Genomic DNA, 72,089 nt, shown 5'->3' with positions numbered 1-72,089 from the left:
TTGTGTTTAACAATAAAATTTAATTTAGAGATCTAGATCTAGGTCGTAATTAAATAAATGAGAGGGTGTACTGTTGTTAGCTGAGGTGAGGGGGACGGGGTGGAATGAAGTAACAACCAAGGTTGTGTTTGTGGGGGGGGGGGGGGGGAAAGCAAACTACCTAATTCATTAAGAGAAGGGATAGAGGTCAAATAGGAAGATAACGTTTTCGTTGTGTGCATTTTGTTTCAAGTATATTGAGTTGATTTTTGGCTAAATACTAAATCCACTGACTGAGGCTGTACATTTATTTACCCCTCCCCAACCCCCATCACACATACACACTCAAGCCCCCCCGCCCCTCCCCCTCCTGATTTACCCCCCAAACTTCATTCCCTTTGAAGACCTACAGGGCCACACATTGTGTGAGACAGATTAAACGATGACTCCCCCCCCCTCCCTGGGCTGTGGTAGCTGATTTACAACACGTGCAACAGCGTGAGTACATCCGGCAACAGCAGGTGCACTCACAGTCTCATCAGTGATGTTCTTTACATTAAACCACAGTCTACATCAATGATGTTCATCAAACTTATCACATCATTGATGTTCATTACATTAAACCACAGTTAAATCATTGATGCTCATTAAACAACTGTCACATCAATGATGTTCACCAAACTAATCAAATAATTGATGTTCATCAAACCAGTCACGTCATTGATTTTCATCAAACCAGTTACATAATTGATGTTCATTAAACAACTGTCACATCAATGATGTTCATCATCAAACCAGTCACATCATTGATGTTCTTTACATCAAACCACAGACACATCATTGATGTTCATCTAACTAGTCACATCATTGATGTTCAAAAAACCAGTATCATGATTGATGCTCATCAAACCACAGTCAACACAATATTATTTACATTCACTTGACGAAAGCTGGTTTAAAAAAACGCATTCCACAACAAAATAATATCTGTGATCAGTTAAATAATGTACAGACCAGCCAAATCTTAAGAACGAAATGGCGTCACACACCTGATGGGACGAAATGGCGTCACATACCTGATGGGGGGGGGGGGGGGGGTAAACGGAAAAAAAGTCACAGGAAAAAAAAACACAGAAAAAAAAGTCACAGATTTTGCTAGGAAAAAAAGTCACAGAAAAAAAGTCACAGTGGAAAAATTTTATCGGAAAAAAAGTCACAGAAATAAAGTCACAGAAAAAAAGTTACAAAAATCTTTTTAGAAATATTTTATTAATTTGTTAAGAATTGTAAAATTGTGTATGTTTATTGTTGTGGGTTGTATTTTTTGATAGCATAAATTATTTATAGACGTTATAAGCATTATGATTTATAACAATTGTAAGTAAAAATACTCTAAGATAATTAACACAACAATCTCAACTTTTGTTATGTATTTAGTTAAATACGCGGTAGAAAAGTTAATTATAAAAGAAATTTAGGCACATTTTGCCGTAGGCTATTCTCTGGTCGGCCTCTCCTCAGTAGGCATTGTCCAAACATATTTTGTGTTGTCGACGTTATGCGTCAATGACAGCCTTTGAACCTTGTCAGCTTTCTGTTTTGATCCTAAGTTTTGTTATGTAATGCGCGTGATAATTGTGGGCAGTAAATGTGGTTGAACTAAACATAACTATTGTTGGCATGAGTTGAGGGCAGCAAGTCAGATGAACTTACCATTTCACGGTAATTTAATATTGGTATTTAAAAAAAAACAGTCTGTTGTAACGATGGGCTAGGAGTGTGTCTGATGTAAGATGTGCCTTATAAAATTTGACGTTACATACATTTTGTAGTGAGCGGAATTCATGGAAATACATATTTATGACTTTTTTTCTTTAAATTTTTTTCCGGTTACTTTTTTTCCCCAGTATCTTTCCTATGCCTTTTTTTCCAACACAAAAGAAGAGAATAATACACAAACAATTTTGGAAACTAAAAAAAAAATCATGGGATATCCGATACATTGCAAAGGTCGTTTAAGAAGAACTGTTATTTTTATGTTATCTTCTTCTTCTTCTTCGTTCTTAATACCACTATACTTTTATAAAATATGTATGACATTATGTACACCAGTATAAAAATGTTATTGTTACGGGCTAGATTACTGTAAAACTTTTTTCGTCTGACGAGCGTCGGGGCAGCCCTCCAGTATAAAATAAACCGGTAGTGATCTCCCCTAAACTTTCTCGAATATTCTTATATAAAACAACAGGGGATGGTAACTGGGGATATAGTTATGATTTTTAATCCATTTTAAATACTTAAACTTTTAAAAATAGAATAGAATCTCATAAAAAAACATTGCGCACCAAGCAAACGCCGAATAAAAACGCGTATAATAGTGCGCAATATTATTAGTACTTTAAAAATTTACATTAGTTTTTTGAGAAATCGGAAGTAGCGTAAATTACTACTTCCAGTCAACGGAAATTACTCAAAATTTAACAGAAGGTAGAGAATTAGATCTTTTACTTACATGTGAAATTTCATTTATCTATCTGAAATAGTACTCAAGTTATAGGCTTTTGAAAAATTCAAAGTAGGAAAAGTACCACTTCCGGTTATCGGAAATCGCTCAAAAGTTGATACGGATCTACGATTTTGATAAAATACTTATATATGAAATTTCATCAACCTAGCTGTAACGGTACTCAAGTTATCGTGTTTACACACGGACAGACACACAGACACACACACACACAGACATACGGACAAGATTGCAAAATTATGTTTTTCCGTATCAGTGAGGTGTAAAACGTCGAGATTTGTAAAAATCTCGATTTTTTTTTTTTGCACGATTACAATACTTTCTCTATACTACGTATATACGAGAAAGTAAAAAACAACGGTTTACAGTGACCAGCAGATGACCCACGAGAACCCTGACCCAGACTAGGCCTTCCCCACCTCCCCCTCACGTAACATTACAAATCACCCGGCTAGGCCAAGTCGTCTGGCTATGGATGAGTGCAGACGATCAAAAGATGTCACCCTGACCTCCCCCCTGCCCGCGGTGAGTCGGCTGGTGGCTGATGGGATAAATTGTTGTCTGCAGGTTGGCGTAGGTTAACTTTGTTCAACGCTGGCGATGGTTAACTTTGTTCGACGCTGGCGTAGGTTAACTTTGTTCAACGCTGGCGATGGTTAACTTTGTTCGACGCTGGCACAGGTTAACTTTGTTCAACGCTGGCGAAGGTTAACTTTATTCAACGTTAGCGCAAGTTAACTTTGTTCAACCATGGCTCAGGTTAACTTTGTTCAACGCTGGCGATGGTTAACTTTGCTGGCAATGGTTAACTTTGTTCAACGCTGGCGCATGTTAACTTTGTTTTTATTGCATACGGAACAAAATTATGAAACACCTGCCCATCTTTGTCAAAGCCTGTTGACCTATCATTTGTTAGCGACTAGGCCTACATGTTTTAAATTTAAAAACAAACAATTAACAAAACATAGATGTTATTGAAAAATAAGATCTGGGGACAGATGTAAATAAAAATGCGTTTTCAAAAATGTATAAAAGATAAAAAATTATTTGCTTTTTAAAGTTTTTTAATGAGTGGAAACTATGCCAAAGTCTATTTTTATCTAAAACCCCACGCTTTCTTTGTGAACCTTGACCAGCTAAGGGTAGATAAATAGCAAATTAAATCATCTTTGTAAGACAAACCCATTATTTTAGATTATTTCCCTTCAGTCAATTGTAAAAAATATCCCTTTGTATTTATTATTCTAACCTTTATGTTTTTAATATTGTGATTAAAAAAATAAAATAAAACGGAGTACAGATCTTAAAAGGATATCTGGAGTTGCATATTATCCAGTATCAAAACCGAACATTTGATAGAACTGGCTTAGACTGAAGAAATGCGGGATATACATAAGACAAAACAATAAAAGGAGAACTATTAAAATTTTTTTTTAAATTATGAATCCACTAGGCATACTGCCTAGCTTCGCTTAGGTTTTCAAAAACATTTGATAATTTGAATACTAATTATTTGGTGATGGATGAGGTGTGGAGTGCTTAAATTTAAACAGTAATGCTAATTTTAGAGAAGATGTTGTATGTTGTTTAACAATCGCTTTCAGAGCAAAATTTAGAAAGTACGCAATTTATAACTAAAATGGAATTAGAAATACAGAGGTTGCATTAACAGTATATCTCATAATTTATATTACATTGACTTTAAAAATTAATTTTTTATTTAATTATGATACGTAGCTTAATTAACAACTTATTAGGTTTAAAACAAATGTTATACTTTGTCGTTTTCTGTTTCTGTTTAAAATAGTATACAATTATTTGAAAAATAATTATTAAAAAGGTTACCTTCCCTTGAAAATGGACCGAATGACGTATTTTTTTGTTTACTTTTTTTAAAAACAGTTACTATGCTTATATTAAAAAATTGATATATGAACATATTTAACGACTACAATGGATTTTTCCGACGTGAATAACGTTTTCTTTTGTTACCCTCCAGGGTCGGTCTACGACCTCAAATAATATTAAGGGGATCGTTCGTCAATTTATTTATATATATCTCATATAAGGAGAATTTCACTCGCGGTCATCTTTTAGCCCTGCTCGAGGGCTTTGAGTCTGACCAACAGTTTTTCCATACGGCCTAGTCAGCTATAGAAGTGTATGCAAAACATTAGCTTGACGTACAGAGGTTAAGTAACCTAAAACTTGTGTTGGAAATTCCCTGTTTTTCCCATAAAATACAAAGATTATATAGGGAAATACGACTGGTCAGTTTTGACCCATTTCCCGATTTTTCCCAGACATGGCAAGTTTTTTTGACACCCCCAGGCATTCTGCTACCACCTCACAAAATTTCAAGGGGGGTCGTCTGAGGAATTTTTTTTTCGTAATATAGCTCATATAATGAGAATTTCACTCGCGGTCACATTTTAGCCCTCGTCCAGGGCTTTGAGTAAAACTGACAGTTTTCCCTAAAGGTCAAGCCATTGTCCTAAACGTATGCAAAAGATTAGCCAGATATACCGAGTTTAAGTACCCTAAAGTCTGCGTTGAAATGACCCTATGTTTTCCCCATAAAATACAAAGATTATATAGGGAAATACAACTGGTCAGTTTTGACCCCTTTACGAAGTTTTCCCAGATATGCCGAGTTTTTTGTGACACCCCCAGGCATTCTTCTACCACCACACAAAATTTCAAGGGGGGTCGTCGGAGGAAATTTTTTTTCGTAATATAGGTCATATAATGAGAATTTCACTCGCGGTCACTTTTTAGCCCTCGTCGAGGGCTTTGAGTAAAACTGACAGTTTTCCCTAAAGGTCAAGCCATTGTCCTAAACGTATGCAAAAAATTAGCCAGATATACCGAGTTTAAGTACCCTAAAGTCTGCGTTGAAATGACCCTATGTTTTCCCCATAAAATACAAAGATTATATAGGGAAATACAACTGGTCAGTTTTGACCCCTTTACGAAGTTTTCCCAGATATGCCGAGTTTTTTGTGACACCCCCAGGCATTCTCCTACCACCACACAAAATTTCAAGGGGGGTCGTCGGAGGAAATTTGTTTTCGTAATATAGCTCATATAATGAGAATTTCACTCGCGGTCACTTTTTAGCCCTCGTCGAGGGCTTTGAGTAAAACAGACAGTTTTCCCTAAAGGTCAAGCCATTGTCCTAAACGTACGCAAAAAATTAGCCAGATATACCGAGTTTAAGTACCCTAAAGTCTGCGTTGAAATGACCCTCTGTTTTCCCCATAAAATACAAAGATTATATAGGGAAATACGACTGGTCAGTTTTGACCCATTTCCCGATTTTTCCCAGACATGGCAAGTTTTTTTTGACACCCCCGGGCATTCTGCTACCACCTCACAAAATTTCAAGGGGGGTCGTCGGAGGAAATTTTTTTTCGTAATATAGCTCATATAATGAGAATTTCACTCGCGGTCACTTTTTAGCCCTCGTCGAGGGCTTTGAGTCGAATCGACAGTTTTCCCTAAAGGTCAAGCCATTGTCCTAAACGTATGCAAAAAATTAGCCAGATATACCGAGTTTAAGTACCCTAAAGTCTGCGTTGAAATGACCCTATGTTTTCCCCATAAAATACAAAGATTATATAGGGAAATACAACTGGTCAGTTTTGACCCCTTTACGAAGTTTTCCCAGATATGCCGAGTTTTTTGTGACACCCCCAGGCATTCTCCTACCACCTCACAAAATTTCAAGGGGGGTCGTCGGAGGAAATTTTTTTTCGTAATATAGCTCATATAATGAGAATTTCACTCGCGGTCACTTTTTAGCCCTCGTCGAGGGCTTTGAGTAAAACTGACAGTTTTCCCTAAAGGTCAAGCCATTGTCCTAAACGTATGCAAAACATTAGCCAGATATACCGAGTTTAAGTACCCTAAAGTCTGCGTTGAAATGACCCTATGTTTTCCCCATAAAATACAAAGATTATATAGGGAAATACGACTGGTCAGTTTTGACCCATTTCCCGATTTTTCCCAGACATGGCAAGTTTTTTTTGACACCCCCAGGCATTCTGCTACCACCTCACAAAATTTCAAGGGGGGTCGTCGGAGGAAATTTTTTTTCGTAATAGAGCTCATATCAAGAGAATTTCACTCGCGGTCACTTTTTAGCCCTCGTCGAGGGCTTTGAGTGAAACCGACAGTTTTCCCTAAAGGTCAAGCCATTGACCTAAGAGTATGCAAAAAATTAGCCAGATATACCGAGTTTAAGTACCCTAAAGTCTGCGTTGAAATGACCCTCTGTTTTTCCCATAAAATACAAAGATTATATAGGGAAATACAACTGGTCAGTTTTGACCCCTTTACGAAGTTTTCCCAGATATGCCGAGTTTTTTGTGACACCCCAAGGCGTTCTCCTACCACCTCACAAAATATCAAGGGGGGTCGTCGGAGGACATTTTTTTTCGTAATATAGCCCATATAAGGCGCCGGTCAGTCGAGGTCAGTTTTGACCCCCTCTCCGTAGACTTTTCGGACAACCGTCACCGGCCTTCGTGTTCTATCGCCCGAAGGCACCATCGTGCCAAATTTGACGCGCCTGCGGCGCCGGGAAGTGCCCTATCGGGCACTTGACCACTTTGCTTTATATATATAGATATTTTAAAATAAATTATTTAAATTTTTAGAATTTTGATTATACTGTATAATCAAGCAGTTGATCAAAGGTAAAATATCTGTTTAAAACTTAAATATAAAAAGACACAGCAAGGGAAGCAACCTAAAAATGCAGAAAATTAATAAAAAGGAAGTGTTACATTGATAATTTATGAGACATTGAGTTTTTCATATAATAATATAAATGTTCATTAAAAGTAATTGTGAAATAATTGTCAAAAAGATAATTTTTATTGCACTAACAATAAAAAGTAAGTGAATTTTAAAAACGTAACACATTATCTTTTTGTCAACAATAGTTATAAAAAATGAAAATTGATTTGCTTGCTTCAGTTAATGTTTTTATACAACACTAGCCGTCCCGGCCAGGCCCTGCTCTGGCTTCTGTGAAAAACCTTCCTGTTAAAGACCATTACCTGTGTGTTTAGTAATCATCATAAACCCGGCATCGCCCACCCAAACTGAACCAACCAAAACCAAAACAACAAAACGCAAACATAGCGCTAACACAATTACAAATACAAACGAAAACAAAAACCTAACAACAAACCAACCACAACCACAAACACCAATACAAACACAAAAAGAAAACAAACAAAAAAGCAAACGAAAACAAAAACCTAACAACAAACGCAACCACAACCACAAACACCAATACCAACCAATAACAACACACAAAAAACGAAAAAGCAAACGAAAACAAACCTAATCCAAACGCAAAACCAACCAAAAGCACAAATACAAACCCAAAGAAAAAAACACAAACAAAAACGAAAAAAGAAAGAACAAAAACGAACCAAATCAAACCGCAACCACTAACGCAAACCCAACAGAATCGCCTGTTTTAGCTTAATAAACGACTATAGTACCCCAACTTATTCATAGTCTTTTGCACTCACTTAAACGAGCGCGCCTGTTTCAATTTAATGAACAATTTTAATACTCCAAGCTTATCCGTAAAATACCTACAACATTTGCACTTGATCAATCCTCGCTAATTATGTAATTATTTTTTTTCCCAACACCAGAATAAAGTAATAAAAAGTAAATTCTTTTCCACTAATGCAATGGTTTTATAAAGGGAAGTAATTGTGTTTTCCAAATTTATCAAAGGGAAGTAAGTGCTATAGGACTAAATAAAGACATAATTAGAATTTTTGTAAAAGATGATATTTTTTTAAAACTTGTGTTTAATGAACATGCCGACAATTATTACTATCAGTTTGAAAAATGAAAATTATTTCCCAACACTTTCAATAGTAATTTTTAAACTCATAAATTTAGACAAATGCGCACGATAATGGTCTAACACTTTAATCCATAGAAGTATGTCAACGACAAACATGTATTTTCACATACAGAATTGAGCTTTATATATTAGATACAAATATCAAATTTTATATCCCTTCGCTAAAGTGACACTTTTAATTTGCTTATCCCTTCTGCGTATTACTTTCTCTCTCTCTCTCTCTCTCTCTCTCTCTCTCTCTATCGGCATGTCCCGAGCATAAGAGATCAGTATCTTCAGCGATATATGGAGCTGCGGTTAGATTATCTTTATTCTATAGACACCACCCCACGCTCTTGTATATTCTTTTTCTCTTCGTTTTTAAACCACTGTGAAAGCAGAGTCCTTTCTCCTACAAACTTATCTAAGATAAGCAAACGTTCAAACCACTTCCGTGAATTATTTCCCTTTTTTAAATAGTTAAATAGTGGTGCTCATAAGCTCCTTTTAATAGATTTGTACTAAACGAATTGAAAAGCAATTACTTCTCTTAAATATTTATTTTTTAATAAAATACTTACTGAAGAATGACATTGTATAAAAAGGAAATGTATTTAATTAATAATATAAAAACAAAAAAAAAAACATAAAAATAAACATAACACGAGACACCATTACTTATACAAAGCTTTCATGGTTTATATTCTTTTGACCGACAAGATGTTATGAGTGCAGATAGCAGAGATAAAATAAAACAGATTTACGCACAAATGCACTTTCACACATGACATGATGTTGTAATATGTTTTAATTGAAAAACACTTTTTTTTTCAAAACCCGAACAGGCCAGCAATTAGTATCTTATGTTCGTATTTTGTGTTTGTATATATATATATATATATATATATATATATATATATATATATATATATATATATATATATATATATATATATATATATATATATATATATATATATATATATATATATATCTGTGTGTGTATATATCAGGGGCGGCAACCTGCGGCTCGCGAGCCGCATGCGGCTCTTTTGATGTCGTGATGCGGCTCTTCAGCTCCATGCACAAATATTAACAATTATTTTATTTTATTTTTAAAACACATACAAATATTGTTCTGCAATACTCGGCAATGAACGATAAAATAATAAACACTCGCTATCCTATTAGAATATTAGAATATTTAGTTACGCCCTATTTCAATTTACTTCCTATATAGATGATTGTTTCGAAAAAATTTTTACTTCATTTTGTTGAAGACCCGGAGAGAGGTAAATTACTTTATTTTAACAAATCTGAAAAAAAAAATATGAACAACCCAACACTACTATTAACATGAATCACTTCAGCATTACTATAAACAAAATGAAGGATGGGTTCACTGAGATATTTGAGCAATTCAAAAGAAATGCAAGTACTCTGACCTTCACAGTCAAAGTAGATTCTCTCAACACAAAATTAAAAGAGATTTGGAATTGATGCTGGTTCGCTTCAAATTAAATTGCTAGATTTGAAAACCACACATTTGTGGAGCGGTAAGCTCACATATCTCAAGAGCAAGTTAGACGATTTGGAGGCCCAGAACAACTGGACAGCTCTAAAAGAAATGTCGCGAGTTTACTATTGTTTAACAAGTTGAAAAAATCACATAGTTTCAAATATGTAGCTTCTTTATTTTAGGAAAGTAGGTCTACCTTCAATATAGTAAAATAAATTAACCTTTCTTACAATGCTCCGCTCTTTTCTCGTAAACATAAATCTTAATTATTCTATACACCACAGCAATGTTGCAACTTGATAGATCTGTATTATAATGGTTTCTTTTTGTTACTTCCAATATTTTAGTTCCAAACAAATAAGGGAAACAACTTTAAACTATATTATCAAATTAATAAATAAACCAATACCCCAGTTGAAATATAAAACTCATGTAAATCCTTGTTGATTTTGTTTACTTTTCTATAAGTATTAAAAAATATTATGTAAAACATTTGTCTGCCTTTAAAATGTATTGATATTAATAGAAAAAATATTTTTAATTAAATTACGAAACTCATAACTATGTAAGATAACTTCGCGTTAATAAAAAAAATTCCTTATATTTTAATCAATTATGTTGCACAGAGAGTTGGCTTCTCAAAAAATGTATAGATCTACTTTCTCACAACTGTGATGTGGTCAGCCCCGTGGCAGTGGTTCCATGCATTCTACTACCAAAGTGCACATTTTATTTATTATTTTCGAATATTTTCAAAAGTAGTTATTTAATTCAGAAAGCATTTTTGTATGTGTCAGTGTGCATTAATTTGACTTGAGTGACATAGCTTTTTAGTTATTAGCTTCTAACTTGGGTAGGGATAGTGCTATATTTATATAATTTTATTTTATTATTCTATCAGAGCTAGCTAAAATACTTTATTATGTTTTGTGCGACACATATGTATGTTTTTATATGAATGTTTTTATATGAATAAATAGTATTTTATAATTTAAAAATAAAAAAAAAAATCTACAAGATTTCTTGTGTTAACCAAATTACTCGCACGCAGGGGTCGGTAACCTGCCGTTCGCGAGTTGCATGTCAATAATTAGCCTATAATTGTTTATTATAGAAACTCAAAAAAAAAATTATACTGTAAAAACAAATACTTCAAACAAAAAAAAAACAAAAACAACGAGAATAGGTGGAGTAGAGTGTATATGGACAGTTGACAGCCTAGGGCATTAGGCATTAGGCCCAGCCGCACAACTATGGTGTGGCCAGACTCGTGGCAATGGTATTATGCTTTCCACTACCGAAGTGCACATACAAATGTTAGTGGCTCTTTAAAGTCTGGGAAATTTTGTAGATTGTAACTTTCGGCTCTTCCGTCTCAAAAGGTTGCCGACCCCTGGTATATATATATGAGGGGGGCCTAACAAATTTTTTTGCGGCGTGGCCCTTTTTTTTCTAGTTCCGCCACTGTGTTGTGCTGACTAATAATGTACTTAATTTGGTTTTAATTTTTCTAATAGGTATTGGTAGCCAATGTTATTTTAAATGTGTCGGATATTTAGCTATTGGGTTATTTCTTTGCTTTGTCACTAATATAGTTCAACGTGTAGTAAAGCACATAGCGTTTTGACCAATACCTATTTTATAAATTACATTTTCCAAATAAGTATAACTGTAAAAATATATAGGCCTATAATTCACGTGAAACGGGTACCCATGGCAAGTAAAACATAAAGCAGGGAGCTAACCCTACAAATCTTGTCACCGCATTGTTCGCAACATCATCCCCTACTCCAAAACCAGGCAGATAAGACAAGAACTGAGGGCACCAAAATTATTTGACCGAGGGGAGGAAAATGACTAGACTAAAGTGAAAACCAGAATAAGGGGAAGTAACACATGCTAATATTTATATTGTAATATAAGAACAATTAATTCCCCCTTTAAAGATATTTACTTTTTGAATTCACAGCATTACATCTTAAATAAAATTTTAATAGATCTATACGAAATATTCAAATTGTATGTCACTTTTACTCAGTTTTATTTAGCTAGTGAAAAAGATATGTGAACATTTTTTAAAGATTTTTAAAAAAGAAACTAACCCTAAGCCAGTTGTTTTTAGACAATGCTTAGGTCATTCAAGGATCAGTTGTTATAGGACATTATAGGACATTCACTGACCAGTTGTTATAGGACATTATAGGAAGTTCACTGACCAGTTGTTATAGGACATTATAGGACATTCACTGACCAGTTGTTATAGGACATTATAGGACATTCACTGACCAGTTGTTATAGGACATTATAGGACATTCACTGACCAGTTGTTATAGGACTTTATAGGACATTCACTGACCAGTTGTTATAGGACATTATAGGAAGTTCACTGACCAGTTGTTATAGGACATTATAGGACATTCACTGACTGAGTGGTCTAGCGGTAGAGTGCTGGACTGCTAACCCGTTAGTCTCGAGTTCAAATCCGGGTTCAAGTCAGTAGACCGTCCCTGCGTCCACTCAACTCTGATGGGTACCTAACTCACATTAGGGAGAGTAAAGGCGGTTGGGCATAGTGCTGACCACACTATCTCTTCATATGCCGAGGTCACAGAAACAAGTGAACTCTACTTCACTTGCCCCATAGTCCGTCAGGTTTGAAAGAGAAACTTACTTACTGACCAGTTGCTATCCCCCACCCTCATTCAGGCATTGTACATTTTGAATTTGGTGTCACCCATCTTCCCCCACTATTATAGTATTTTTAAATGGTTCAAAACACATTATTTTGACAGTAAATGTAACTATTTTTTTCGATTTGGTGTCATCCCCTTTATGAGTCTTCCTGTGCAGACCTCAGGTTTGAAAAGGGAACTTTGCTTTATACTACTTACTCAAATTTTACATTAATATTACTTGAATTTATGCTGATATTTTAATATTATTTAAATACTTAATAACTACATTTGTTAGCATTAACAATTTGGTGGCTTTTTTCTGTGACTTTTTTCTGTGACTTTTTTCTGTGACTTTTTTCTGTGACTTTATTTCCTGTGACTTTTTTGTCGTTGCTAAAATAAAATTAACTAGTGTGCTGTCTTAAAGCGTTCTTCTTAGAATCCTACAGTGGACTTTTCCAAAATAGGCGTATTAGCTTGTTTGTAGTATGCATGCAGAATATCACTGTAATATACTACTGGAATTGGAATATCAGATTTTGTTGTGGCCAGAAATAAGAACTAGAGCTATGGTATTGGTAGGACGTGGGTTGGGTTTGGATTTAAATCGTAGAAATTAGTAATATGCATTTGTAGTTTACAGTCAGTAACCCTGGTTTAGATCTAGAAAACAAGCCTACAACGAAAAGTTATTGTAAGGATTTTAATTTTAGTTATAAACAAGCTATTTGTGGTTTATATTTTTTGAAAAGTTCGCTAACATCCCATTGGTCCAACTACAACCTTTGACCCACGACCTCGGACTATAACCAAGCTACGCGAGCTAGGCCAAGTCTTACAGAAACACTTGACAATGCCTCCTTGTTGTGAAAATACCCCAGGATTTCACCTTTGACCCCTCTGTTTCTCTAGTACCCCGTCCCAGCATGGAGGACTGGAGATTTCAGATAAAATCTTTTGGAACTGACACAATTCCAAATATAAATTGTCAAACCACGGCACCTCGCTCGGAGTGATAAAAGTATGCTTGGACGGTCACTCAGAGTGATTTCCCTTGTTCTGTGCACTTTCAAGTAAAGTTGGACCTTTAGGGCAAAATGACGATTTTTTAAAGAGGGGATTTAGCACGCTCCCATACAGATACGTTAAAATATCACTGCTATAGTCAATCATGATGGAAGTTACTGATTGTCTGTATTAGTAATAAAATTAACATAAAACCTTTATAATAATACTCGTTTTTATTGCAATAAAAATAAGGAAATAAAACACACATTTTCTTAAGTTAAATTAAATTAATAGATATATATCTTTATGGTAAAGTTTTAAAAGTGTATTTGAATCAAAGAAATTGCGGGTAATTGCGAGGACTTTACAGCCTCCACAACATAAGTGTGGATATTTGGGTAAACGGAAAAAAAGTCACAGGAAAAAAAACACAGAAAAAAAGTCACAGTTTTTGCTAGGAAAAAAAGTCACAGAAAAAAAGTCACAGTGGAAAAATTTTATCGGAAAAAAAGTCACAGAAATAAAGTCACAGAAAAAAAGTCACAAAAGTCTTTTTAGAAATATTTTTATTCGTTTGTTAAGAATTGTAAATTTTGTATGTTTATTGTTGTGGGTTGTATTTTTTTATAGCATAAATTTTTTATAGACGTTAAAAGCATTATGATTTATAACAATTGTAAGTAAAAACACTCTAAGATAATTAACACAACAATCTCAACTTTTGTTACGTATTTAGTTAAATACGCGGTAGAAAAGTTAATTATAAAAGAAATTTAGGCACATTTTGCCGTAGGCTATTCTCTGGTCGGCCTCTCCTCAGTAGGCATTGTCCGAACATATTTTGTGTTGTTGACGTTATGCGTCAATGATAGCCTTTGAACCTTGTCGGCTTTCTTATTGATCTTAAGTTTTGTTATGTAATGAGCGTGATAAATGTGGGCAGTAAAGGTGGTTGAACTATTGTTGCCATGAGTTGAGGGCAGCAAGTCAGAAGAACTTACTATTTCACGGTAATTTAATATTGGTATTTAAAAAAAAAACACGATGAAAAACGTGACTTTGGAGCATTCTATTAAAAGCTAGTAATCTTAAGTTTAACATAATTACAATATACGGACTTCATAATAAATATTTTTAGATGAATTATAAAAATTCCTATGCGTATACAGCCTACACACATTACATTACATTTAATTAATCCTAAGTTAATTTGCACTCTCTAAATACACTCTTTAATACATAAAAGTATTAACAAATATCATGCAAATATATATTTGTGACTTTTTTTCCTGTGACTTTTTTTCCTGTGACTTTTTTTCTGTTTTTTTTTCCTGTGTTTTTTTTTCCTGTGACTTTTTTTCCTACAATCGATATTTGTGTAGTGTGTGTGTGTGTGTGTATCTGAGGGGACGGTAACTTGTAACTAGACTTTTAAAGGGGAGTAAGTCACTGTCCACAGTGACCATACGGTATACCCTGCAGTCTGACACTTCTAATATTTGCTCAATGTTGCGCTCGTTAATCCTAATCCCTGGACCTGACGCAGGCTGCCAGGTAACTGTAACAGCTAGTGCTCACTGTTGCAACTTTCACCGTGACCCCGAGAGCGGGTCACAGTGGTCGCTAAATCACAAGGGGAGTTAATCTACGGCCGCGGGAATTAGAGTCATCTCCCCTATTCCCCCCCTCGCCGTCTGAGACGAGACAATGAAATGAAACTCTGCTTGCACGAAAGTAAACAAAGAGACCACGCAACGCAGGACGGCGGGGCTTAGGATTTGTCTTCTCTTGCCCACCCCCTCACCCCTATCTATTGTTTACACCAGTTATGTTAGCGTTACCTCATGCTGTCGTGTGATGGTTAGGTCGTTGGGTAACACAGGGGATAAGATGATTAGGGTTGTATGTTACACCAGTTAGGTTAGCGTTACCTCATGCTGTCGCGTGATGGTTAGGTTGTTGGGTAACACGGGGGATAAGATGATTAGGGTTGTATGTTACATCAGTGTTCTTTACTGTCTGCCGCAATAGTGGAATCTTCTTAAAAAAAAGGGTGTTAGGTTACAGATAGCAAACTAAACACTTTTAAAATCTGGTATTTTCAATACAACCCCATCCCAAACCTTATCCTAACCTTATCCCAAACCCTTACACAAACCCTATCCTAAACCCTAAACCAAATCCTGTAATAAATCCTAAACTAAACCCTATCCCACGTCCTGGCATAGCCCTACCTTCTGATCGTATTACAAACCAGATATTACAATACGATTCAGAACTGAATTCATGGGTCTTTTGTTGGCCCAATCGGAATGGGGGGGGGGGGGGGGTTATATGGATTTAACATCCTCTTTCATCCACTACGTAAAAATGCGTACTTAATTTTAATACAACCGGTTAATTGTTATATCGTACAGCTCAATGAAAATTGGTTTAAAAATAGAGTTTTTTTAATTTAAAAAAATCTTTTGTTTTGAAGGAAAGTTGGTAACATATTCGATTCTTAAAAAATGTGAATGCACATTTTTGTTGATGATAAAATATTATCGCACCATAGGTGTGCGTAGCTGCATATCTCAGAGGCTGGGACAGACTTCAAGTTACCTCGTCGATTGTAGGAAAAAAAAAGTCACAGATAAAAAGTCACAGAAAAAAGTCACACATGTGTATTAGCATGGGATTAGTTAATATTTTATGTTTCCAGAAAGTGCAAATTAAATATAATGTAAATATTTTAAACATGTGCATATGTTGTTTTTGTAAGGTAACATTTATAAAACACGTTAATATATTTAGTCTGATGTAGGTTTTAATTCCATTTTAGTAGATAATTAAGTAAAATGTTCAAACCTACTAAGTTTTCATCGTCGTGTTTTTTAAAGTACAAACTTTGTCTTTAGTGCAAAAAGGGAATAAGCCATAGTTAGTATGATTTGTTGCCCTCAACTCGTGGCAACAATAATTCATAATTCAGCCACCTTTACTGCCCACGTTTAGCGCCCTCATTACATCACAAAGCATAGAATTAAGAAAAAAAGCCGACACGGTTGAAGCAAAACGTCAACAATACACAATGTGGACGGAGAAGGACGACAGAGGAGAGACCTACGGCAAAATTAAAACTCGTTGATGTGCCAACTTTTCTTAAATAATTAATTTTTATACAAGGTATTCAAATAAATACGTAACAAAATCTGAGGCTGCTGAGAAAATTATCTTTTAGTATTTTTAATTATTATGAAGATCTAAGTCGGATTATTATTAATAACCAAATTAGTTTTAGAGTTTATAAATATGTTACTAAAATCACTATCCATATTTATAAACACCCACAATTTTAGAATTCTAAACAAGTAAATCAAAACATCCCTAAATACACATTTGTTACTTTTTGTCTAGACTGAATTTCTGTGACTTTTTTTCGATAAGATTTTGTGTGTGACTATTTTCTAAATTTTAAAATTTCCTAGTAAAAACTATAGACATTTTTTTGCTAACTTTTTTTTACCGTTCACTGTGCCAAAAAATACTTTTATTATTCAAATGCACAGATTTTTAGAATTTGCCGTCAAATTAAAAGCCAATGGGTCATGATTTAAAAAAAAAAAGCTGTTTGTTCTTATCCTAGCTCTACGACAATGCTAATTAGATTTTAATTAATCAGTAAAAAAAAACAGTAACACGATTCGGTCTATATATCCTATACTTTTTGGTGTGTGTGTGTGTGTGGGGGGGGGGGGGGGGTGTGACACCATGAGGTGCCGCAACGGGTGACACCCAACCTAGCGACACCACTGCATAATCGTTTGCCCTAGATCCATACTTAATCCTGTACCTAAACATCGAAAATGGCAGGAAAAAAAAATATTCTATATTTTCTGCTGTCGCTTTTTTTTTTTAAATAAAAAAATCAGACTTTTTTTCCTAGAACTGAATCCCCGACTCCTTTTAAAAAAAATCCCTTTAAATGTTCTCACATTACATATAACATATTTATTGCTGTTCAAGCTTTCTTTTTTTAAAACAAAGGTTAACGAAAATTACACAATTAAAAATAAAAATAAACAACTGATAATTTAGACCTAAATCTTAAAAAATTAATCTGGTGATAAAAATATATAGGGCCTGTACAATTTGTAACAAGAAATGTCAGCTTTGTCTGTCCATCGTGAAATTACCGGAATCTCACTTGAAGATAGCAGTAGCCAAATGTCACTAAAGCCGTACGCCAATAAACGAAGGTATGTCTGCCTTGTATGACTAAACCAGGTATGTAGAGATGGCGAGGGGGAAGGGGGGGGATAAAGCAGGACAAGGGGACTGCTCGGTGACAGTTTTTCCTGTTCTCCCCTCCACAGCGAGGCGGTGACGAGGAGAAATTGTCACCCGCACCGTTTTACCCAGCTCTGTAGCGAGCGAGGGGGGACAAAACCGTGAACACAGCGACGACACCGGATTTAACATCTGCACTTGGACCCGTCCACTCGCCGCGACTATTCCATTCTTCTTCAGTGAATGTTTGTAGTAGTCCCTAGCAGTCTTTAACCCAGGCTTGAAGTGTTAAAAGCAATAATTGTTCTTTCATATTGACGAGTTACTTAATAGTGACACAGTCAACTTAGCCGTAGGAAAACATTACACACACAGTTCGTAAAGCGCGGTGGATAATTAGGCTTTAATCAATTCATTAACTTTCCTGTGGATGGTGTGTGTATGTGTTCATTGTCGTGAGGCTGGTTGGTAAGGAGGTCAATACCTACTTCAGTCTACGAGAGGCAGCCCTCGATGTACAAGCGAGCGTGTTGACTTGAGACACGATTTGTCGCCCAGGTATGTGAAATAGCTGTTAGTGTTACCTTAGTTATAGACTTGTATATAATTCAATATAATTAATTTAAAAATAATTATTGGTATTTTATAGGACGTATAGATAATAGAGTATAGGCATATTAGTAGGTTGAATTATGGATTTTTTAAAATAAAATATTCTGTTATTTTAAAAACACCATTAACTTCCTTACCCCTTAAGAGAACATTTGACACCACATTTAAATATCTAGCTTACTCGGTTGACAAGAAAAGAGAGAATTTAAAAATTATCTTAAAATGGAAAATGAACGAGGAAACAGCATTCTTACTCCTCGACCGGCATAACATTACGTCGTGGACTTGTGTGCACGAGCTTTTAATTCCCGCCATGGTAATTGCGTCAGCTTAGGTAATTTACTCACCGGAAAATAACAAAAAGCAACTGGTTGATAATAAAACTAGATCTAGATCTAGTTATTTTATTATTTATTAAGTTCTACTCTACATGTTATTCATACCATTTTATGAAATAATAAACACATGCATAAATCAAATGACCATAATAAATATTTTTATTTCAAATTCTAATTTTCTAATTTTAAATAATAAATATGCTGACATTCATACATCGTATTAGTGTATTTTTTTTTTTTTACATTACATTTTTTTTCATCTTGAAAGCATGACGTATGTGATTTTTTTTAAAATAAAATCTCCAAACATCGTCACTCGCGTGATTGCTTGCTGACGTTTACTATCCCATGGATGAAAAATCCCACCACGGTCACGGGGTCACCGTGACTTTAGCAGGCCTATAGTACACGTCATAGAATGAACACGCGTACACGAGATGGTCGGTGTCTTCACTTCTCTCTCTCTTCCCCCCCCCCCCCCCCTTCTTCAAGCAAATTGAAAAACAGACCTACTTCCCTACTTCTGGACATTTTTTAAAAAGTTCGGTCATTTTTTGTTTAAAGTTACATATCAGGCATGCTAGATTATTTTTTTTTAACTAGATCTGTCTACGTCTAGCTTAAAAAAATAAATAAATAAACGCTTAAAATGCCCGTAAACAGATTATTTAGCGCCAAAAAAAAAAGGCCGCTGAACGAGCATTTTTTTAAAATACGCAGCAATGAAAAAGGCTAACGGCCGATCAATTAAGTCTAAAAATCGCCCGTAATTAGGCCTAGCTCTGAAAAAGGCCACTGAACGAGCATCACTGATTATATAAACGAATAGGCCACGCAGCGTTGACGAGGTTAGCCACCGGTCACGAATGCAGCAACTGTCGGCCCACAGTGAAGAAAAAATCAATATACTAATAAAATTACTAATACAATAATAATGTCCATAATTTTACTTTTTCCGCACATGCTACAATTGAATTATAATTAAAATACTAGACTTAACAGTTCATTCCGCAAAAAACAAAAACTAGTTGTTTCTGTCTGGCAACTAGCGTAACAATGATGCAACGTTACTAAAAATAGCAGAGAGAAATTGTCGCATGGTTACTTACGGGGTAATTGGATTTTTGGTAAAGATCATCCATAATACTGTAAATATACATGGTAAATATCTCAATTATATATTAATCTACTGTTATACGGGCCGTTTTCCCGGTTATACGGTCGTTTTTGGCCGCGGTTCAGTTTATACGGAGAGTGCTCCACTAGAAATCCTCTCATTATTTACAACTACAATTCTAGCGATTTTTTCTGGCATTCTAAGGCATATTATCCATATTATTAGCATCTTGTGTTAAAATGATAAGAATTTGCGAGATTAACAGCTTTTTCATTTGTCGTGGATAGGACCCCTAAAATAAACGTAAAAACCGTCAGAAAACGACGCGTGACGTTTCAGGGTCAGAGGTCAATCCAGCCATCTAAGCAATGAGGCGGCCTAATATTAGTATATTACTTGTATTAGCTAAAGCAATAAGAATAAATACATGTTATAATAAATATAATTATAGTAATATTTTATTTTATTTCATTAAAACTACTTTTTTTGTATCTAGGCCTATATGTATTATATTATGTATTTATTTATTTAATATATACTAGATCTATATACAATACAGTCGTCTTGTAAATAAGATATTTCATGCAAGTGTAGTTAAGTTACTAGCAATTATTTTTTTTACTATTGAGTTTCGTGTTTTCTGCCGAAAAATCTTTTTCCTAGTTGTCACTTCAATTTTTTTTTTACTGGTCGATTCATTCAAATCGAATATCGTGCCTTGAAGGTAATTTGTTGGTTACAAAATATAAATTACAAAAAAGTTCAGACTAATTAATTAGCCCAATGTATCCAGTATCTAGTACAAGAATTAGACCCAGAAGTTGATTTAAAAAAAACCGTTAAATTGTATTTTTTACTGTACAGTGTGCAAGCCGAAGGTAACCATAGAAACCGATGTGTTTCCGGTCTTGAGATTGATTTCCATCGTAATGAAACACACAGTGCCTATGTGCTTATACTTATAAACCGATGATAAATATTTATTGTAATTTTACTGGGAAGTTTCTAAGACTGCATTGACCTTGATACTTCATCATTTATGTGATGAGTAAAATTGTATAGAACTTGTGACTAAATATATAGGTAATTGTCCCCCCCCCCCCCCCCATCCCCCAATTTGGCAACTTTCAACCTTTTGATAAAGCAAGCAAGAGAACGAACCAGTCCATATTCCCTGCGGGATTTGGTCCCGCATCGTCTTTTGTTATCCAAATGATGTCCGATGTCTAGGCCTGTACTTCTTAACCCAAGGGCTCACCTCATCACGTGACTACAATAACCCAGAGCTTAAGGCAGATGCGATGCCTAACAACAATGCCTTTGTTACGTCCACTTAATATTCCCTGCTCTAAGTCTTGTAAGCCGAGGTCACGTGATCTTGTTTTACATACACGTGTTTTGTCGCACAATGATGTCACAACGAACCATCACAAGAGGAGCTCTATTAGAACTTTTTGTCGTCCCCCCCGGGTCCCCTCCCTGACACCCACACTTTCCCCTCCATTTTGGCTGGTGCATAATCGTCCAATTATAATTTTTGTGAAGTCTATGTGTATGCCACCTTGTTGGATAAAACATGTTCAGATTCTTACACAAAACTACACAGCCGGGGACTGGACAAAATGGAAGATTATGGTTGAGGTCCTAAGTTCCACATCCAGTAAAAGTGACCAAGTCATACAGCAAACATATAGAACCCCGTTCTTTAATTTAATATACCATTTAAAAATTCCAACTTATTATGAATTTAAACTTTTCAAAATGTTTTAATTTTATTAAATTTTAAAAATGTTATTCAGCACTTGCACTACAAAGGAGTTTTTTCCAACCTTCTTAACTTAAAGTGCGTAGTGTACCCTTTTCATCAACACTAATTACTTTCCACACCATTTAAACTCTCACCTTTACCTATTATTTCTTTAAAAGTTACTAAAGCACCCGTACACGAATGCCCCCATCCCAACATTAACTCTTTTATGACCGGCTTGAAGTCCCCCACTCTCCACTTTTTATCCATAAATGGTTTGAAGCCTCCCGTCCACTTTTTATTCACAAATGGCCATTCACGCTGTTTATTACCTACGGAGGGTGGTTGCCTAACGCCGGTGGTGAGATGGTGTGGGGTGAGATGGTGTGGACCAGACAATTGACCACCACTGCAGCCCATCTGACAGGACAATACATCCCATATTTCCATCCTTAATGTTGCCCTTCTAACATAATACTATACCTACATTTCCACCCTAATGTACTCTTCTGACATGATACTATATTCCCAAATGTTGCCATTTTGACATGACACTATTGCCCAAATTTCCATCCCTAATGTTGCCCTTTTGACAGGACACTATAGCCCATATTTCCACCCATAATGTTGCCGATCTGTCACATGTCTATAGCCCACAGATGCGCCATTATTTATACTCGCGTGGTCGTCATGGCGACGATAAACAAGAGGCCAGTTAATTAGGTTTGAAGCAGGGACTAATGCTTGTCCTGTTGGCAACTCCATAGTCCGACTGGACCCCCCACCCCCGTCTCACCATACCACCACGTGAATCTGTAATGAGATTTTCCGCCATGAAGAAATGTAACGACGAACGTAACACAATTTCCGAGTTATAAATAGCAACAGTTGGGCAAAGTAGGAAGGCGTCGATTACTGGGGCGTTAGGTGTGGGGGTGTGACTGACGTATGAGGGGGGTGGGGTGTGCAGGCTACAGAAAGGGCCATCCGAATTTTAATCGTTGTTTATTTGTACCATGAACCCGGTAAGTTTTTACCCCCCCCCCCCCCCAAAAGAAAGCCTAATCTTCAACTTTTTCTCGATATATAAAAATTGAGCCTTAATGGTTATGATAAGGCCATAATAGGTTTAGGTGCAGGCTTATGCTAGTGGTAAGATTTTGGTTTTTGGTCTATCTCACCAAATGCCTCATCCCCACCCCCTCCCACACTCAAAGATATTACAAGGGCAATTTTCGTTAAGTTATCAAAGAGTGTACCTCCTGAGAAACCGCTGACTCAGACGGTGCTGACTCCGTCGACGCAGACTTGGATGACGTCACGAGGTCAGACTCGTGCATCTGCTGGAGGGCAGACGATCGATCATTTTCCCGCCACGATGCGCTGTTAATGGGCAGTCAAATAAACAAGTTGTCAGATCGTTTCTTCGCCAGACAGCCATGATGGACAGTTATGCTACGTTGGACAGTCCATTTACGCTGGACAATTACCCCGGACAGTCAAATTAGGCCGGATATTTAGATTATGCTGAATAGTCCATCTACGCTGGACAATCCAATTTTGCTGGACAATTCATTTATGCTGGGCAGTCCATCTATCTATTAGTAGATTGACAACAGTAGGCTACAGTTATTCCACCAAAAAAAAAATATCCTGGGTCTTAACCCCCACCCTCATTAGTAGCTGACCATGTACATATCATAGTATACTTGGTTCTTCTCACACAAGTAATTTGCTAATGGTGATCTATCAATAACAAAAAAAACAAAAAAAAAAAAACAAAACAAGAATCAAATCAATTCTTATTCGACAGGATGTGACGCAACAAAAAAACCCAGAGTTTTATTTTCAGCCATATTGTAACCGGAAGCGTGGATTATCGTACCTTCTACTTTGTGGTTACCTCCCCCTTTCAAGCCTAGTTACGGGTGCGAAGGAAATATAATACAGGCATTGATTTTTGGTACCCACGTTACAAAGGGAGGGAATTTCATCAGGTTGATGTATGAAGCCAATAATGGGTTGCGTGAAGGGGGAGACTATTCAATCAAGCAATACATGGAAATGTTTTTCCTAAGCATAAACTTGTTTTGTTGGTTGTTGATAGGTAAAAAGTAAAGTTCCTATTTTGACCAAGGGATTCATTGGGCAGATGAAGTATAATTCATTTTTCTTCATCTCGGCATCTCCGTTGCGCAGCCGTGCAGTATTTTTTAACCTGCCGCGGTTTTAAAAAAATGCATATATCACATATCCTTGTGAAAAATTGGTAGAACACTGCGCACTAGATTTTTTTGCTCTCAAGCCTAGAGGGGACGATCCTTAGCCTATGAAGGGATAGTGTGGTCAGCACCATACCCAGCCGCCCTTAACTTCCACAAGGTTAGTCAGATACCTTTCATCGGTTGCGGATTACCATGTCATATCGTACACACTGCTGTTCTCTGACCAGTTGTACCGAGGTAATTATTTATTCAATAATACTGACACCTAACATCGATACCCGAAAAACACAAATACGACAACGATACTGTCCTGAAGTGTAGGATATTAGACAACGAAAACAGTGGTGTACTATGCCGTGGTCATATTTATACACTGTATGCAGGGTTATAGTGTTCAAACTTGTATTGTGTTATTTAGATATTTCATCTTAAAACTAACGTAAATGGCCGAATGTAATTTCTTTAAAATTACATTGTAAATTTACGAATCTTATGAATTTTTTATATATTTATTCTAAACCTTCCTTTCCTATAATTATCTTTTGTTTTATTAAAAAAAACAACAACGAAAGTTGCATAGCCTCCCCTGTTGCCATCAGATGACGCGAAAAGTGCAAGGTAGCTTACGCACTCTTTTGTCAATCGTTCTAAAGTCGAGGGTCCGCTTTCTATCCTACCAGTGGTGTAGCGAGGTCGGGTGTCACCTGGTGCGGCACTTCATGGTGTCAAACCCCCCCCCCCCCCCCAGAGGCATAGCGACCCTTCCCGGGTCAAACTTTCAAATTTTCGATTTGCACCCCCCCCCCTCAAGTTTTTCTCTATATATTTTGCTATTTTTTGCCTTGGTGTCACCCCCCCCCCTAATAGTGTCACCCGGTGCGGTCCGCACCCACGCCCCCCCTCTCTACGCCTCAGTATCCTACTATTATACCCCAGATCTTGAAAAAAAATTGGTCGCAAATCGTCGTTTTATAAGGCCGTGTACTGCCAGATTAAAATCCCGTTAGACCGGTGACATAATGACCTTGAAGTGACGGCCTCGGAATGACTCGAATCTCACCTTGGCACACAGAGTTTCCCCCTGGCCAAACACGATGATCGCCCCCTCACCTGTCAGACAGCACTGACCGCGGTCATCCACGCCAAACGTTGGCGCTGACGTGTCATACGTGCTCACATATTGGCCAGCGCATATTTTACAGTGACGTCAATTTGCTGGGGCATTGGTCCGGCTTGTGGTCAATCCCTGGTCAGGCTTGTGGTCAATCCCTGGTCAGGCTTGTGGTCAATCCATGGTCTGGCTTGTCATTGACCTCGAGTCAGGCTTGTGGTCAATCCCTGGTCCGGCTTGTGGTCAATCCCTTGTCCGGCTTGTGGTCAATCCCTGGTCCGGCTTGTGGTCAATCCCTGGTCAGGCTTGTGGTCAATCCATGGTCTGGCTTGTCATTGACCTCGAGTCAGGCTTGTGGTCAATCCCTGGTCCGGCTTGTGGTCAATCCCTTGTCCGGCTTGTGGTCAATGCCTGGTCCGGCTTGTGGTCAATCCCTGGTCAGGCTTGTGGTCAATCCCTGGTACGGTTGTGATTAACCACTGGCTTGTGGTTTACCCATGGTTCGACTTATCATTGACCCCGGGTCGGATTTGTGGTTGTTGACCAATGGTCTGGCTTGTGGTTTAAACCCGAGATCACTTATTATCTAAACAACCCGATTTAATTACCAAATTTTATTAAGCCCAGCAGAGGTGCCCCATACTAAAGCCCCCCCCCCCCCTCCGCCATTGTAGAGGTGTTGGAATGGAATGCGATGTAGCTAGATCTATCATCTCGTATTGTCTCAACACTGAACATGTCTGCTACGCATACACTTGCTCTGCTCCGGCTTTTCAAAGGATTAGACCAACGAAAAAATTCTAATATTTTAAAGACGAAACAGGAATTTCTTGATTCCAGAATTTGTGATCTCAAATTGCAAGTCCTATTCACACACGTGATGACCGTATTAGCCTAAACCTCGGACATTAGCTAAACCCCCTGAGACATTAACCCCCCCCCCCCCCCCCACCCCCCTCCCCGGGCATGTCTTGTTTGACCAGATCCCCCCAGCCAAGTTGGCAGCCCGTCTGTAGACCGGACAAGACCATTGGCGTTGGACGTGGAAAGTTAACCTCTCGTCTGTTTACTGTGCGGGGGTCAAGGTCACGGAATGACGACCGGTCAGCCTTATAGGGCGAACATGACCGGAATACGATTAGCCGTACACATGCTCGGCGGTGAGAATTGTCGGGGTTTAAATGTTTTTAAAGTGTCATGTCATGCCTTTAATGTCATGTTTAACAACAGGGGTGTCATTTAGAATACATTGTTCCTTGTCCTATTAGCATCTTCAAAGGTCATGTTATTATATGCTATCACTGTGCAGTATATTCATCCATCGGAGCACATTCCCCCCCCCCCCCCCCTCTCTCCGAACAAAATAGAATTTTTATAGAAATTATATAATTTCACCAGTGTACGCCACCTCCCCCTGGAGAAAAAAGTCTGAAAGAAACACTGGGCTCATTTCATCCCACTATCGTCAAAATTTGTTTATGTCAATGCGGTATAGCTCAACATCAAGTCAGTATTGTACCCCGCCATTTGTGTCATGTCAGTATTGTGTATGTCATGTCAGTATTGTGCATGTCATCTCACTATAGTCCCACCCCAGTGGTGTACCATGTCGTGACAAGCTTACCGAAACACCACAATTAATTTCCACTCCCTCCTTTCTTAGTACACGCACTAAACGAAAAGCATACAAATATACCCTCAAATAGAGGAGACAATATACACACTTTTATGCGGTGGAACACATACATCGATGACGTCATTACAAGAGAAAGAAAAATAAATCAAGCTTGACTTTTGTAAGTTCTGAAACAGGTGTTTTAATTTCACAACGTGCCGACAGTTTTCAGACTTATTTTTGTCACCTTCCATTGTCGCCTCCCATCTGCTGTTGACCTACCTGTAAACTACAGGTAATTTATAGAGCTGATGTAATAGCCAAACGCGACCTTTATCTGGGTAGGGGGGGGAGATGGTGACACGAACTAGATTGTGAGGCCTGTTTTAGACCATTGAGTTGCGAAATGTCAGAAAAGTGCACTGAAATTGTGTTTTTTTTTATTGTTTCACGCTAGATACTTATTCAAGTTTACAGTGGTTAGTATTGGGATATTTTTATGTGGACATTTCATCTGGACATTTCAATCATCACACAGAAATTGAGTTAAGAAGTCGTTTTTTCTTGCTTAGTTTAGTGAATTTGTCTCTTACCTAGATTGTTAATTTTCCCTTTCCTAGCTTACTGAATTTTTTTCTTGAGCTTAATTTTCACTTGCCCAGTTTAATGAATTTGTTCTTGCCTAGACTGTTAGCTCCCCTATTTTAGAGTCTATTGACCTTTCTTTTACCCTCCCCTATCCCCATCTTGTTGCTGTTGTTGTTGTTGAGATCTACCACACCCCCTGATCACGTGACAAAGCGTCCGGACATGTCGCTGCATGCGGTAACTTTTGATAATGACTAATTAATGACTGGCTAATTTCACCGGTGTAGTTAATTAGCGTTTTAATCAACACGTTATTTTAATTTAGTTCCTGCCTTGACTGCGATTCGGAAGGATAAAAGTATTACACAGAGGCATATATTGATCTTATTCTGAAAACCGATGTAAAAATGTCTATTAAATAAAATGCTATGCATTTTTTAACTACTTAGTCTTTATCTTTAGGCAGTTAACATTAAGTGTGTATGTGTGTGGGGGGGGGGAGTTAACAACAGTCATCTTTTATTACATAATAATTACAAATTATCGGACAGTGACCCCATATAGTTTATGGGGCCCTTAAGACAGCGTTCTCAACATAGCATTGCCCCCATCCTACCGTCCTACTCACAACAGCAACCCACAAGTCATAAATCCCCCCCCCCCCCCACCCTCAAGAATCACACGGTTATTACGTCCGTCCAGACGTCCAGCCACAGAATCACGTGATGCCCGTTGTTCTTATCAGCCCGCCATCTTAATTTTCTTCTAAAGCCCCAGCCGTGGTAGCCCTTTCTTGTCATCTTCAAACAAATTTACAAACAAGGACGTTAACTCTTCGAGGGAAGAGACAAGCGGGACGGATTTATGTCCCCTGGTAATCTTATCGCCTATCGTCTGCTGCGCATCTTTACTGCGCAGACCGGATGCCGGTCATAAATCTGTTTCAAGTTTTCAGTATAAAGCGAACATGCGATGTGCTGGTTGTAAATGTAGCTGCAATTACATGTTGGCACGAAATTGTTGGTGAAGACTACAACAGGTTGCTGACATTTCAAGCCCACTAAACCCTAACATGACATTTCAAGCCAGCGGCGTAGCCAGGATCGTCTCAAGGGGGGGGGGGGGTTCCAATTTTTACCCGGGGACAAACTTTGGATTTGCACCCCCCCCCCCTCAAACTTTCGATTTAAACCCCCGTCAAGCTTTCGATTTGCACCCCCCCCTCAAACTTTCGATTTGCACCCCCCCTCAAACTTTCGATTTGCACCCCCCCTCAAACTTTCGATTTGCACCCCCCTCAAACTTTCGATTTGCACCCCCCTCAAACTTTCGATTTGCACCCCCCTCATACTTTTTATTTATATACCGAGGGGTCTATGGGGGGGGGGGGTTATGACCCCCTTAACCCCCCTGCCTACGCCACTGTTTCAAGCCCACTAAACCCTAACATGACATTTCAAGCCCACTAAACCCTAACATGACATTTCAAGCCCACTAAACCCTAACATGACATTTCAAGCCCACTAAACCCTAACATGACATTTCAAGCCCACAAAACCTTAGCATGCCATTTCAATTTCACTAAAACTTAACATTTTATTTGAATTCGTTGACATTTAAAAACACCGATATATTTCTTGATTATTGCCTAAATGTTGATCGTTTTGTTTATTCCCGCCCTGCTAGCTTGGCCGTCTGTTAAATTAATTTCAATTTCCAGCAAAAACCAACAATTTTTTTTTATTTTAACGAGAAAATGTATGGACAAACAGCAACCAAACAAAAGATCTTCCTGCCGTAGATATTTTGCTGTCCACATTATTTCCATTTGTTTTCGTAAGAACCTCCCATAAAAAGTCGTCCTAAGCTATATTACCATCTGTTACAAAAAGGAGAACATAATGATCGATATTTTGTTTGTACTATACACAACTTTTTCTAGACCATTCTTGGTTATCATAAACGCATGGATACGCTTAAACCATACCAACCCTCGCCTTAGCAACCACACGGTTTACTTTCAACCACACCAAACTTTTGCTGAGCAACCACTAAACTCTAATCCAGGCACGCCCACTCGACACACCCACCACGTGACAGCTAAATTAATCCCAGGTCAGTGTTTTAAACTGTCGCCCCCCCCCCCCCCCCAACATGACGTAGATAATACGTCTTCCCTGGCTCAGACGTAAATAAGACGTCTTGTCAATCAATGTCACCTCGTCCTTCAGACCAGGCCTGTGTTTAAATATAGCTGACCTGAAACTTCAAATCGAGGCTGGTGTATCTATTCATGGTATCCGCACCGTTTCTAGATGCATCCAAAGCCACTGGAAACAGTTTAAAAATATTCATTAATATTATAATGAGCTGATTTTAAGGATTTTAAACAAATGGATTTTCCAACAAGCTGACGTGTACAGAATTTTAATTCCAATTACTAATCAGATTAGGTAAACTGTTATCTTGTAAAACACTTGAGAAATAAATTACTTTTTGTTTACTTTACCTTGTTCTAAAATATAAATTTAATTTAACTTCTTTATGATTGTTAATTTATGAATATTATGTTTTACTTTTCCAGCCTCAAAACTAGCTGGTCATGTTGATAGTGGCACGCACAAGTGAGAGTGTGTAACGAGCAGGTTCGAATCTCGAGGGGACTGTGTGAACTTCTCGAGGGGACTTTGTGACCCTCCACGATGGCCATCATCAGTTCGTTTCTCTGCTGGTCTAACACCAGAACAGGAAGTGCTGTTTGTGGATATTATACCTTGGTGAGTACTTACCTTCTTGTGTACCTTGTAAACTAAAGCTGGCTTGTGAATTTGAAGGCAAAATCTAGCCCACATATAGACTCTTTACACATATCATGGTACACATATCACGGTACATATATCATGGTACATATATTTGTACGCTAAAATCGGTACATCTGACTTTACATAAAAATTAGTATACATGTTTGAACATAAAAGCTGTTAACAAAACTTATTCACCAAAACTTATTCACACATTCGGTTCATGAACTTGTACAATAATGCCGGCCCATAAACAAACGATGGTTCATGAACTTTAATGTAAACCCCAGTATTGCCATAAGCAAACTGTGTATAGCTTCACGATGCAGGCTTTATACGCCCTAAGTCCTAAACACACCTGAGACCACAGAGACTTATATTAGAAGCTAGATCGTCCATCGATCGAGACTATTTAAAACTAATTCACCGAGTCGGTGGACCCCTGGGGTGTGCCACTAGGACTGGTCATCTGGCCAAGCTGACCAATGACCTGTAAATGACCCTTAAATGACCTGTTATTCAAACAATGACCCGGGTCGTATTCCCCATCCGCCTGTGACCGTTTCACACTGTTTCACCCGACCAGTTATGCCACCATTAGCTGACCACATAAAGACTTGACTATTCTGACCACTGGGCTTGACCACTAGAGTCATTGTTTATGAAGTCGGACGGTATGACTGAAACTCCTCTCTAAGCTCACCAAGACACAGAAACCCATAATAAAAGACCGACGTAATAACCCACCCGGAATCAACACTAAAATAAAATAATTTTTAAAAAGTACGTTTGTCAATACAAATTTCTGTGTGTGTCTGTCTCTGTATGTGTGTGTGTGTGTGGGGAGGGGGGGGGGGCGCTTGCGGGTGAAACAGCGGAAAGCTTTTTGTGATAATATAACACGAGACCTAAATTATGTTTTTATCGGAATAAACGAACTACGAAATACAACAACTTCAATAACTTTATATCACTGATGCATGAAATCCACACCGACGCGTCCATTATTGAATTTCTTTTATCTGTATTCCTTTATTCTTTTTGTAATAAACATTTGCTTAGTTCGCATCTGTCTGTCTGTCATTCTGTCTGTCTGCTATTCTGTTTGTGGAAAATCTTAGAAACTAAATGTTGTTTATTATATTACTTTCATCTTATTTCCTTAACCTTGTTACTTTCATCTTCTGCTGTCTTCTTACGTCCTTCTCATTACTTAACTACAGAATAACTTTACTGTTTCATTACAACTATGGGAAAGAATGTGAATAGTAAAATAAATATTTCGAACTTAACTTTTATCCTAACCTAAATCATTACTAATCTCAAAACCCTATTAAGTATTTTACACTGTACTGCCACATTCCTAAAAAAATACTCAGCAATTTTTCTTCAAGGTATTTACATGTGTACCATAATTTTACATTTCTAAACCGATCGCCTGCCCAGACCCTCCTCCCCTCCCCTCTCCTCCATATTACCAACGAAACTTTTTCTGTCGTTAGGAATGTTAATAGCGACCTAATCCTTCCTTAGTCCACGGGGTCAAGCCTTTCAAAGTCTCTTTAGTGGTCAAATATTTTCGCCCCAAATTTATTGCCCTCCCTGTCACGCTTTGAATGGGATTTTAAAAAACTTCCCACGGACCTTCACATCCATTGTGCCGGCTGACTCAAATCGGCTGCCGGCTGACTCAAATCGGCTGAACCGGCAGGGAGCCGGCTATTGTATGAAAGGGTTGAAAAGCCCAGGAGAAATGCCGTGAAATGTGGGTAAGTAAAAGCAAATATTCAGAGAGGAGTTTGTGCTTTGTCTTCCGTACAGAGATGTAGAGGGGTCGACGGTGGACTTAGCATATCAATTAAAATAGTTTGATTGTAGGGAAGGCTATAATCGCTGAGTAATAGTATGTTAGAAACTGGGCTTGGGTCATTTAGGTGGTGGGTGTGGGTCACTAAGGGTTGGGGAAAGGTCAGTTAACTGGCTAGATGATGACTTAGTAGGCTAAGAAAAAGCTGACTTACATTGTAGGTTGAAAAATAGAACAGTGTAATCAAAGCTAAAGCACGTGGATTTAAGTTAAGTTAGGGCTAAACTATTTTCACGAAAGTATATATAAAGTATATAAAAAATTAATGAAAGTTAGGATATAAAACTTAATGAAAGTTAGGATATAAAACTTAATGAAAGTTAGGATATAAAACTTAATGAAAGTTAGGATGTAACACATAATGAAAGTTAGAATATGACACTTACTGAAAGCCTGGATAAAACACATATCAAAAGTTAAACTACTCCATTAGATAATTCGATTCCCAGATTAGTAGCTTACATCAATGTAAGGAATTATGGTGCCAACACATTGCCCAGCCACCCAAAGCCTTGGTGGTCATCCATAAATGACGTCACGCTTTTTTTTGGGACAATTTCCCCCTCTCAGCCGTCACACATCGTCACAAAAAGCCAGACAGCCCCCCCCCCCCTTTAGAAAGACGTCACACCTCAACCTAGAACAACCCCAAAATGGCAGTTGAATTGTTTCTAAAACATAGAATTCTTTCTAAAATATTAACTGTGCTCGGTCAACATAAAAAATTCAATTTCTAAAGTTAAATGTAACAAAAAATGCAAAAATGTGACGCCAAACTATCTAATCCCCTCTCCACACATCGTCACAAAATCACGACCCCCCCCCTCCCCCTTATGAGTGTCACATTATTTATGGATGACCCCTGTTCAAGTAGATATCAAAACAGTCTAGCAGGCCCGTCTCAATGGGATCCGAACCTTAGTCAACTCCCCCAAACACCAGCTACCACAGATAGACATGTGAGACGCATTCACTGAAAATAAAAACGGTAATGCTAATAAAATTACAGTAACATTGCACAATACACTTTTTTAATGGAGTCGTCGCATTTCACGTGTATTTATTGTTCTAGAAAATCGATTGCTTAAACGAGTCTAAAATTGTTTGCCTCGATGTACGCATTCTATGAAGTCCCCCTCCCCCCACACCACCTTAGTTTTCACCTCTCTACTCACTCACCTTTTCACTCACGTGATGTCATCGACCTTGAACGCGCGGGTTTTTCACCCGATTGCTCATGGTTTTTACCAGTTGCTTGTAACCTGTTATTGATTTAACTTTCATGTCACGGCCAGGTTGCCATTGTTAGTGGCTAGTTACCGGGTCACGTGGGTCATGTCCCCACATTGCCAGCAGTGAGTAATGGGGCAGGTATAGACAGAAGCACGTCAAGTTGGGTTTGGTGTAATGGTCAGTTTTTATTTAGACTTTAGAAACGCTCGCAACATTTGAAGCGTCGCAGTTTCGTCCTAAGAGTGGCATAAAAATAACACGATAGTATTCAAACTTTTTTGTTGTTGTTGACACTTCCTGTGTTTTTAAAAAAATGTAAATTCGTTATGCACAGCTGTAAAATACTTGGTGTTCACACGATAATTGAAATGACGTAAACGATGTCGATAACATCTTAATTTCCCGTTCGTTTCCAATACCTCGGCATACGAAGGGTTAGTGTGGTCAACACTATGTCCAGTCGCCTTTGTTTTCCTAACGTAAGTTTGAATCCATCAGAGCTGGGTAGACTCATGGACGTTCCACTGATTGCGAGCCCGGATTCGAACTCGAGACTCTCGGGTTAGCAGTCTAGCTAGCTCTCTACCCTCTATATCACGCCGTCCCGTAGTATTCTAACTGGTCGAGCATGTTTAAAAAAATTGAAAGACTAATATTTCGCAGAAATTAAATAACCATGTCAACTTTTCATTACGTAGTATCAATTGTCGGACATTTGAAGTAGTCAATCGCTGTTCGGCATTGTCTTTTATGAGCTAAAATAAAATAAATAAATAAAATGTGTAAACATATTTTGACCTTTGAGAATAAGGTTATTAATTTAAAAATATAAACTAATAGAACAATTATATGTTTGCTGTAAAAAGTACGTTTAAAATCATTGTTATAAAACAAATACAAATGTACACATTGGTGGTCGCCCTTTGTATTTGCCCGAGTGACTCATCTTTTTTGTACTATTTTTATTACAAATCCCACCCAACCGACCAAAGAACTCATGCCTTAAAATAAAGGATCGAGTTTTTGTGATAAAACGAATGGACTTGTATCTTTAGACAAAATATTGATTGAGATCTTACATCGAAGGTGATCATTATCGATTCGAGAAGTTTGGATCTATTTTTAGCACCCCATGAGCCCTAGTGGTGGAGGGTGGGGAGAGGGTGAAAATGTTACGGTCGATTGGAGCGTGAGTAATGTTGTGGTACAAGTAAGTGGCTCAAGTAAGCCAGGCATGTTGAAACCTGTGCTCACTTCACACTGGGACGTCCAGTAGGCTTACATGTTTTATGAACACAGTATAACTGTTTATATATAATGTGTATATTAAAATAATTAAAATTTAAAACTTCGCCTATAAATATACAACAATATAGATGGAACAGATAGATCTACCAGTTTTCCATATTATGACAAGAAAAAAATTGTCTGCCCTTGATAACTACGTTTTATTTTTTTTGTCAGAATGCTACACCTAATTAAGCTTAATTAAATTATTGTGCGTACAACGTGTTAATGATTTGTTTATATATAGCGGTGGTTGATTACGTATAGGGGAAAGCCCCTTTTTATTGTAGTCAATATGTGGCCGTAAATGATTCCTCATGATGTTTTACTGCCCCCCCCCCTCCTCCCTCCCATCGCCACTAGTGGTTATATAAACTTACTCTTATTGTTATTGTTATTGTTGGGGATAAATAAAATAACGTAACAATCCAGCCCATCCCCACCCCCAAACTGCATTTTCAAAAAAAAAAACATCTTTTTATTTTTACACTACCATTAATGAAGAAGGGTCGAGATTAGGTATTTAGATCAACTGTTACAAACGTAAATTAATTTCTCTATGTTATTGTTTGAGTTGATCATAACTTATAACACATTAAAAAAAAAACAACAAAAAACTCATGTATGCAGAAACTGTAAATTGATTGTAACCATTTTTAAACATTTGTGGTGAATTTTGAGCCAAAAGAATAAGTTATACCGTCACTAGTAAAGTTTCAAGATAACAGGTTCATACAATTGTTGTTGGAATTTTTTTCTTCTTCTCTTGTTGTGTTTAAAGTGGTCGTTAAAAAACTGACAGAACTGTGTAGTTCATGTCGTCTGCTGACACAGTGACATGGATGACCCCAGGGGTGAAGAGCTGGACAAACACCCGCCCGTCTGCCCCGACACGCCCCCCTCGGCCACCCCGGCCCGCCCCCCTCGGCCACCCGGCCCAGACGTGTAGCGGTGACCCCCTGACACGCATTGTCCCGGCATTCCACAGCGGTCACGGGATTTCTCTCCCAACGAGACGTGCCTGGGGGGGGGGGGGGGGGATGAGTGGCCTCGGGCTCTGACGTTTTGTCCGTCCATCTTGTCAACAAAAATTCCACAGTTCTGCTGTTGTAAGCAGGGACAAGTCGGGTGGCCATGCCACGAGAGTTCCCATCATACCAGTGCCCGATTATGTTGTCACTATTATGGAATCTGCTTAAGCAGGGTGTTACTGGTAGTAAACTAAAAATACAAACATAATTTGCTGAGGCCAACGTCGTCCCAAACCCTAACCCAATCCATACCATGTCCCAAACCCTAACCCAATCCATACCATGTCCCAAACCCTAACCCAATCCATACCATGTCCCAAACCCTAACCCAATCCATACCATGTCCCAAACCCTAACCCAATCCATACCATGTCCCAAACCCTAACCCAATCCATACCATGTCCCAAACCCTAACCCAATCCATACCATGTCCCAAACCCTAACCCAATCCATACCATGTCCCTAACCATCCTAATTAAAAACACCTACCGAAACGTTAAGACTGGCTCTGATCTTACAATACTTGATAGAGCCCGTCATTCAACACGGTGGAAGGGACAGTTCCCAAGATCTTGTAGCTGGTATCGTCGATAGCGATACTTCAAACCGGAACAGTAACCCTAAAGTTAAGTTAACCAATGGATTAACTAGTATCGTTTTCCGTGTGGCTAGCATGTAAAACAGGTACACTGGTAGTCGATAAGATCTGAATCCACTTTCAATTTAATGCTATCTGAAGTAAAAATACTCACACTAAATGCGTTCAAACAAGAAAAGGAATGACAAAATGGTTTGTTGATGACTAATAGTAACGTTCATTTCTACGGGGCGTTCATCTCGGTGGGGGGGGGTGGGGGTGTCAATCTTTGCTGTTCGTGTTCACTTGGCCGTGACCTCTAGCCCGTGACCTACTGTTTGATGTGCCCCCCCCCTTTTAAAAGCCAACACCTGAGCACCCCGTTAGGGACGTTGTACGGTCCCCACCCCCACCCACCGATTTTATCTCTGGAGACGAGGGTGTTGAGGGCACATTCCAACTACCCAGAGACTTTGTACCCCACACCACCACCACCCCACACTGCTCACACATTAAATTAAAAGCATGTCGTCCACGCCAATGCATATACCAACAACCTCTCTGATCTTTCAACGTTAAATAAAGTGTTGTCTGCTGACGAAGACCTTATGTCGAAACATCCCTTGCTACTGTCTTTAAATTAAAATAAAACAATAAGGCCCCCCCCCCACTATAACTGGTCCATAGTCTTACACAGAGGCGTAGCGACCCTTCCCGGCGCCCGGAGACAAACTTTTCGATTTGCACCCCCTCAAACTTTCGATTTGCACCCCCCCCCCCCCTTAAATTTTCAATTTGCACCCCCCTCAACCTTTCAATTTATTTTTCCAACCCATTTTGGCGTCCCCTAAGGTCGGCGCCCGGGGACATATGTCCCCCCCCCCCCCCCTCCCTCGCTACGCTACTGGTCTTACAAAGTTAACATAGTCCTAACAGTAGCTTTAATTTAAGTTTCTTATTTAATTAAATCCCCCCCCCCCCCCAGTGAAAGTGACTTGATTTAAGTATTTGATTCCCAGCATTGAAATAACTTAGCTAAGTTATTCTTACCGGGACTAAAAATTCAATTGTCTATCAGGTGGTAATAAAGTAATTGATTTGAGGAATCAATCAAATGTTCCTAAAGTGACAATACCTCGCCAACTTTGCCAAGCCTTATCCAACGTGTAACAGCTGTCTCAAACCTAACTAACACCTCCCGTAGTGTAACAAATGCAGTTTGTAACATTAGTATTTTAGTAGTGTAACAAATTCGTCTGTCGGTAACATATTTTTAGTAGTGTAACAAATTTTAGTCAGTTTGTAACATTAGTATTTTAGTCGTGTAACAAATTCGGCTGTCCGTAACATCAATATCTCAGTTGTCAAAGGTAAACACAGGTAACACACCACGCTGGGGATTTATGTGAAGGTAAACAGAACTATAATCCCTGGATGGTAACAGATGTGGCCAGGTTTTTAAAAATCTTGTTACCTTTTTTTCAAGTTATATTATTTTTTTATTTCATAAAAAATATGAACAATAGCAAACAAGTAATAATTTGATACAATGGCATGAAAAATGAACAGTGTAATTTACAATTTGTATATATGCTTTTTAGCGCAATTTCCATTCTGGAGAATTGCGTTTATTAACCCGTCATTTCTGGATGTATGCAATATCGATGACTAGTTCCAAAAGCAATTATGTTAAGCAAGTTACGAGGATGAACATAGGCCATAAAAATTCCAGGTTTCTTTCATGGATTTCCCGGAAAAGCCAAAAAGCCTCGAAAAAAATGCAGTTTTTGGCCCATATCTCGGCAACCAGACCACTTAGCGACTTGAAACATTTACCAATCGATTCCTGCCATAATTTAGAACAATATTGCCGAAGAAAGTTTTCAAAAATATCCTTTCGTTCGGTCACAAAATTTTATTTGAATTAATTAAAATTTGGACCGAATTAGTAGGCATTTTTATCCAACCACACCACACGCGTCATCACGTTCAATAGCTGCGCCATCACGTTCAATGGCTGCGCCATCACGTTCGGTAGCTAGGCGCGCAATGGTTTTTAGTCATGTAACTCTATTGTAAATAAAACATGTAAAATACTGAAAAAAAAATTAATAAAAAACGTTTTAATAACTAACCAATGGTTTTACTAACCCTGCTCTTGATTTACGCTACGACAGAGCTATTTTTAGATAACATAAGGAAATTGCGCTTAAATGTCACTAGACTTTTTAATTAACTTGTTTTACTGGTTTGGCTGAACTACACGTTGTAATGTTGTATCGGTTTTTACGATGATTGAAGGTGGGGGGTGGTCTATATAGTTGTACAAGATTTAGTGGACTACAGAGGTTTCTCAGGTTTCTAGTATAATCTGTGCAGTAAAAATTTGGAGCAAATCGGAAAGTTTCCGAGACAGATAAGAAGAGATGTCCGGTTACTATAGCAATATCCGGATACTGTAGCATTGTCCGGATTCTGTAGCATTGTCCGAGTTGTGAGGAAACATTGTCAAGACGGAGCACAGAGTTTGTCCGGATTTCGTAAGACGTGTCCGTTTTAGTAGAGTACAGTCAGGATTTGCTAGAAACTTTAAGCTTATGTAGAAAGGCTCGGGTTTTGTTACATTTTCGTAAAGACGTTCAGATTGAACGTCCGGATTGCTGATGAAAATTGTCCGGGTTTGGCTAACAAAATGTCCGGGTTGTGTAGAGGAGCTGCATCGATCGAGAAAAACAAATTGTCGCCGTGTCGTTTTGTAACAGCTGTCTGACCCGTTGATTGTTTGAGCTATGGGTTATAATTTTAATAGGGGAGGGGTGGGGGGGGGGGGGAATAACAGCATAAGTTTACATAAAGCTAATCTCTGTAATATTATGTGTGTGTGCGAAGGGGACGGGTGTGTTTGTATAGATGGGGTAGGCACATTTGCATACGTGTTCATCGAGCTAACCTTCATAACGTTATGTGTGTGTTAAAGGGACGCGTGTGTGTCTGTGTGTGTGTGTCTGTGTGTGTGGTGAGAGGTGGGTTAGGCAGATTTGCGTACGCTTACATAAAGCTAATCCCTGTAACGTCGAACCTGCTGCGATCGTATTAAGCTCCACTCACACACACGTCACGCTTCAGTGACGCTGTGAGTGTCATCACGCGCTGATGTCACGTGCTATTCTGACATCTAAATGCAAAGTCTTGATCAAGCTGGGATAGAATGCTGCATTACTGACCATCTGTATGCTGCCCATCTCTATTCTGCCCATCTGTGTACTGTCTATCTGTGTACTGCCCATCTGTGTACTGCCCATCTGTTTACTGTCCAATTGTGCGCTGCCCATATGTGTGCTGTCTATTTGTGTACTGTCCAACTGTCTACTATCTCTGTGCTGTCCTCAGTACTTACAAAATCGTAAATCTAAAAAGACTACTACGATACCCTTGCACCAAATCTACACCCAACACAATCACCAACTTTTACACCCAAACCTAATACCAATCATAATCCACACCCTAACGCTAAACCTAACCACGCTGGTTAAAGTTTCCTTATCGGCTTTAGAGCTTATCGGCCTTAGGACTACGTGCATATAGCTCAAATAATCAAACAGATTATTGGCTTGTTCAAGGGCGTTTACTCCGTTCTACATTGTAATTACAATATCTCGTCCTATCTTGCGCAAAACCTCGTAATATGAGATTCTAAACCAGGGGTCTCCAAACTACGGCCCGCGGGCCGGATGCGGCCCGCGATGTCCTCTCATCCGGCCCGCGGAGATCTTTTTGTCCACGGAAAAAACGTTTGTTGGTGATGGCCGAGGAACTGCCCAGAAAAATCAAAGACATGTCTGGAAGAAACTGGCCCCTGAATTGAAATTTAATGGTTAATGCGGCCCTCGGGCTGAAAAGTTTGGAGACCCCTGTTCTAAACCCTGATTGTAAATACAGACAAAAAGAAGACTTTATCCCGTAAGTACTGTTTTTAGCCCAGAACTATTATTATTTGAAGAAAAAAAAATCTTCGTAGTTAAGCAACGCTGTTGACACATACAGACTGATATGCAGGTGGGATAGCTATAATGGTCGTCACGTGATGAGTTGGTTTTGATGTTGGTGAAATGGGTCAAGATTAGAATCTTATAGGGTAGGGAAACAATCAGATTGGGGGGGGGGGGGGGAGAATAAGAATCGGTGTGTGTGGGAGTGTGTGTGTGTGTGTGGGGGGGGGGGGTGATAACCATCTACAATCGACATGAATGAGTGTGTTTGGGAGGTAGGGATCGTGTTTTTATGGGGGTCGCATGTCCGTTTTACAGCGTTTTGTGTCTGTGATATTGGGGGAGTGGAAAACTTAGGTTAATGTATGTAAATTCTGTAGCGGCCCAGGGGTGATATGCGTTCTTTGTTCCAGGGGTGGGGTGATAAAGTTGAATGACCAATACATGAGTCATACATAAGTACTGAGCCAAACACGGGTCACATGAGTACTGACCCAAAAACGGGTCACATGAGTACTGACCCAACACGGGTCACACAAAAAGTACTGCACACACCCTGTGTTAATCAAGAGCTCTTATCAGCTCTCGTATAAACACTAGAGCGGTACCACCAAAACCTATCTGTAAAACTTAAACAACTATACCTTTATCAATTATACCTTTTTGAAAACTATACCTTTAACAACTATACCTTTATCAAGCACATATAAATCATGAAAACACTGGAGCGATACCACCAAAAACCTATCTGTAAAACTATACTTTTTAACAACTATACCTTTAACAAGTATACCTTCAGCAAGCACATGCAAACTATACCACTAAAACTTAACAGTAAAAATATACCTTTTAACAACTATACATTTAACGCAGAATTTTAGCTCCTTTTTTGTTCTACTACTTGAAGGTTATATCTGTAGCATGTTACATTCGAACACAGCTTAACATGAAGACGATCTGTGACACAGAAATGGGACAATACAAACAATGGATTAAAACCCCATGCACAATAATAAAACACAAATCTTAGTTATTCAAACAATAGCTATTGTAACATCAAATCAAGAAGCAATGAAGGAGGGGGGTGGGCATGGTTTAGATGGATTATTGACTTCAATCCCAGCCGAAATATTCCAGAAAAAAACGTTAAAACAAAATGGCCGTCAGTTTTTTTGTCCTGGCTAAAACAACACTAATCTTTATGCAAATTGAAGGGGGGGGGGGGCGTTTTCTTACAGCCTCATCGATCCAGTTTTTTAGCCGGCTCTGTTGAGAACCGGCATTTAGCCGGCACAGTAGGGGGCCGGTCATCAAGTTATGATGGATGGGTTGTCATGACCTAACGTGGGAGCTGGGAATGGCCGGCGTTTTTTTGAAAACGTTTTATTTTAGAACAGCACAATGTAATACTTCAGTACTAGTTGGTTGCTCTATAGTACTGCACTCAACCAGACATCATCGTCAGTTGGTTACTCTATAGTATGTTACTCATCAAAAACAGTGTTAGTTGGTAATTAAATAGTATATTACTCATCAAAAACAGTGTTAGTTGGTAATTAAATAGTATATTACTCATCAAAAACAGTGTTAGTTGGTAATTAAATAGTATATTACTCATCAAAAACAGTGTTAGTTGGTGATTAAATAGTATAGTACTCATCAAAAACATAATTATTTGTTGGTTATTCAATAGAATCTAACTCATCCAAAACATCATTGTTAGTTGGTTATTCAATTGTATACTACTCATCAAAAGCATCATTGTTAGTTGGCGATTCAATAGTATATTACTCATCAAAAACAGCATTGCCATCCCCAATAGTAATGTTCTTAACAAGACATTATTGCTATTGGTAAACTCAATAGAACTTTACTCATCAAAACATAATTTGCTCGTTGGTTACTGAATAGTCCAATAGTAGAGCCTGCATTTTTTTCAACAAAAAAAATCATTGCTAGTACTCTATTCACCAGTATATCACTCTCTAAATATTCACTCACTAGTACATTATTCACTACAAAGTGCACAGTGCAATGTTTAGTGCTAGAGAGCCTCTCTATAAGGAAATGACTAATTCACAAATTCAATCATTAGCGTGGTACGTTAATCAGTAGCTACTATACAGTAGAACAAAAAGTACTACATTCACTGATTGGCTACTGAACATCAGTTTATTCAGTCATAGTACACAAAGTAGTCATAGTACATTTAATTGTAGTACAATCATAGTACACTAATACATTGTGTTTCTTTCCTGACAGCCTTTACAAAAAAATAAAACATTTATTTAAAACGGTTAGACCACAGCGTGATGTATTGTTTAGACGGATTTATTTCTGTGTTGTGTTTAAATGTGTTTAGGTGTGTTTACTAAGTGATTATTCCCTGTTTAAAGTTTGGCATTGAACTTTATTTTCGGAAGATGGAATGATCCTGAATCATCAAAATCCAAAAATATAACGAATAAAAATAAATGCAATGCAAACTTAAATATTCTTTTAAAGTATCTTTTTAGTTAATAAAACAAAAGGTTTGTTTCTTTAAAAAATCGTGTGTTATTTTTTAATCAGAAAAGTTTAAAATGTTGACCATCGCTACAACACGATAATCACATTGTCAAATCCAACTTTTTCCTTTGTTGGGGGAGTGCCCGATTGTGTTTACTTTCGCTTCGTTACGGAGATGAAAGGCCACGGTGGCCAATGTTGGTTCGTTGTCGTGCCGGGATAATGCTCGATTGTGGCCAGGGACGCGTCGCGTTTGAGTGCTAAACACTGAGCTTTCCCTTTCTGCTGGGGGCGCGCGACCAAGCGAGCCTCATCTGAAGAATTCCTCACACTGCAGTTTGTGGTGTGTGTTGTGTGTGTGTGTGTGGGGGGGGGGGGGGATGTCAGCAACACACAACGACAAATCAAAAAACTACACACTGTAAAACAACAGCGGTAAAATAACACAACCACCACCAAACACGACTGATAACAACTATAGAGAAGCCTAGAACTGTGGTTCTCTCGTTTTTCGTTGGTTTCGGATTTCTTCGGTGATTTTTTCGGACACTTTCAGTAAAACCCGAAAGTTTACGTACTAGATCTACATAATTTAGCCCTATAAATTGGATGTCGATAAAAACACATAGTTTTACTTTACCGTAAACATCATGTTTATTGAGGGGCGGTTACTCTTTTATTCTCAACAGTGGTTATTATAAGGCTCCGTTTAGCTGGTAGCTAAAAGATCTCGGTTCGGACTTGTGACCGTAGGACGTCCCCGTGTCTATCCAGCTCTGGTGGGTACCTAATTTACGTTGGGGAAAGTAAAGGCGACTGGGCATAGTGCTGACCACACCATCTCTTCATCTTTCGAGGCTATGAAATAAATGAACCCTACTTTATCTGTCCAATGTCGTAAGAGAAACTGAACTTATTATAAGGCTCGCAATGTATACACTTATCTAATATTTCAAAACAGCTAATTGATTATGGATTTCATTTAGCTGATCGTTGATTGATTATACATCAGCAGTTCAGTTTTTCTAAAACGGGAGTGGGGATAGCCCTAGACTTGGAGTAGTGCTGACGCCCGCAGTAGTGTGACGCAACGTTCAGGCATTGCTAACTACTACACCGTTACAAATACATTAACCAATTTTAGAGTAGATTATCGCAACGTCCACCAACTACACCAACGTCCACCAACCACCAATGCTACAAATGAACCAATTTTAGAGTAGATTATCGCAACGTCCACCAACTACATCAACTACACCAACGTCCACCAACCACCAACGCTACAAATGAATCAGTTTCAGAGTAGATTATCGCAACGTCCACCAACTACAACGTCCACCAACCACCAACGCTACAAATGAATCAGTTTCAGAGTAGATTATCGCAACGTCCACCAACTACAACGTCCACCAACCACCAACGCTACAAATGAATCAGTTTCAGAGTAGATTATCGCTACGTCCACCAACTACAACGTCCACCAACTACACCAACGACCAACGCTACAAACGTATCAGTGCAACGTGCCGCACTGGCCGGTCCGAGAGATCAAAGCGAGAGGTCATGTTTGATTGTGTGTCGCGTGTAGCGTGCCGCGTGTTGGTCGGTACACAGCCCCCATGTTGTCTTTGCGCATCAAGTCACGCAGACATGCGCACTGAGACAATTGAGCCGGATGAGTTTTTGTGTTTTGTTGCCGAACGTTTCGACGGCGACAAAGACCGCTCTGTTGACGTCATGCAGCGGATGTTGACGCAGGCGTCTTGCCTTGCTTGCGGAGGCCGTTGTAGAAATATGATTATTTCTTTGTTCGTGGTGATGTTTCGACGCCCATATCCGACTTTTGCAATCACCCCCCCCCCCTCTCCGACACACTTAAAAAACACTCCCACTCAATTAAGAAAAAAAACTAGACATAAAAAAGTCAATTTCTTCCGGCATTAGAAAATTAGCATATTCATGACAAAAAATGGTATTTGCAGCATATTTTGTCTCCATAGTAACTTGATAGCGTGGGGGTGGGGGGTGTCTATCAATTTAGTCATGGCTGGCGATATCTCTGTCCAATTATAATGACAGGGGTCGTGAGGGGGTATTTACATGGCATCGATAAGCTCCAATTAAGCCGCGATAGGCCGGACCCCGGCCACAGTAAGTAAACTCGTATGTCTATCAAAATGACCGACGATGTTTGGAAACATACTAAATCATTACCGATTGCTTATACGGTTTACACAGGTTTATACATCACCCGTGTCCCTGAGCTTTCAATAGACACAAACAAACACTACACATCTATACCACAACCTGATAGTTATCAAAACTTATCACACATCATACAAGTGGATACTTGTTTCAATGACTTCAAACGTGATACTCATCATACATCACATCAGTTGATATTTCTTAGAGTAACTTCAAAATGTAAAATACTTTTTTTTACACTGAAACTGAATAGTGATGATTATTTTGTATCAGACCTATCATTATAAAGATGGCGTCATGGAAAAAATTAAGACTTCTTCGTGTGCGCCATCAATGTTTCAATAGTTTCAGTTGTACATAGAAAGCTCGCAAATCATAAAATGCTAACTGTTTAAAACCTGTTCTATTTTTATCCACAGGTAATATCCGTTGTGTGCCTGGCCTTTTACATGCTGAGGTACATAGCCCTGGACGAGATGAGGGACTCCATAGGTAAGTTAATCATTTGCTTCATTAGTCACATGGGCAATTATCGATAAACTTAATTAGAGTCTCGACTAGAGTCTACCGTATCTAAATAATTATTGGTATAAGGAAACATTATTGGCGTCTGATATGTTTTCATTAAAAAAAATGGCGCATTGGAAAAGTTTAGTTAAAGTAAATGTTCCATTTGTGGTGACTGAGTTTAAAAGAATTTTTTTCCCCAGAACTAAAAGGCATCGTCTACGCTGGATTCGTTCTCTACTCCGTCTTGATCGGTGTCTCCCTAGTACTGCTACCCGGGGTCTACATGGTAAATATTTTTTTTTATCCATGGCTAGTCTGGATATAGTAAACATTTTCTATTCCTCGATATAGTAAACATTTTCTATTCCTCATGGTCAGTCACGATATAGTAAACATTTTCTATTCCTCATGGCTAGTCTCGATATAGTAAACATTTTCTATTCATCATGGCCAGTCTCGATATAGTAAACATTTTCTATTCCTCATGGTCAGTCTCGATATAGTAAACATTTTCTTTAAGTCAGTTCGGCTAGTTCTTGATAGATCGTATTACTCGAATTCTTTTAGCCCATTTTAAATGAATACAATGTAATAAATATAAACACAATATAAAAATATGAAATTAAAGAAATTTTTTGTGGCCAAGTGTAATTTTGTTTGGTGTGTTGCAGGACCGGAAGTTTTTGTTGTTGCCATGGATATACGTGCTGGTCATCACCGTGTTGTACGAGACGGGGGCCATAGCCCTCATCACCACCGTCCATCTGGAGAAGGAACATGTGAGTGTTGGTTACTTCCCTTTCAGAAACTACCACTAGCCCTTTCAATTAGCCCTTAGAAATTCATCTATAGCTCTCATAATTAGCCCTTACACAATCTACCTCTACCTCTCACAATTAGCCCTTTTACAAACAAACGATCTAGTCTTCTACCTTCGATAAGCCCCTTGAAAATCTATCTCTAGTTCTACAGCCCTAGCTAAACCTCGCTTGCTCTTTGGCGCTATCCCAACATTTCCCATTTCACATTCCTAATCCCCACCTAAAAAATAAAATATAAAAAATCAACAAAGAACAAAAAAGGCAAGAAACAAAAACAAAAATGCCCACAAAGCTCGTGCCTGGAATATCTAGTTTTAATCCATTCCGTCTGATTGCTTGTAGGCAGAAGGACACTAACCTAGTTTAAGTGCGGGGTTTAAAAAAAAATCGATTTAATTTCTAACCTCGTGAAATGACGTCAGCAGTCTGCTCCGACTCCCCGGCCCGGTCACAGCGTTGCCATGGTAACCACAAACACTAACGAAGTACTGGCGCTGTCTTCCTTTCTGGGTTTTGTTATGTTGTTTTTTTAATGTGGGTGGGGGGGGGGGGAGGGGGGGGGAGGATCTAACGTCCGTTCTTGTCTGCTTGTCTGTCTGCTTCTGTCTGAATGGGTGTTTGTCTGTCTCCCACCCTCCCCCTCCCCCATCTCGGAATAAAACGAATAAAACGTCATGCCCTTCGCTCTATCTCTCTCACCTTGTCTGAAAATAAGAACATATTCTCATATAAAAAAAGAGAAAAATAAAATAGTGACTAGTAACTACTCTGACGTAGCTTGTTATATGTACGTCTATTATTGTGTTTGTTGATGATTAATATAATGCAAATACGTGTATAGTTAGCTGTTTGTTGATGACTGATTTAATGCAAGCGGTAAATAAGACCCATGGAACGACATTGTTGGGTGGTAAAGCTTACAAATGCTAACTCAAATTCTGGGGTTCGCGTCCCTGAGCCCACTCAGCTCTGATGGGTACCTGACTCACGTTAGAAAGGCGGTTGTGCATAGTGTTGACCAAACTATCCCTCATATGCCGAGCTCATTGAAACAGATGAATCCTATTTTATCTATGCCATGTGTCTTGGGCACGAGTGGGATCAGATGATGGTGATGAAATAGCCAATAACATAGTTATTCCCCTGTTCGACTAGATAGAGTTATTTCCCTATTAGTACAGTATAGACTTATCTCCCTGTTAGTCCAGCAAAGAGTTATCTCTCCGTTAGTACAGTATAGAGTTATCTCCCTGTTAGTCCAACATAAGTTTATAATGGTCCCATCAAGTAACTGACTAAGAGTCTAACCATTATATCAGTATATTTATGTCTGACCTTTCTTTTGTTACAGGACCTTGACCCCTGGGAGATAGTGGCTGTAGCCTTCTATTGTGTGAGACTCCTAGCCAATGTGAGTTTTCTTCTTCAAGTTTTTAACCACTCATAAAAATATAGTATACAAATGTGTGTTATACACGTTTAGCTCATTCATCCCATTGAAGCTGTCCATTACATCATGGAATATCAAAATAAAATGAAAAATAATAGCCCATAATTTCTACATATATCTTGTTCCAAAATAATGCTATTTATTATTATTTTATTTTTTAACAATTTTCACTGATACACAAACATGCACATTATTTTTGTTTTGTTATGTTGCACAGATTTTTAAAACACTTTTGAGTTGCATAGAATTAAAAAAAATAATATCTATCCACAGTGTTACTGCTTCGCTTGTGTCGTTTCGCAATATCAAGAACTGACGGAAGGAAGAGGAACCTACGAGTTTATTTTTAAACCTGTAAGTTGGTCTGCGAGAATTCTTTAGAAAGCGTACAAAGGGAAGCAACCAAATAAATTGTTTTAAGATCTTGGTTGCCTCCCTTACAACAATTAAATTTAAAATTTCAATCCAATAAAAATTATTACAATTTTTTTTACTTTGTCTTATAATACTTAATTAATTAATTAAATTAATTTAGTAATAATAAATGAGTTTGCACAAATAGTTAACCTACTTTTCTTCTGCAGTGGAGAAGGCAGATGGCAAGAAGCGCTCACCTACCTGACTTTGAAGAATACAACCCACCCTACGGCGCAACCCTCCCACCCTACAGCGAGGACAACCCGTACAAGGAGTTCTCCCCGCCCACATATGAAAATCTAAGAATAGACCTAGAGTCCGCCAGGACTCCAGTGGTTACTCAACACAACTCCAGGAATGATAATCCAAATCTTCCGCTATCGTTATATTTAGCAGACGTTGAAGTGAACTCCCCTCCCCCAGGGATGGATAATCTCTCTCTAACAGGAAGTGATGTAGGAAATTGTGTTGATTATGGAGATTTCCAATACCCCATGGACCAATTAAACTCGTTCTCGGATTTTAGCAATGACACTCTCAGTAGTAGCGTTTCGCCGGAACATTCTCGCTCCAGCAGTTTAGCCAGCGACTACACCCCACCTCATGAGGAATCTAAGAGCCGCCAGCACCACCGGCATCATCGACGGTCTCATGAAGACTCCGGCATCTCCATGACCTCTTTGTCTGGACACTTCCCAGAGTACTCGGAAACAAAAAATTTCCGACACAAACGACGTCCGATCTCGCCACTAACTGTTCACAAACGAACATATATAACGTGGATCTAAACTAGTAAAAACTCGTACATGTGATTTCATTACCTGAAGCAAGAAATAATATAGAATAACTATTAAAGATGTAGATATGGTATATATATAACAAAGTGGTGAGAGTTACTGAACTTGGAAATAAACTTTACAATTGAACTGCTGAAAATTCGAGCTAAATTTAACTCAAGTAGCTGTGACTAAATTAGTTATAGCAAGTTTAAGTCAAATTGGATGGTGTGGTTGAATGGCATAACATTTTGCTGCTAGCCTGAAGATCTCAAGTTGGGATCACTGTTCAGACTTGTGACCAGTGGCGTAGCGAGGGGGGGGGGGGGGCCAGGGGGTGCAGACCGCACAGGGTGACACCATTTAGGGGGGTGACACTAAGGCAAAAAATAGCAAAATATATAAAGAAAAATGATAATTCCACTTAATTAAGTGATTAATTCGAGTGTTAAATAGCCTTTTAAGAGCAAATTTGACAAATCCCGACAATGGTGGAGGGCGCAAATCGAATGTTTGTCCCCGGGCGCCGGGATAGGTCACTACGCCTCTGGGGGGTGACACCATTAAGTGCGACACCCGGTGTCGCACTTAATGGTGTCACCCCCGACCTCGCTACACCACTGCTCGTGACAGTAGGGTGTCCCAGAGGCCACCCAGCTTTGATGTGTACCTCACTTACGTTAGGGAAAGAAAAGACTACTGGGCATAGTGCTGACAACACTATCCCTTCAAATGCCAATGTTAAGAAACATAAACACTACTTCAAATTTAAGTCAAATAATTGTGACTAAATTAGATCTATCCTAATTTAGGTCAAGTAGTGACGTAGTTACAAACAGTATTTCAAGGATGCATTTTCTGTATTAGAGAGATTTAATACAAAATAACAACCAACAACAAAAATTTGAATTTTAGTAATAGGATGATTTCTAGAAAGTTTTCTAGGTTAGGGAAATATTATTCCCTCCACTTTCCATAATTTTTTCATTGAGTTATTAAAACAAGGATGATATTCTCTCAACTATTGAAGCTTCAAGAAAAGTTGATAGCTAGTAAAATCTTGCTCACTATTTACACTTGAGTATGTAAAGTTTTCTAGGTTAGGGAAATATTATTCCCTCCACCTTCCATAATTTTTTTCATTGATTTATTAAAACAAGGATGATATTCTCTCAACTATTGAAGCTTCAAGAAAAGTTGATAGCTAGTAAAATCTTGCTCACTATTTACACTTGAGTATGTAAATTTACCCCCCCCCCCCTCCAATCCCACCTGCTCCATTTCAGTTTAGCGCAAAATACTCAGTATTGGAGGAATCCTGGTTTTAAAATGTTTATTAGGGGGACTTAAAAATGGAACATTTAGGGGATTTTAAAAATATTTCTTCTAAAACTTTTTTCAACCAAAGGGGAATAACTAGATAAAATGTTTAATCTCAAATAAACCTGGGTTTAAAAAAAAAACAACTTTTAGCAATGTAAAAATATTTTGTTTTTACAGATATTAAATATGTATATTCAACTATTCCATTGCTAAATGTTTTTGTAAATATTGTTGAAAAGATTCCAAATTTGTGTATAAATATATGCATTTAATTTGTTTATTTACAAATGATGTAAATAATTAATTGATTCATTAGTGATACACTGGCTAAACTACTCAGTTAATGATACATTGATGAGTTTTGGCTTTGTGATAAAATAAAACAAGAATTGATTTTTTTCCTATGGATATTTGTTTTGTTGTTGTTAAACTTAGTTATCTGGCCTTGTCTGGGGTTTTAAGAGGGGAAGCTCAAGAGATAGAGAAACATCTTTAAGGCAAGACCTGAAATCTTGTGATTGACAGTGTTCGTAGTGGTGTTACAAAACCATTGTAAGGTGTTACAAAACAGACTTTTGGCATAAGATTTCTTAATAAAGTTTAATGAATTACTAAAATATAATTACCTAAATCTCTAGTAATCTACATTATTTAAATACACACACGCATATATATATATATATATATATATATATATATATATATATATATATATATATATATATATATATATATATATATATAAGCACTTTCCTTTTGCTATATGATGGCCACCCATTAGATATCACCAGGGACCCACTAAACCAACACTAAATCAACACTGAAACAACACCGAAACAACACTGCTGCTCATTGCAACAAAAGTCCAAGAGCAGGGGGCTTTCAGTCAACACCCACAGCTTGTTTAATTGAAGATCTCTAAACATTGGTCACAACATCTAGTTTAATATCATGGAATCTACATAAGTTTGCTGTTAACTTGAAGACCTCTAAACATTTGTCACGACCGCTAGTTTAATATCACGGAAACCAAATTATTACAAAACACAAATAAATCTTGGCAGTGTGTATTTTCTTGTCTGTCCTTCAGTAAAGGCCAGCATGTGAATACATCACTATGTGAAGAGTTCGCAAGCGTTCTGACACTAGCCGTGGAAATAGACACTTGAGCACTAAGAGGAGAAAAACTACATGGATATGGGGCACCCGCGGATCTGGAGACCATAGTCCATTTCATTTAAATCCTCCACCATAAACTAAATTAAGGACGCAGAAGAAGAAGACTAAGAGGAGAATAAAGTGGTCGTCCATCAAGAATGTCACGCCCCCCCCCCCCCTCCACCCAGAGGCGTATCCAGGTTTTCGTTGTAGGGGGAGCGAAAAGAGCAAAAAAAGGCGCCGAATTTTTAACACGTTCTATATACGTGTATTATATATATATATATATATATATATATATATATATATATATATATATATATATATATATATATATATATATATATATATATAATTACTAGCTGTATGTCATTACTTCGCTATGATAGAAAATAAATTGAAAGTAGCACTCTGAAGAAATAAGAAAAAAAACTCAATGTAGGCCGACAAAACAAAAAATGTATCAATCTAAACAAAACAAAAATATATACCAACACTACAACCAAAAACAATTAACGTAACACAATCTTTTTTGTAATTCTTGTAAAAAATGTTTCTTACATAATAATTCCTGGGAAATTATTTAAGACAAGTGAAATAGGGGAAATAATCACTCTCTTAGTATAAATATGTATATATCTACACATTTAATTTAAAATGTCAAAACAAAAAAAAAATTACTAAAGAATATAATGAAATTGTTTAACACTATTTGTGTTTACAAAATGTTTTTGTCTATAATCAGAATTCAATATATCGTCATCATAAAAGCTTAAGTATTACAGCATAACGAAAGTTTTTAAAATCAGAGTTAGTATAAAACCACGCTTTTCAATATAATTTAAAAAAAAACAATCGGAATGACAGCCTACACTAAACTGACTATCGGTCTTTTAGTTCAGATCATATTTTTTTTAATTAACTACTGCTTCTTCGTGTTCTTTAAAGATCATTTTTACTTTCTCGTATATACGAAGTATAGAGAAAGTCTTGTAATCGTGCAAAAAAAAAATCGAGATTTTTACAAATCTCGACGTTTCACACCTCACTGATACGGGAAAACATAATTTTGCAATCTTGTCCGTATGTCTGTGTGTCTGTCTGTGTGTCTGTCTGTGTGTGTCTGTCTGTCTGTCTGTCCGTGTGTAAACACGATAACTTGAGTACCGTTACAGCTAGGTTGATGAAATTTCATATATAAGTATTTGATCAAAATCGTAGATCCATATCAATTTTTGAGCGATTTCCGATAACCGGAAGTGGTACTTTTCCTACTTTGAATTTTTCAAAAGCCTATAACTTGAGTACTATTTCAGATAGATAAATGAAATTTCATATGTTAGTAAAATATCTAATTCTCTACCTTCTATTAAATTTTGAGTCATTTCCGTTGACTGGAAGTAGTACTTTACGCTACTTCCGATTTCTCAAAAAACTAATGTAAATTTTAAAAGTAATAATAATATTGCGCACTATTATGCACTTTTTAATTTGGCGTTCACTTGGTGTGCAATTAATTTGTCTACAAGATTTTATTCTATTTTTAAAACTTTAAGTATTTAAAATGGATTAAAAATCATGTCTATAGCCCGAGTTCCCATCCCCTGTTATTTTATATAAGAATATTCGAGAAGGTTTAGGGGAGATCACTCCCGGTTTATAAACATAGTGATAGGTACGGGTTAGATCACTGTATTGATCACCCACCTTTTTACTGGTAATTGCAAAAAAATATTCATAGAGTTATACGTTTAAAAAGATAATTTTCTGGCGACATGGTACTTTTTCTACATGTACTTAACAGATCATTTTGGGGTTGGTTGGGGGGGGGGGGGGGGATCAACTTCATTCACCACTGTCCTGTCACTTTAGGTCAATTATCCAACCCAGTGTATACCTAGGTGTGACATTAATGTCGCTCTACACACTTTCGGTGGTGAGGTGTGGGGGGGGGGGGGGGAGATAACCAACTCAGAGTGAACATAGCTTCAGTTTTTAGATGACTGTTCTAAGCATACATATATATATTACACAAATATATATTACACAAATATATATTACAGAAATAGATTTCAATAAGTATCAGTGGTATTATGACAATATTATTTTACAGAGGGGTCCATGGGGGAGGGGGGTTGTAACTGTTTCATACAATTTGTAATCGTAATCACTATCGCCCAAACTGTAAGAATACTACTACTTCATCGTGATGACTTTGTTGACATTGTCAAAATTTCCCCAACACTACGTAGTTTGCTCATAAGTAAATTTAAATAGAGGTGCCAAATCAGTTGTATTTGTTTCTGTATTGTAATTTTAAAAAAATTAATCACACGATTCAAACTGTATATATAAAGTAATTATGTGTGAAGTTTTATGTATAACATTTTCTAATTCACTTATTCGTAAGCAAATACATTATACAGTTGCCTTAAACTTAACACCCCTCTTGCCAAGTGGTACTACCCGTAGAGGTTTTTTAAACATTGCAATGCATCGTAATTTATTTATTATTTTTAGAATGGCGAACTGGTGCAGCTGTTAATACGTGTTGTAAACGTAGACACTACTAGACTAGTACAATAATGCTTAATTGCTGCATGAAAAGAAATCTTGTGATTTACATAGATGTGCCGACCAAAAATATTTTTAAACAAATATCATTGTTTAAAACGTTGAGTTTAAAAAGTTTCCAAAAAGGCGCCGCTTTGCTGAAAATGGCCAGAGGGGGAGCGGCCGCTCCCCCTGCTCCCCCCCTGCGTACGCTACTGCCTCCACCATTCTTTAACGTTCACCCCATCGTCACACACTGCACAAATAGACCCCATTCTCTATCTAAAATTACAGCATGATATTTAAATTCAATTTCATAAAGGGATATAACTAAAGTAAGTTGAGTTTTGTCTAATATATTTATTGAGTTGCTTCTCTTTGAAAGACCTGTTCAAAAACAAACTGGAGCAATTCTGGTCTGGATTAGTATTTGACTCGCTGATTAATTTTCATAAAAATTTACAAAATCGTGTATTTTAAAAATAAAGAATTAAATACCCATATTAAATGCAATAGTTCGGATCCCACCAAAAGATATTTGTAAAATGAAATAATTTCAAACTAGTTGCAGTGCTTATTTCACTATTTGGATGTCTACAAAAATAACTAGCTAAAACCACTATTTGTTTGCTTTAAAAAGTTAATTGTATGATGTTTTCTTATTTTTTTAAAATAACAAAACCAAAACCGTTTCAAATTAGTTTAATGTACATTTTTAAAGTTTAAAAAAAAGTATTAAAATGGTTGTTCTATATCCACCTAACACTGTTAAAACTTTGAATTAACGAATTACTTCCCTTTACCCCAATACAAGCAAGTTACTTTAGTGAAGTTTTTACTCAAAATTATATACATTCAAAATCAAAAGTTAAAAACAAAACATATAGTTTAATAACTGATATATTATTTAATTTAGTTTTGGTATTTATACTGTAATTATCTGAATTTTAAATATTTTAATTTAATATGTATCTTCCGCATTAACATGGATTATTTTACATTTAGTTTTATTCATCTATGTAAGTCGCCTGTTTATGTACACTTCTTGCAACTACCTTGTTTTACGCTAAATATATAAATGTACAAGACCACCTGTCGTCATTTGGATAACTTTGGCTGTAGAGTTTATTCATAAAATACAGCATGCTATTTTCATGAAATTTATCTCTCCTTCTCCCCACCCCCCCCCCCTCCACAGCGTCACATAAAGCCAGACCCGCACATGAAAAAAGACGTCACACCTCAGGCTACATGTTTTTGTCTACTGTAAACATAACGTTATTTCTATTTTCTAACCTCGAACCTGATAGGAGGAAGAAATACACAAATAATTAAATCTAATGTCGAATTAAGAGCAACGAGTTACACTCATTAGCGCCGATTGGGATTTACAAGTTTCTCATTAAGTAGCCAATTTGATTACCTAAATGCATCTAACAGAAAATTCAACTTTTTATAGCTCAATATATTGTTTAAAAGTGTAAAATATAACTTTCAGGTTATTAAAAATAATTTAAAAAATGCGCTGTTCTTAAACAATGTAAGTACATTCCAGTGTCAACTAAAGTGGGTTCTATGAAACCCTGAGGTACATCGAAAAAACAGATCTCGCGAGTAAAGTTGTGATGTAAATATAAAATAAAATTAGCTGCAATATTTTCAGAGTGCATTAAAATACATGATGTAAGGTGTTACTCGTACATTTCTAAAATAAAAATCGGGCACACTTTCTTTCAATGTCGTTCGTGCTTAGACCAGCTGATAGGAATTGTTGTAAGAAAATAAAAGGCTGGAGTCAGAAATTTAGCGGTACCTGAGCTGCCAGGCCTGAGATGTGTGGAGTAAAATCCACGATACTTGTTGACCAACCCAACATTCGTACCAAATACAACAGTATCGATAGTAAATACAACAGTATTGATACCAAATACAACAGTATTGATACCAAATACATCAGTATTGATACCAAATACAACAGTATTGATAGCAAATACAACAATATCGATAGCAAATAACAACAACAAAAAACAACAAAACAAACAAAAACAACTCAGCATCAATAACAACTACAACAATATCGATAGCAAATACAACACTATCGATAGAAAATACAACAGTATCGGTAGCTAATACAACAATATCGACAGCAAATACATCAGTATCGATAGTAAATACAACAACATCGATAGCAAATACGACAGTATCGATAGCAAATAAACAGGAGCGATAGCAAATACAACATCTTTAGTAGAGAAACGGTCTAGTTCAGATCATTTTTGGTGACGTATTTATTTGCAATTTATAATTAGTTTTCTCTAAAAACTAATTGGTAATTAATACTTTCCACGATTTTCTTCTGTGAATCAGTGATTGTGCATATGCACTTATAAAAAAATGTTGCATGATATATTAATCTATACTAAGTTTTGAATAACATAAACTATACTTAAATATTATTGCATTTTAGTAATATTGCCCAGACTTGAAGTTTGGTCGAAAATTTATTATTAAAAATATTGGATGATGGTAATAAGACAAAAGCCATTTGTTTTTATGTGCAGTGAAATACTTTTGAATGACTCTTTAGCACCTGCCATATTTAACAGAATCATCCTACATTTCAGACGTTATATTTCATTATATTATATCGTTCACAATGTCTGTTTCTTTGTTTGTGGGTTGGGCAAATCTTGTAATTCAATTTTAACCCACATCTAATGGATTTCGTTCAACATTTTCAGATACGTTCTTCATCATGGACAATGCACAGATATTTAATTTTAATCTAATTAGATTGACAATTAGTCATTAAAATTTACTCTTAAAATTCCTAAATTCGGTAAGAAAATGGGAGATAACAACAGAAGTAGACACCGGTGCACTGTGTCACGGAAGTCTAAACATTGCGCCTATTTTTCTCTCTTAAAAACTCGTTATCGTTGTAATTGATATTAATATAACATCCTCTTAACATTCTCTTAAAATAACACGTCTAATATAATACACCTTATTTAGTTTCTCTTTCAAGAAGCAATAAATTTTTACTTGATCTTTATTTATTGCTTAATCCTTCGCCATTACGAATATAAATGCACTATTTCTTAATTATAATCCTATATTACCTAAAATTACCTTTATCAGAAGACGCGATGGTCATTCATTCTAAAATCTAAATGTACCTGACTTCAATAAATCTACGTGCGGAGGATGAGGTAAAAGAAAGCAACAGTGATAGGTAAAAAAACATTAAACCTAGGTAATTTGATACTTTAACGAGGGGAGGTAATTGACATTTTTAGCCAAGAGAGATAATTCAGTCCTATTTTTTAAAAACAAAACAAGCAATGCTGGGATTAATTTGGTTAGACACGAACATTGTATTCCCGACCCTTTCAACGTTTTGTAACCATACATTTTCATTACACCTCTATTTAAATCTAACATGAAAAAACCAGCGCCAACGCATAAAATGAATGCATTTTAATTTATTTTAACCTTAAGTAAATCCATTAGAATCATTTACAGTAGGCCTACTAACTACTATTTATAAATTTAGGAAGTTGCTTAATTAAAATAAGGTAATAATTTTTGCTTTAGTTTAGACATCCAATTCATACAAAGCTATGCATTCGATTTCATACATTGGCAATATGGCCTAATCAGCTATATTTTATTTTTAAAAAAATAAAATATGAAGAAATGTTGTAAGAAAAGAAAATTTAAAGGGAGATAACGTTTTTCGGAATCATTTCATTTGGGTTGTTTCCCTTTAATCGGATAGGCAGACATGTTTTCATTTTCAACTATCTGGCTGTGGAGTTATCTCTTGACCTCTCGGCTATTTACACAATTTGCACATTTGTTCAGTGGCGTAGCCAGGATCGTCTCAAGGGGGGGGGGGGTTCCAATTTGCACCCCCCCTCAAACTTTCGATTTGCACCCCCCCTCATACTTTTTATATATATACCCAGGGGTCTATGGGGGGTTATGACCCCCCTAACCCCCCCCCCCCCCCTGCCTACGCCACTGCATTTGTTATGCGGACACGTGATTTATATTTTTCTATAGTTTCCATCTATACATATTGTTATAAAATAAACCTGATTTAAAAATAAAACGATAGTGGCGTGTGATGATGTATATTAAGCTCCGATGACATTGGATGTTTCTCTGAGAATCAACATACAATCGTCCCTAGTAATAGCTTTATCAATACGTCACTACGGGACTAATAGGTATACTCAATATTTAATACCATACATTGTATATTAGAATAAAGTATTTTTAAAACGACACCTCTGATAAACAGCTTAACCGACCAAGTTATTGACTCATAGGACCTCATCACAAAATGAGAGCTGAGACTCCACGAAGTCCCATCCACTATGGTTCTTATTTAAGCTTGTTCACCGATTATAACGCCTGAAATTCATTAGCACATTACTGTTAGGGTCCAAATAAAAAAAATTACTTAACCTTGGACATTTCGCCAAGATACGATCTGACAACTGCTCTTTTTTCACGTTTATTTAACAAACCCTCTAATACATAAATAATCGACCACATTCTTCTATAAAATGGAGGGAAAATAATGTTCTATTATCATTTTAAAAAAAAAATTATTTAAACTATCGCGAAGTGGGTCAATGGATCACAGCGTCACCTAGATCCTTTCTCCGTTTCTTTGATTGGCTGACAAACAATGGCCACCGGAAGCCACGAGTACCGAGAAAACGTACGTATAAAATATACAACTATACGTTTTGTTGTAGCAAATACTATGTCCGTCACTGCTGAATAACGAATGAATTATAAATGAAGAAAAACATTTGTCTTATCTAGAGAGCCATCTTAGCGTCAGTGGTAGCAAGGTGGACGAAAATTCAAATCGATATGTTGGTTTTAAAATTAACAGGGAAATAGAACAAATAGCTGTGCTGATAGAGATGGTTGAAGATGGAGTGCTGGTTGGGTAGAGATGGTTGTAGATGATGGTTGGGACATAGATGATTGTGGTAGAGATGGTTGTGGATGATGGTTGGGACAGAGATGGTTGTAGATGATGGTTGGGTTAGAGATGGTTGTAGATGGGGGTGATGGTTGGGATAGAGATGGTTGTAGATGGGGGTGATGGTTGGGATAGAGATGGTTGTAGATGGGGGTGATGGTTGGGATAGAGATGGTTGTAGATGGGGGTGATGGTTGGGATAGAGATGGTTGTAGATGGGGGTGATGGTTGGGATAGAGATGGTTGTAGATGGGGTGATGGGGTAGAGATGGTTGAGATAGAGATGGTTATAGATAGGGGTGATGGTTGGGATAGAGATGGTTGTAGATGAGGATGATGGTTGGGATTGAGATGGTTGTAGATGGGGGTGATGGTTGGGATAGAGATGGTTGTTGATGAGGGTGATGGGGTAGTGATGGTTGTAGAAGAGGATGATGGTTGTGGTAGAGATGGTTGTAGATGAGAATGATGGTTGGGATAGAGATGGTTGTAGATGGGGGTGATGGTTGTGGTAGAGATGGTTGTAGATGATGGTTGTGGTTGAGATGGCTGTAGATGGGGGTGATGGTTGGGATAGAGATGGTTGTGGTAGAGATGGTTGTATATGAGGGTGATGGTTGTGGTAGAGATGGTAGAAGATGGGGGTGATGGTTGTGGTAGAGATGGTAGTAGATGGGGTGATGGTTGTGGTAGAGATGGTTGTAGATGAGGGTGATGGTTGGAGTTGATTAAAAACTGCGGCAGCTGATGGTCAAGTTGCAGGTGATTCAGGCGAAGGGGTGGGGAGGGGGGGATGCAATGACTGATTGCTTATCTGATTAACCTATACGGTGGGGGAGGGGGGGGGGTGGAGGCAAACAAGTAACAGAGAGGGGGTGGGGTGGAGGCAAACAAGTAACAGGGGGGGGGTGGAGGCAAACAAGTAACAGAGAATGTTCAATGTCAAGATCTGATAAAAATGTGGGGCTTTTTTTTCGCTTAAATCTTGTCACGAACGTTTGCAAGCCTGATGACCTACTCCTTAAGTAGGTCAGAATGTGTATTAAAAGAAAGTAGGTTTAGAAAACCGGGTCAGTTAAAGCTAATACGATTGGCGTAGTGTACTTGGTCATCATGGCAACTATTTTCAAATTAAAAAGATTAAAAAAAAAGACTTTTTTTAAAGGCCGATGTTCGACATATTTATTCTATCGATGACACATTTTGATTTAGACGTACCCCATTAGATAGCAAATTTTTTTACGCGCGGAAGGTGAAGTAGAGTTCATCTGTATCTAGACCTCGGTATATTACAGTATTCTGTGGTCAGCTCTGTATGGTCAGTTGAAGTTACTTTCCCCAAGTACAGGTACCAGTAAGATAGGTTACTGATTGACGCCTTAGTTCCTCTAGGCTAGGAATCGTATTCGAAGCTTTGCTGTTAATTCTAAAAGAATACAACATAATAATATAAAACAATTTGAGAACATTTTACAAACATCGCATTTTAACCCTATTACACTAGTATGAGAATATCATTTTCAAATTTGTGTATGCAAAACTAATAAGCTTGCTAAAGATCTCCTTACAATTATCTAAATGTAGAAGATTAGCTGTATAGTTACCCTGAACATGAAATATCACTTAGAAGTAAGCCTCACCTTAACTTCAATTCTACCCCTACACCTGAAAACAAAATCCTGTTGTTGTACAGCTAAACCTTTGGCTGAAAATTTGTAGATTAAAAATCCTTCCAGCTTTTAAAAAAAACTCGCCTATGCAAACTTTTTGTATATCATAATTGTTGAAAGGATTACTACAAAGTTCTAGTGACGTATGTTATTTTGCAAGAATAAAAAACTAAAAAGAACAACCAAGAAAAAAAACAACAACAACAAAAAAACAACAACCCAAACCAGAAACGAAACAACATTAACCCCCTTAGCAGATTTCGAGTGACTTCCCTTTATCACACATTGCCGATATTGTTTTCTCCCTTGTTTGTATTTTGTATTCCCTTTGATCCAGGGGAAATAATTATCTACCACGCGAACACCAGGCAATAAAATTTTCCCTCCCATACATTTTTAAAGACGGCATGTTGGGACGTGTGTTGCCCTCGGCGAGTTGAGGCTGTCCTGGTAGTCTGGGAGACCTAAGTACTCATGTGGTTTTAATTTTACAGTACCGTAGCATAGATAATAAATGTACTGTTGTGTTGGCTAGGGTATTTCATACAGTACCGTAGCATCACCAAGAAATGGACTGTTGTGGTTTTAATGTTACAGTACCGTAGCATCGATAATAAATTTACTGTTGTGGTTTTAATGTTACAGTACCGTAGCATTGATAATAAATGTACTGTTGTGGTTTTAATGTTACAGTACCGAAGCAATGATAATAAATGTATTGTTGTGTTGGCTAGGGTTGGTAGTGTTACAGTACCGTAGCAATGATAAAAATGTACTGCTGTGTTGGCTAGGGGTTTTAATGTTACAGTACCGTAGCATCGATAAAAATGTACTGTTGTGGTTTTAATGTTACTGTACCGTAGCATTTATAAAAAATGTAGGGTACTGTTGTGGTGGCTAGCGTTGTTAATGTTACAGTACCGTAGCATTGATAAAAAATGTACTGTTGTGTTAGTGCCACCACTCCCTTGTTAATGTTGTGTACTGTAGTACTTATAAAAATATTCTGTTAAGTAATTCTCAACTCTGTGTTATTTTATGCCAGTAGGGCATAAGGCAGCAACATAACTCCGAACTTCCTCCCGGTAGGGCACAAGGCAGCACCACAACTCCACCATGCCTCCCTGTAGGGCACAAGGCAGCACCACAACTCCACCATGCCTCCCTGTAGGGCACAAGGCACCACCATAACTCCGATATTCCCCCTGTCTGGGCGACCCATTGAGCCAGGTTTTACCAGTGGTCAGTACCTCTTCTTCCACCTCTCTCCTCCATGGCCGTCCATTTCTTCCTGACGGAGGGTGGGGGGGGGGGGGTACGAGGGACACTTTAAAAGTCGGAGTGGACACTGATTTAAATATATATTTCATTTTCTATAAACATTGTATGTTTTTTTTAGAGGTACCTGAAAGAAACAGATTCTAACCCGCCCACCAAGGTATTTAAACCTAACCATAACATACACATAAGCATGCTACGTTAACCACAAACAACAGCATCGACTAAAACACACAAAATTAGTTCAAATCCAGTGCGCTTAGGGCGAGTTACAGTTGAAGATTACTTAAAACACAATGCTTTAACAAGCTAGTTCATACAATTAATTTTTAAAATTTAATGAAACGGATTGTCACTTTTCCATTATTGGTATAAATACATTATGAGACCAATTTTGAAATTTTAAAAGATCAACACATATTTAAAAAAAAAAAAACCCTCTCAACCCCCCCCCCCCCCCCCCACACACACACAAAAACAGCCACCCATCAAATAAACCATTTATGATTTCTCTGACATCGATAATTAATATCAAATTTTTGTGGCATCAGAATGTCCTCTTTTAATTTAGAGTGTCCTCCTGTGTCCTTTAAAATGTCATTTAATGTCATTTGTCATCTGTGCCTGCCAGAGAGTTCAACTAATTTTAGACCGGAAGTTAGAAAAAAAATTAGGTTTTATTTCCAGAAGATTTTATGTCCACGGCTTGTAGAAGTTTGAAGACGGCGGCCACTCCTTGTTCGCCCCTCCCCCGTCTTGTTTTCCATTGATTGACCAATTGCCCCACGGGTTCATTAAACCCAACCCAGGGTTCAACCCATTCCGGCGTCTCGCGAGCGTCTGTCTTGACCCCTAGCGACAATTAAAAACATGTTTTATTACAGTTGTCGCCCTTGCGGTCTCACATCTGTGCAAGGGAGGCAAGCGGACAAACACTGATTTATTTAATGTCCAGCGACCGGTTATCGTTCCCTGGTTCCTCTTGGTTCCTTCTGTCCCATGAACTGAAAGGGAACACGTCATTAGCTTTAATTTCCTCATTAATTCATCAGATCTCAAGACGAACTATTTTAAGCAGTAATTATAAAAATATAATTTAAGCGCAACAACAAAAAAAAAAAAAGGTTAACCCAATTAAAAGTTTTTAAAAGAAATATTTACCCAGCGTAGGGCTAAATTGACAGTAGTTGCTCAAGATGTGAGTTCAAATCTTACACAGAATTCCATCTGAAACACATCTCGCAATCTGTGCTTTTAAAAAAGTTATACCCTTAAAAAACAATACCATTTAGACCGCAGAAGGAGCAGTTTTTGTTTTGTTTTTTGTTGCAGGTTTGTATCAAAACCATAAATCTTTCAAGCTTGAAAAACAAATAAAAGCAAAGTACCAACAGGATAAAAGTATTCCTTATTAAAATAGTAAAATTCTTTAAAAATGTGGAAATAAAATCACAAAATTTAATGGAGCAAATTCAACAGAATACATTAACATAGATTCGTTACTATTATGTGACACAAACACACGCACAAAATGTACTGATTATCACATACGTCACACATACAAACACTACACAGACCAACACACACCCTACACACCAACCCAAATTCCCCACACATCGAACCTGAAACACATACCATCATAAGCCCCACACAAGTATACCACAACCCTACACAAATACAACATAGTCCGTAAAACTACACACACCAATACACAGTATACAAGCCACACACGAGCCACACACAAGCCACACACCAACCACACACAAGCCATACACCAGCCACACATACAAGCCACACACCAACCACACACCAACCACACACCAACCACACACTAGCCACACACCAACCACACACAAGCCACACACAACCCACACAACTCACACACAATCCACACACCAGCCACACACAAGCCACACAAAAGCCACACACAAGCCACACACAAGTCACACACAAGTCACACACAACTCACACATAATCCACACACCAGCCACACACAAGCCACACACAAGCCACACACAAGTCACACACACAAGCCACACACAAGTCACACACACACAAGCCACACACAAGGCACACACCAACCACACACCAACCACACACAAGCCACACATACAAGCCACACACAAGTCACACACACACAAGCCACACACCAACCACACACCAACCACACACCAACCACACACAAGCCACACACAAGCCACACACAAGCTACACACAAGGCACACACTAGCCACACACCAACCACACACCAACCACACACAAGCCACACACAACCCACACAACTCACACACAATCCACACACCAGCCACACACAAGCCACACACAAGCCACACACACAAGCCACACACAAGTCACACACACACACAAGCCACACACAAGGCACACACAAGTCACACACACAAGCCACACACACAAGCCACACACAAGCCACACACACAAGCCACACACAAGTCACACACACAAGCCACACACACAAGCCACACACAACCCACACAACTCACACACAATCCACACACCAGCCACACACAAGCCACACACAAGCCACACACACAAGCCACACACAAGTCACACACACAAGTCACACAAGCCACAAATAAGCCACACACAAGCCACACACACAAGCCACACACACAAACCACACACAAACCACACACAAGCCACACACCTGCCACACACAAGCCACACACACACACAAACCACACACAAACCACACACAAGCCACACACCAGCCACACACAAGCCACACACCAACTTCACACAAGCCACACACCAACTTCACACAAGCCACACATCATCTACCACCCCCACTCACCACAGCAATACAGACGGCCCTAGCAATGTCCCTCGGGTCCTATTGAAAATTTCAAAGTTTGGACCAAACAATTTCAAACGCCCGGTGAACACCTGATCCACCCCCACCCACGGGGTCCGTGACTGACCCTGACGTCCACTAGCCAATGAAACTCACTAAACAAAACGTGGCAGGCTCTGGAGGTGAGAGGTCCAATGTCACGTGACTCAAGTGGACCCAACTGGCCGTCTTTAAACCTGGAGCACCGCGCCAAGGGTCACCCTAGAGGTCACCAAGTGCATATTGGTGTGTGTGTGGGGGGGGGGGGTCATAACCAGATTGATTTTAATACAGAGATGTATTAAAACAATTAAAAAAACACAGCCATGATATTAACTAAGCTTATCGGAAGTAAAAACAAAATAAACAATACCTACATAGATCTACGTGATTATAAGTTTATTCCTTCTCTCTGATTGATCTATAAATACCCACCAATCAAAGTTCACGTACTTAAAGTCCCATTTTCCCCAGCGTTTGGCCTGTTTGTAAAGACCATTTACGACCGCGTGGCCATAATGGCCGTTCTCAAACCAAATTTTTATGTCAAGTGATCTGGCCATTGTTCTGGCCAACTGTGAAATCCCCCGCCGTTTTCATCAAAGTTTGTGGAGGGGAGTCGGTGAATTATAGACGATTTTAGTTGGGGCCAGCGCTCAAGTGCCGTAAAAGTGGTTTTAAAAGCCGCGGTCGATAGATCTTAAATATGAAAATTTTATCTGGCCAGTAGTTAAAAAAAGCATCCAATTTGTTTAGGGTTAGTGTAGTCGATCAAGGGCTTCAGTCTGTTCTTTGTTTTTGTTTTGTAAAGTCGTTTAATAGTTTGAGAACTTGAGCTTGATTTTTCAGTTTTTAACAATTGAAACTTTTAGGCTTTTTGTCATTTGTAAAAGAAAGAACGCACAAAAAAAAGACTAACGGTAATTAGGACTGCCTTCAGTGCATGGTAATTTTATAGAGAAATTTTACAGATAGTTATTATTTTGTGTTATATAATAATTGTACATATTTATTTAGTTGATTACTTACAGTGTGAGTTACCTGCCCTTGATTGTTGTTTGAAATCACATGACCTACTGTCTTGTAATGAACAGAGAAGGTCATTTGATATGAATCAGCACACCTTCTCTTACACGTATGATAATGAGATTTGTCACGCTTTGTTCAATCAAGAACAAAAAATGATTTTTTTCTCATTGAAATAAATTCATAAAATTTCAAATTTCAAATTTATTAAAAAAACGGTTACAATGGTAGGCACAAAGGCCTCAAACAAGACAAGTTGGAAGCTTGAGATCATGCATGATTTATGATGGAAATTAAAAATACATTTATAATTGATTTTGAACCAATTAAAAACATTTTCCTGTACATATTTGGCTTACACTAGCCTTATATAATCTATGCACTGAATATTTTTTTCTTTTAATTGCACTCTCAAGTCTCGATGAGTTTCTTTGAGCCAAGTGACCTTGTCATCCTCAAAATGGCCACTGAAGAAATGAACACGGGAGAGGGGGGTGAGTACTATTACGGAGGGGATGGGGGTGAAGGTTCGACCCACACTCCCCCTCACCCTCAATTAAGAATGTGGCTGCCATACGGCTCCTGATGTAAGCGTCCCCTAGAGGATTGTCAAAGCTTTTTTTTTTTTAATAAGCTCGACGCCAGTTGATGTTTTGAGTGGCACGCGAGAAAGGGGGTACTCAGTTTAACGGGTTTTCCCGAAACTTTTCCCCCCATTTGAAATTCCCGATAAAAAGATTAAATAAATAATGAGAAGTTTGGGAGAGTATGGAGTAGGTGTGACCAATAAAATGGGAGGGTGGTGGGATAGAGGAGGAAAGGGTGGGGTTGGGGGGGGGGGGGGGGTAGCTTTGGTTTTATAAGACAACTCGTGGCTAGTGTATTTTTAATTTCCAAATATCCCAAGCCTTGATACGTGATGTTGTATCGCACGTGTCGATACTTTTAGCGTTAATTCAATGGGCGATAATTTCTGGGTGTTAACTTGGTTTTTAACGTTCCTTTGAGAAATGATGGATAGTGGTCCTGTTTGATGGGGAGGACAAGGGTGTGTCATCTGATGTCATATATCCCAGCTAGGAGTGTGTCATCTATTGCCCTATATTCCGGCTTGGACAAGAATGTGTCATCTGATGTCATATATTCCAAATAGGACAAGAATGTGTCATCTTATGTCATATATTCCAAATAGGACAAGAATGTGTCATCTTATGTCATATATTCCGGCTATGACAAGAATGTGTCATCTTATGTCATCCTATCTAAAGGCTAGGACCAAGTGTCATCTATATGCCGTCGAGGACTAAAATAGTCACCAATTGTCCTACATGCCAACAAGGACACGTGTCATTTGTCCTTCATGACATCAGTGTCACCTATTTGCTACAAGTCAGCTAGAACTATGGTATGCCATCTACATGTCCAGTTAAAACCATATTACCGACAATGACAAGTTGCCGGATAAAACGTCTTTGGATGATTATATTTTGTGACCAAATGAAATAAACACACTACCAATATTTAGCCACTCATCGAACACCATTCAAAGGTCACCAAATGAAATAAATACACCACCAATATTTAGCCACTAATCGAACACCATTCAAAGGTCAACAAATGAAATAAACACACCACCAATATTTAGTCACTCATCGAACACCATTCAAAGGTCAACAAATGAAATAAACACACCACCAATATTTAGCCACTCATCGAACACCATTCAAAGGTCAACAAATGAAATAAACACACCACCAATATTTAGCCACTCATCGAACACCATTCAAAGGTCAACAAATGAAATAAACACATCCCCAATATTTAGCCACTAATCGAACACCGTTCAAAGGTCACGACCTCGACCACCCGCCCGGTCATTAATTGTTTGCTGCGAAAATGACGCCATGTTTAATTCAGCAGACGACCCCGCAGCCAATCCTGCGCGCGCAGCGTGTCCGCTGAGAGAGATAAGATTTTATAGTGGTATAACAACTGAAATATGCAACACCCTAGTTGGCCTCAGTCGGACGTGACCACTTGACTTAAGTCACAAAAGTTGTTGGGGAGTTTGTTCATTCAATCAACATTAACGAAGCTTTAACGATGGCGTAAAAAAAGCTGTCTAATTTTCAGCTGGAAACAATTTATTAAAAATACAGTTTGGATAGGAATTACAACCTGGATGAGGAGCAATCAAGTGTTGTAACTGATATAAGGAATTACGCTTTATGTTCAATATTAGAAAGGGGTAGTAAAGTTCCCCTTCGAGCCTGATGGTAGGTGGCGCAGGTGAAGTAGAGTTCGACTGTTTCCATGACCGCGGCTAATGAAGGGATAGTGTGGTTAGCACTATGACCAACTGCCTTTATTATCCCTAACTTGAGTCAGGTACCCAATAGAGCTGTGTGGACTAAGGGACGTTCTACACGCCCAATATCTTAAGCTATCTTTACCTTCTATCTGTGCGAAGTTCGTTGATTTCTTGTGGCAAGGATTCGAACCCTAATCACATGGGTAAAAGTCTTATAGGCTACTGGCTCAACGAGAAAAGGATCAATCAGTATCTATCGAGCTAGGTAAATTGTTGATGATTTTAGGAATCCAGCAGCCTTTAAAAACGTTTGATGCTGTAAAATTTACTAAGAATGTCAAACCATTTTGCTTCCTTTTGTCTAGACACCTAATAATTAACTTAGGAAGTAATCAAATTAAGATAAGAAATAATCAAATTGAGAGTGTTTTTTCTAATAGCGTGGTCAAAATATATTTTTCAGAACCCGGAAGATCACGATTAAAAAGGGGAAGCGGGTGGGGTGGGGGCTAAATCCTAGGATTTAGTTTGTCTCGTTGTGTTTAAAGCAGGAGTCGTTGGCGCCAAGCCTTTGCGTTGTGATTATAACTGGAGTCATTGGCGTCGGGCCGCGTGTTTACAGTAGGAGTCATTGGCGTCATGCCTCGTGTTTAAAGCAGGAGTCATTGACGCCCAGCCTTGGCGGGGTGGTGTGTGATGATTCACGGCACTATCTTCTGAATAAACTCAGAATTTTCCCCATCCTAATTAGAGTTTAACGCTGGGATAGTTTTGGGATAAGATGGGATAGGTTGGTTTGCATATCTTCAAAACGATCAAGCTTCAGGTTTTTTGTTTTGAAAATTTGAATGTTATTTGAGGAATAGATAAGCATTTCGCAACAAAAAATCCATACATTTTTTAAGGGTTTTTTAAATCATGTTTTTTTTCGAGTATCCAATCAAAAGTTGTATAGAGTATTTTGTATAAAAAGCGGGATGTTTAAATCTTGACGGCATTTTTAGTTGGTGCGGGGTAGAAGCCAACTTAGTGTGTGGTTTAGTAATGTTCTTTCTTCTTCTTCGTTCTTAATTTTTAGTGTTAGGTGGGATCGAGGGTTCGAACTCGAGACTTTTTCGGTTTATCAACCATGAGTTTTACCGACTCGACCACGCCGACCCCTGTAATGTTAACGTCTACCTTCTTGGTAATCTATGTTTGTAAGTCTGGTTGCTAGTGTGTCTGTATGTTTGTTTATATTCGTGTATATTGTAGGTCTATATATATATATATATATATATATATATATATATATATATATATATATATATATATATATATATATATATATATATATATATATATATATATATATATATATATATATTTGCATGGCGGTATGAATATATGTGTGTTTGTATGCACGTATGTCTGGTTGTTTGTGTGTCTGTTAGTTTGTGCCTATAGTGTAGTTCCAGGTGGGGTAGTAAGAATGATACTCTTCTATCAGCAATAGTCAGGTAGTTGCTGACTACTCCTAACTAACACTAACTTACTCCATTAAAACATAACTCAAACAACTCTTAACCAAAGATTTCAGTTTAGTCATTGTCGACTCCAAATATTCATGTATGTTTGTTCGTCATGCAGTTAAGGTTGTCTTCCATATTTCCTACCCCCACCCATCTCCTCGATGCAAGTCCCTCCCATCACCCCCACCCGTCATGTCGTGAAACCATCAAGCTGGACTTATGTCCCTTGTACATAAAAACTTCCGGGTCTTCGACATAGGAGCCATCTTGCGTTCATGCGCCATCTTTCGGCTAGTTCATGCACAATCTTGCGGCTCACTAGTGCGCCATCTTGGGCCGCGTCCCTGCGCCATTTTGGGCCGCGTTCCTGCGCCATTTTGGGCCGCGTTCCTGCGCCAATCAATAAAACGGCTTGGCCCTCCAGCCGATTTGATCCAATAAAGGACACGGGACACCTATTGTGATGACCCGGTTCCAATCACGGGTCTTTTGTCGTCCGAGGTACCAGACGAGAGGACCATTCCTGTTCAACAATTTTCCCGCGTCTTTGCGTTGGCGGTTTCGTAAATTCGATGATGGGGTTTTCAGCGGGGTAACTTTCAACACGAGTTGTCTCCCTCCCAGAGTTGTCTTGCTGATGTCCCCTTAGTAAAAAAAAAACACAAAAGAAAAAACATTCTTAATAATTAAAACTTCAATTTTTTATTTTTTTAAATATTGTGCTTTTTCAAATATAGTATTTCGTGTAGATACATTTTGAAAAACCACTGTTAAATAATTTTTTATTAATTGGATTCAGAAATTGAACACAAGTTAAAAAAAATATTCTGGATTGTATTTTTAGCGTGTGTCCACTTATCTAAAAAAAAAATTAATGATTTATGAGCACTCATTAAAATATATCACGCGACCTCCTTGTCTCTTCAGCTAGCAGGCATTAAAGGGTTAATCTGGTACGCGGATTTATTTTTCAGACTTTTAAATTTCTGTGTTGAAATTTCATCGTCTTCCTGTTTAGTTTTTTTTTTTTAAATGTGGGATGATGGTTAGAAGCACTTAATATAATAAAATGGGAAACTTGTGGAGGAACAGTTTTGATAAAATTGTTTATCAGCATCTGTTGGTGTGATAATCTTGAAATATGTATTTGTTGTTGTCTGTATATTTTGGCAGAAAATGATTTGTATTTTAATGTTGAGATTTTTTTTTAAAAAGTGTCTAGTCTGAAGATTTGACATACCGGCGTCAAAGTGACGGTTTTCTACTGTTAGGAAAAGAAAATTGCTCTTGAAAAATATTATTATGTTGCTTTAAAAAAATATTATGGTGTTGCTTTTTAATAAATATTATTATGTTGCTTTAAACAAATATTATTATGTTGCTTTATACAAATATTATTATGACAAGACAAATATAAACAATTTGTCGTTAGACAGTCTGATCCTAAAATATTTTTGAACTATCTAGCATCTTTGTGTACATAAAGCTAAATTCACACATTTCTGTCTCCCCCCCCCCCCCCCCCCCAACCCCGTCTCTCCACAATTTCCTCATTCTCGACCCTCACTCTCCCCATCCTCTCTTCCCCATCCCCTCTCTCGCTCACGCCTTCACCATCCCCTCTTCTCAACCTCACCCTTCCCCCCCCCCCCCCCACCCAGCGACTATCAATTTTCTTCGCGCATATTTCCCGCGCAACATCTCCGGACCCCCTGACGTGGCTCGCGCTTAATTTAATCAGCCGCTGACCGATGGTCACTTCAGGACCCGGATCTGCTCCTGCTAATTCGACACAAGGATGGGATTTCAAGATTCATTTACAAAGTCGACACAATGTTCCTTGCAAGGGCGTCTCCGACTGTTTATTATCATGGGGGAGTAGGGGCACAAAATTGTGAAAACATTCCAAAACGTTTAAAAAAAATCAAAATAGCTTCCTTTTTAAAAGAATTTTTTTTTCACTAAAAGCACGATTAAAATGAATTGTTCGTAGCTAATATAGGCTAATTATTTTATAACAACAATAGTTTTAGTATTTTTAGTAAAAAAGAAATGCTTAAATTTCAAATGGACAAATGTAGGCTATTTAGTGGGATAATCACTACCATTTTGTACATCTCAGTCCGATTGCTGACGCTTTTTAACTTGACAACCCAATCAGTGACGACTTATTGTTTCTTACGGCGTGTCAATCGAAGATAAAAGTTCTAGATGAAAACTTTTTAGACGAGGTACATTTCGATGTCCAATTTCCGCAACTCGTGTATCATTTGAACTGTCCTTCTACATCATACACAAACATACACCAACATACACCAACATACACCAACATACACCAACATACATCAATATACACCAACATACACCAACGTACTCAACATACACCAACATACACCAACATACACCAACATATACCAACATACACCAACGTACACCAACGTACACCAACGTACACTAACATACACCAACATACACCAACATACACCAACATACACCAACATACACACATATGTATCTCGTCATGAAACCACCATAGTGTCCAGTATGACCGTATGATCCAAGAAGTAATAACCTCAGCGGTCCCCCCACCAACCACCTTACGGACACGCCAACGAATCTTGGACCCCACATCTCCCCACATCTCCCAATGGTCCCACTGAGTCTTGGTTACTCCTGCCCACTCCGGCCAATAATTAATCATTGCGCCGCATTTACAG

General features: G+C 38.0%; 1 protein-coding gene across 1 annotated transcript; it reads left to right on the top strand.

The window, feature by feature from the left end:
* The first annotated feature begins 18,024 nt into the window (after nt 1-18,024).
* Nucleotides 18,025-48,979, top strand: LOC131942053 (uncharacterized). The gene is made up of 8 exons (XM_059301740.1): nt 18,025-18,416; nt 29,796-29,988; nt 45,129-45,201; nt 45,420-45,505; nt 45,891-45,998; nt 47,392-47,451; nt 47,764-47,844; nt 48,075-48,979. Exons 2-8 carry the CDS (start codon nt 29,914-29,916, stop codon nt 48,693-48,695), a joined length of 1,104 nt encoding a protein of 367 aa, XP_059157723.1. The 5' UTR covers nt 18,025-18,416; nt 29,796-29,913; the 3' UTR covers nt 48,696-48,979.
* Nucleotides 48,980-72,089: the final 23,110 nt, after the last annotated feature.

Source organism: Physella acuta, unplaced genomic scaffold, assembly GCF_028476545.2.
Source record: "Physella acuta isolate Inbredline_101_S28 unplaced genomic scaffold, ASM2847654v3 ptg000386l, whole genome shotgun sequence".
Lineage (NCBI taxonomy): Eukaryota > Metazoa > Mollusca > Gastropoda > Physidae > Physella > Physella acuta.
This window is presented reverse-complemented; position numbering and strand designations above follow the sequence as displayed.

What these genes read in the sequence shown, in the direction of transcription:
- LOC131942053 (XM_059301740.1), top strand. Translation starts at nt 29,914, where the DNA reads ATGGCCATCATCAGTTCGTTTCTCTGCTGGTCTAACACCAGAACAGGA. An exon ending in TCCATCTGGAGAAGGAACAT is followed by an intron (nt 45,999 to 47,391) that starts GTGAGTGTTGGT and finishes CTTTTGTTACAG; the next exon opens with GACCTTGACCCCTGGGAGAT. An exon ending in ACGAGTTTATTTTTAAACCT is followed by an intron (nt 47,845 to 48,074) that starts GTAAGTTGGTCT and finishes TTTCTTCTGCAG; the next exon opens with TGGAGAAGGCAGATGGCAAG.